General features: G+C 48.5%; 3 protein-coding genes across 5 annotated transcripts; all 3 read right to left on the bottom strand.

The window, feature by feature from the left end:
- Positions 1 to 8,170: 8,170 nt before the first annotated feature.
- Positions 8,171 to 10,068, bottom strand: Hoxd1 (homeobox D1). Its single transcript, XM_059259191.1, has 2 exons — positions 9,414 to 10,068; positions 8,171 to 9,108 (listed from the first exon to the last, which is right to left on the bottom strand). The coding sequence occupies exons 1-2, from the start codon at positions 10,066 to 10,068 to the stop codon at positions 8,774 to 8,776; spliced, it is 990 nt and encodes a 329-aa protein (XP_059115174.1). The 3' UTR covers positions 8,171 to 8,773.
- Positions 10,069 to 20,579: 10,511 nt separating this feature from the next.
- Positions 20,580 to 38,065, bottom strand: Hoxd3 (homeobox D3). Of its 3 annotated transcripts, XR_009378810.1 has the most exons (6): positions 37,150 to 38,065; positions 34,218 to 34,308; positions 29,373 to 30,000; positions 26,545 to 27,606; positions 20,898 to 21,519; positions 20,580 to 20,735 (listed from the first exon to the last, which is right to left on the bottom strand). XR_009378810.1 is itself a non-coding variant. In XM_059260727.1 (4 exons), exons 3-4 carry the CDS (start codon positions 29,911 to 29,913, stop codon positions 26,849 to 26,851), a joined length of 1,299 nt encoding a protein of 432 aa, XP_059116710.1. In that variant the 5' UTR covers positions 29,914 to 30,000; positions 34,218 to 34,308; positions 37,150 to 38,065; the 3' UTR covers positions 25,431 to 26,848. The 3 variants fall into 3 exon arrangements, 1 of the variants encoding a protein (XP_059116710.1); XR_009378811.1 differs by lacking the exons at positions 20,580 to 20,735; positions 20,898 to 21,519 and adding an exon at positions 24,487 to 25,255; XM_059260727.1 differs by lacking the exons at positions 20,580 to 20,735; positions 20,898 to 21,519 and having other exon boundaries at positions 25,431 to 27,606.
- A 4,356-nt stretch (positions 38,066 to 42,421) lies between these two features.
- On the bottom strand, positions 42,422 to 47,513 carry Hoxd4 (homeobox D4). Its single transcript, XM_059259190.1, has 2 exons — positions 45,910 to 47,513; positions 42,422 to 45,360 (listed from the first exon to the last, which is right to left on the bottom strand). The coding sequence occupies exons 1-2, from the start codon at positions 46,337 to 46,339 to the stop codon at positions 45,029 to 45,031; spliced, it is 762 nt and encodes a 253-aa protein (XP_059115173.1). The 5' UTR covers positions 46,340 to 47,513; the 3' UTR covers positions 42,422 to 45,028.
- Between the last annotated feature and the right edge of the window lie 13,435 nt (positions 47,514 to 60,948).

Below are 60,948 nucleotides of genomic sequence, written 5' to 3'. Positions count from 1 at the left end.
CTCATTTTATTTATTGACATTGAATCTATCTTAGCTACAATTTTTTTTATAAGCCTGAAGTTTCTTTTCTTAACCTGTATATTGCACATTTCACCCATCTGAAACATGGCTCAGGTTTCAAATGTAAGAGGAAGCATAGCCGCCGGGTGGTGGTGGTGGTGGTGGTGGCGGCGGCGGCGGCGGCGGCGGCGGCGGCGGCGCACGCCTTTAGTCCCAGCACTCGGGAGGCAGAGCCAGGTGGATCTCTGTGAGTTCCAGGCCAGCCTGGTCTACAGATTGAGATCCAGGACAGGCACCAAAACTACACGGAGAAACCCTGTCTTGAAATCCCCCCCAAAAAAGGAAGTGTAAACATCTGTGTATATACAAGACCATCACTCATACAATCTACTGCATGGTGACTCTATTCTGACAATTAGACCATAAGCAGTTAGAAAAAATAAAGTTTTATTTACCAAAATCAATTTACCCTATACATTTATTAGACTTCAAAGTGTCCTTTTGTATTCATCTTCATTTGTTTGTTTAATTTTAAGGTCAGACTTTAATAAACTTGTAGTAGAAATAGCTTTGTGTACAGTTAAGAAAATTCACAATCCCCTACTTCCAGAATAGATGCAAACAGAAATTTCTTCTTTCTGCATCAACAGAGTCAAGAATGTGCTGGTTGGTTGTTTCTTAACTTCAGTGTTCATAGAATATAGCAACTAAATAAAATAAGGAAGATTTTACTCTTTGGGGGATGGGGGATAAACAGGGTCTCACTGTGTAGTCCTGACTGTTCTTGAACTCCCTATATGGCCTTGATCTCATAACAATCCACCTGTCTCTGACTCCCCAGAGCTGGGATTAAAGGCCTGCACCACACAACACCACTCCTTGACTAGAACTTGTCATTCTTAAATAAAACAGCAAGGGCTGAAGGGATGGCTCAGCAGATAAGAGCACTGGCTGCTTTTCCAAAGGACCTGGGTTTGTTTCCCAGCACCCACATGGTGCACACATCCATTTATAACTCTAGTTACAGGGGCTCAAATACCCTCTTCTGGCCTCCACAAGCACTATTCATCATGTGATGCACAGGCATACATGCAGCTAAAATGCTCATATACATAAAATAATAAATTTTTAAAAATAGCCAGACGAAGTGAGACATACATTTAATCCCAGCACTTGAGAGGCAGAGGCAGGTGGATATCTGTGAGTTCAAGGCCAGCTTGGTCTACATACTGAGTTCCACGCTACAAAGTGAGACTGTGTCTGAGAGAGAGAGAGAGAGAGAGAGAGAGAGAGAGAGAGAGAGAGAGAGAGAGAGAGAATGAATCCTGTCTTCTGCAAAAAGAAGCTTCTTTAATGATGGGGGCGTTGGCAGCTACACTGTGGATATAAGGATAAGTATTTATAATACAGTTGGGAATTATACTGGCTTAGGAACATTGCAGTAATATGTTCTCCTCCAGGGTTCGTGACCTCATCAGTCACAGGTAGTTGGCTAGGCTTACAGTACTAAGCATAAATTCCCTCCTCGTCAACAGTCCTTAAGTCCAGTCAGGTGGATGCTGGTTTCCACCAAGATGTAAGTGCCACTATTATACCCTTGGGTATGTCTTACCATGCCGGCTTTACAGCCCAATAGGATTGTTGATTGCTTTCTCCCTTGGCAGCTTGCGGATCCTGTTTGCATATTATGAGAAGTAGTCCTCAGAGAAAAGGTTTCCAGGTCAGTCATAGCTTGATTCTTCTAAGTCCTGTGTTAGAAATGTGTGATATCTTCATTAATGGGGTCTTACCGTCAAGTTCTAGAAGGCAACCACGGACAATGGCAATAGCCTATATTGTCTGAGGAGTCTCTTGGATTCCCCTGACCAACAACTCAAAGGAGGTTTCCTATGCCTGGTACTGGGATTTTGTTAGATAATCTGTGGTTCTTTGGGGGATCATCATCACCCCAAATTTGATTTAAATTGTTTATGTATGTATGCACACACATATGTGTGTGTGTATTTTTGAGCAAACATAAAATAATTATTTCCCTGTGGCTTTTACAATCATTCTTAGTGTTTTTATCCCTCCTTTTTTTTTTTAACAACAAATGGAGTGCATCACAGAAATCCACAACTGATCAAACTACAAAAGTCAGCTGACTGTGAGTACCCATCCCTGACCGATACATCTACAATACAGCTCCTATACCTAAGATTCACAGAAGCAGGATAGAAAGATTCTAAGGGCCAGAGGATCAGGACTGCTACAAAAAGTCTCCTCTGTGTACAACAGAAAGTTGCACCCATGAAATATGAACAATATGGTCATCTAAACAAGACCTAGACAATGACAACAACAATTGACATCCCAACAGGGATGAGGAAATCTCAAAAGACCCCACCCCTAGATAAAGAGATGCTAAGAGATGGATCTATCTTCTCTGGGGCCAAGCACACTGATAAATTATTCAGTCCCAAGAGTTGACCCAAGAGGTCAACACTGATAATATGTACATATGAGCAACACTAAATGGACTCATCAGGTTGTATTTATATACACATATGTAAACAGATAGATAGATAGGCAGGCAGATAGGTAGGTAAGCCGGTGGGTGGGTGGATGGATAGATGGATGGATGGATGGATGGATGGATGGATGGATGGATAGATAGATAAATAGATAGATAGATAGATAGATAGATAGATAGATAGATAGATAGGCAGACAGACAGACAGATAGATGTAAGAATAATAATTAAAGAAGAAAAGGTCATAAAGTTGAGAGGGAATAGGGAAACATGGGAGGAGTTGGAGGGAAATAGTGTGTGGTAGAAATGGTGGAAATACAGTACTCATACGAGATTCTTAAAAATTAAAATAAATGTTTTTAAAAGGAAAGAATGGTAAATTTAACCCTGGAAGGGGTTCCACAATGTAGCAAAGCCAAGCAAGTAACCACCACATTCAAATTTATGACACCATGCAAATACTATGTACATGAATTCACATGCCACTATGGATGGGAGAAATCTGAAGAAATGTATGATAGAGTTAGCTTTACCGTCACCTGGGATGAGACAGTACATTAGAAAGTGTTTCATGGCCATTTGTTTTTACTTCTAGGCATCTCCTTAAATCTTGGACCCTTAAGTCAACAAGTGTTCAGCCATTACAAGTATTATCTTAGTAACTTTCATATTAACGTAATAAAGCACCCTGGGTAATGAGCTTAAAAAGAAGAAAGGTCTGCTTTGGCTCACAGTCTGGGAGATTTCAGTCCATGTCCTATGGGCCCCATTTCCTTCACCCTGCGGCAAGAAAATATGTCATCGTGGGGAGTACATGGAGCAGCAAAGTTCCTCACTTCATAGCCAAGACAGAAAAGAAGAGACGTGGGTACCGAAATCCCTTCAAGGACGTGCCCTCAGCCAAGGCCAGGGCTTCCAGTGAGTTGCCTTGGGTGAAGACTGGAGTCAAAGAAACCACCCAGGTAACAAGGCTGGGTGAGAGGGCAAAAAACCTGAGCCAGTGAAGCAGGGAAAATGGCCCAAGTCATTCTGAGGTGAAGCAGAAGGGACCTATGGTGGCGAATGGAACGGAGGAGAGATCTGATTATCCACACACCCATTCGCTTGGAGTCTCGTGCATCTTAAAGGAAGGAGAAGGATTCAAGGTTTCCACTGTTCTGAAAGTTATCAACACTGAAAGAGAAAAGTGAGGCAAGGCATTTTAGAATCTGAATACAGAGTGCTTACCTCCGTTTGAAAAATCTCTTATCAGATCCCAGGTTATCTATGCAAGAGGAAGTGGCAACTTCTGGCAGGCCTGTCACTGGTAGCTTTTTATTCATGCCAACAGTGAGAAACACTACATAGTTCATACATACATGTACATTTCTAATGTCAGATAGGTAGTTTCTTGTTTGTTTGTTTGTTTGGTTGGTTGGTTGGTTTGGTTTGGTTTTTTGAGACAGGGTTTCTCTGTGTAGCTTTTCCTGGAACTCACTCTGTAGCCCAGGCTGGCCTCGGACTCACGGAGATCCACCTGCCTCTGCCTCCCAAGTGCTGGGATTTAAGGCATGCACCACCACCACCCAGCTCAGAGAGGTTAGTTTTTAATTCCTCAGACATCAACTTAAAACCAAGCCCTTGTTGATACTAATCTACAAAACCTGGTAACATTAAGTAGTCTTTTCAGTGATAATCAACAGAATAAAGATCTGTGGAGAAATACTAAGGTCATAGGATATTTAATGATCACCCAGAGCAATCACCTTTGTTTTCTGGGAGAAGCTGAGACCAGAGAAGTTAGATTTTCTTTTAGTTATACAAACTCCAGGTCACCTCCCTTCCAGTGGTATTCCTTGGTCATTCACCTCAGCCTCAAGGGTTCCATCCATCTGGGAAGCTAACAATCAGACTCAGTTGTCTCTGTCTAGACCTTTCTCTGCTGGTTGCTGAAGCATGCAGCAGAGGACCCGCAAGCTGAAGTGGAATTCCCATTCTCGGCAGTGAGGTAGGCAGGCCAGTGGTCCAGAAGAGCACAGGGGCGAGGGATGCTTTGAGAGTGCACAGAGCACCAGTGAGCTTCTTCCTCCTTATTTGCTGTCTGATGCTCTTGAAGGAAGTGAACAATGGTTGTGCCTCCCCGAAGCCGGGAAAAGGCAACAATGGCTGTCAACGCAGGTCACAACTGGCCAATGACATAAAGCAACCAAGTCAAGGAAGAGGGCAGAGAAATGGGGTATGAACCCAACAAAACCTAAACTTTATTCATCTGGACTCTTTCTGGTCCCATGAAAGCCTTATCTTTCACTTATAAATTAATATTTGTCTTGTTAATGGGGCCCTTTCACTCTGTGTAAGTGTAGGCTGTATATACATTCTGATGACAGGATGTACTCCAGCAGTTCGGTGTCCCCTAAAAATGCCTCGAAAGTGTCGGTGGCCTGCTTCATTAGCTGTTGCAAGTCCAAATGACCACTGTCTGGCCCTCTTTTCCAAATGATATCAATAATAGTATTAGAAGCAGGAGAGATAATCTTGAAACTTCTACAAGCTAAGTGATAGATAGTCTTTTCCATATGAATATTTAGGATCACTTTCCTCTTAGTTTATTATTGAATTTAATTTAACAGTTCCTATTGAAATTATATTTCTGGGCAACAAGGATAATTTAAGAAGCAATTACAAATGAGATGTTCAATAAAGCTGTTTTGCATATTTATTGCATATCTTGGAAACAGGATAGAAGTAAAAAAAACTATGAAATCTTGACTTCTATTTAGATAGAGATTTATCATTATTTGTGAGATATGTCCACCATGGTTTTACTTTAAAACCACAAATAAAGTTTTAACAATGGGCATTTTTCTTGTTGAGAGGTCTGTGGTCAGACTAAACATCTCACAGAACCTGATTAGATCCTGAGGTTTTCAAATTCAATATTCAGCAAATATAGAGCGCTTCTTTGGCCATAAGAAATAATTAAGAACTTTGGAGCTGATGTAACTTGCCTGAGCTTGCTGCTTCTTTTTTTATAATGGCATGATAATCAGACATAACCTCCTCTGATATTGGGCCTTGTCATACATGAGTTTGAGACAGAATAAATCACACATAATTAATCTTTTGACAATCTAGGTGACATTGCTTTAGGTTTTTATATCATCAAGGCCTGCTTTTGCCAGTAGTCAAGTTAGGAAAATTTTATGTTATTAAATGCTTTCTTTTTCCCTCCCAATTATCCTGAATCCAGAAAAGTAGACACTCAGTCATTATGTGAAGACAAAGGAACATTGAATGGTTAATTATACAACAGCCAGAACTGTCCACTGTGTATTCATTCTTATAATAGATCACTGGAGGATGAATTAGCATATTTAGTTCAAAATCTTGTAAGATAGAAATGGGATTGTTTTAGTGGCTAATATTTGCATGGCTCCCTCAAACTACAAAGAGAGCTGCTGTAAAGGAACACAGGGCTCTGAGTAATGGGAAGAAGGATGTTCTGTGAGTCACATGATAAGATGGAGTTGATGATGTCTGAAACCCACTTTTTCTGTGTTCTCACAGTATCGCTGTAATCCTACAGACTATGCTTGCTTCCCTAGACATAAACTCTCTCCCCATGACCGTCTTAAAATCAAATATGCAAAAGTCATTGAGTTGTAGAATTTTCTGTAGCATTTTCCTCACTGGAAGAGATCTCCAAAGGTCACCTAGGTAGTCCCCGTCTCCAGCCAGGACTCTTCCTAATACTGAATATAGCTGTATAGTGATCTGCATTAAGAAAGCTTTTAAAGATCCCTGGGGTTGGTCAAAAAATAGCTAATATTGGCCTGATTCATAGAACAGCACTATAAGAACGTCAAAATAGCCACCTTCATCAAGGAAGACATCCATCAGGACTGTTCAGTGCTGGGACCAGCTGCACAAGGAAACACTTTACTTTCTCAGGGAATGGGTAGTAGATGAAGGAGATGCCCAAGTGTGGTGTTAGTTGTTGTTGAGGTATTTCAATGCTTGTCAAAAAGGAAACATTGTCACGTCAAAGACCACAGGAGGAAACTCACTAGAAGTGACTAAAAAGGAACAGATAAGTAGGACTTGTAATAAGTCTTTTCAAATAACTGAAGAGCTAGCTCAGAGAGGAAGCAGGTGTTTTAAAGCAAGATCTGATTAGCTTCAAGTTATGGAGGGGCAGGATGATAAAACATAAGAATAATAATGATGGACCTACTTTTAAAGTGATCTTCCCCTCCAAATCAGCTGAGATTGCTAGAGCTGGTATTATTTCAACTCCATTAAATGCCAGGTACAAAGGACAAGAATTCAAGTGTAATTTCAAATTCCTAACACAACTATCACACTGCTGTGTTTCAAGAAAAGTAATGTTCCTCTGTTGCTTAGACTTTGAAATTACTGGAGTTGGAGGGCTTATACCGAAGTCTAGAAACATCATAGGGTAAGGTTCTTGTGTGACTCGTTTGCATCTTTAAGCCTTTCTGCTGAATGATATGGAGAACCTAAAGAAATGGGGATAAAGTAAGGGAAATGTCCTAATCAGATGATTGTATGGAGTACCTGCTTGCTGTTATGCGTTTATATTGCACTTTTCTTCATAGTTATACTAACATGAGATAATGCAGGAGCCTTGTTGATTGTGGGCACCTTCAGGGGAAGGGAGGCTGAGGGAAATAAGAGTGGAGGTGTTTGGGTGTGGTTCTTAAACCCCCCTCTTGCCAGATTTTAAATTGTACCTATTCTAAGAAATTAATTTGAAAACACTCCACTGTTAAAAACAGACAAGTATGCTATGTTCTTGGCCAGGGCTTTGTCTGACTTATATAGGAAGAGGATGCTCTCACTACTAGCCTCTCCCAGCCTCCTTTGTGACCCTTGACCTTGGAGACAGGAAATAGGCAACTGAGAACTTTTTGATGAGCAGCAACTTCCCTCAGAGAACACAGAAGGATGAAGAAACCAAGTCTTCAGGACACCTTCCCTCTTCCTTTGGTGAGGATAGGAGAAAGAAGAAAAAGCAGGTCTCTGAAGCAAGCGTCCCTGGATTTTCAGCATTCCCACAGTGGGCACCTAGCCCTTGAGTTAATGTGTATGTCTCTGATAAAGCTAAGGCCAGGGAACTATTTCCTTAGGCATTTTGAGTTTAGTGGACTAGTTCTCTGCCTGGCTTGCCCAGGTAATTATGGATAATATGCTCTGTGTGTGCAACCTCTAGGAAGTGCTACTTTTAATCCCAGCACTCAGGAGGCAGAGGCAGGCAGATCTCTGAGTTCAAGGCCAGCCTGGACTACAGAATGATTTCCAGGATAGCCAGGGCTACACAGGGAAACCCTGTCTCAAAAGAAAAACAGAACAAAACAACAACAACAAAACCCCACAAAAACAAAGAAGAAGAGGATGTGGTATTACTTTTAAGTTACCAGTGTAAACGAATTCCCGTATGATAGTCAAGCTATTCCACATGGAGGCAACTAAATAAGCTTAAGGAATCAAATGAAAAGGATGTAAGAAAAGGCAAAGAATAGTAGATTCTGTAACTTTTATTGCCCCCCAAAAGGTCAAAACCTTTACATGCTATGTATGACATTCAATGTCATATATGCATTCACTGCAAGCAAATCTTTCAAAAATATACACACTGTATATATTTACATTCAAGTCTGAGTAACTGATGTCGTGGTATAATTCAGGCTCTAGTCCTTACCCACCCTGTGGATTTGTTCAGCTACTAACTAAACAGCGATTGTATCTTCACTCAGGCACACGGAGAGGTAGGAGCCACTTAACATACAAACTGGAGTGCAACGTGAAGGTCAACATTGAAGCAGCTTAGCCACAACAAGGAGACCCTAACTAGCTTTGGTTATCTCAAGAAGCTGCATATGTCTGCCCTTGAAATTAAAACTGAAATAACTTCAGAGAGGTGCTTTGCTGACCATATCAGAGGGTTGACAGAATTCAATGACTAAAAAGGCCTGCCACTCTACAACCCAGGAATTGTCCATGACTAAACACAGCAGCGCTTAGGCCGGCAGCTAGACCCGTTTCCCTGATGAGGCAGAAATAATATGCAAATGAGAGATATCAAAATAATATCTCTACACACAGCCTCTGGAACTCAGAAGCCGATTTCGACAATTCCTTTGCCAAGTAAAATCCGTACTAATTTCTGCCCACACCCAAACTGAGCTCCTAAGTCTAGACAAGGGCGGGGGCAGTCTGTGACTTCTATAGACCCACGGTCCTCAGCCTCAAGAGTGGACCTCAGGAAGGCTCTTGAGCCTGAGAAGGGCTTCCTAGGTTCTGGCCCGATTTAGTGGGATTTGTTTCTGACCGAGGAAGCTGAAGAGAGGCCACAGAGGCAGCTGTGGCCAGAAGGCCCTCTCGTTCCCTTTTCTTCTGTTTCATCCTGCGGTTCTGGAACCAGATTTTGACCTGGGTGTCATTCAGCTGCAAGCAGTTGGCTATCTCGATGCGTCGGGCCCTAGTTAGGTACTTATTGAAATGAAACTCCTTCTCCAGTTCCGTCAGTTGCTTGGTGCTGAAATTCGTGCGTATGGCACTGGAGAGGCTCGCGCCTCCGTATTCGGAGAGTTTGCCTGCAACATAAAGAGAAGGTGTCAGCGGGGCGAGGGGATGCTGAGACTATCCAGTGCAGAGTTAAGACCAAAGTCACAACGCAGCCCTCCTGAGTGATGGACACAGCTGTGCCAGACCGAGCGCTCCACCGAGGGCTCCGTCCTAATTTTCTCAAGCGCCTGGGGCATTTTCTGACCCTGGAGTCTGACCGCTTAGGGGCAGAAGCTCTATCCAGGGAATCGGCGGCTACACGCTCCGGGCTAAGCACGGAGAGAAGGCTGCTCTCCCCACCCCAGGTGCCTCCCTCCAGCGCCCACCTCCTTACTTTTCTTGGGGGCGTTCCTCTTCACTTTCATCCACTCGAAAGTGCTGAAGGCGGCCGGGAGGCCGGAGGTGGGAGAGGCGGGCTTAGGACAGGCGCCGGGGGCCGGGGACGCAGTCTGGAAGGGCCCGGGGTGGCGGTCCGCTGGCTCCTTGAGACACGCGGGGAAGGGGCCGGGCTCGCCAAAGGTAGCGAAGTCCACCTGGCCGCTGAGCAGGAAAGATCCTCCGCCGGAGAAGACCGCCGAGGTGGCATAGTGGACGTGCGCCCCGCCGTCGTCCGCCGCTCTCCCGAGCGCGCCCGGGAAATCGAACGCCGGCCCGGACCCCAAGAAGCCGTAGTCGGCGGCAGGCGCAGAGGCAGGTGCGGCGCCCCGCTCGTAGGAGCCCTCCAGGGTGCAGGGCGCGTACCGGGGCGCGGCGGGCTGTGGTCCCCGAGGCTGAGCGGGGGCGGCGGGGGGCGACGGCGCGGGCCGGGCGGCGGCCAAGGGTAAGCAGCTCACGAAGGCGCCGTCGCCGCTGCCCAGGGGGAAGGCGGGCTGCAGGGCCACGGGGCGAGCGTCGGCGCGGCAGAACTTGGGTGCGAAGCCGAGCACGTCGCCGCCTACCCCTCCGCTGCCGCCACCGGCGCACGACACGTACTCCAGGTAGGAACTCATGGCTCGCTCCCCCCCGGCCCAAACGCTGCACCCTGCAGGTCCGCGCAGCTCCGCCTTCCCGCTACCCCCGCTGCCCTCGCCGAGCCATGGCGAGGGAGCCCGAGGTAAATAGTGGCCTCATATACCGGCGGCGGCGGCCACGTGGCGCCGGCCGGCCAATCGGCGCCTTCCCCGCACTGGCCCGGTCCCGACTGGAGAGCGGTTCCTCCAAGCCTGCCCCGCTGCCAACTTAGCCGGAGCAGCCGGGGGCCTCCGCCCAGCCCGGGAGAGCGGCGCCAGCCCTGGGTGGCCTGGGAAGGGAGGGGCGAGAGGCCAGGGGACCAGCTCCCTGGACAGGTATTGCGGTAGAAAAGCAGTGGAGGGCGACTGACGCAGGTCCCTCTCAGGACCCCGGCGGGCTACTCCCCCGGACTGGCGGGGTGGGCTTGGAGGAAGCTAGTGGGAGAATTGCCTTTGCCCTGAGGGTACTCTACTCAGCCCTCCTTCTGAAAAGGTCAAGTTACTTCTGCGCCCTTTTCCTGGGTGTTTTCGGGTTTTCTTGGCTCTGGAGTCACTCCTGTCCTAAACCTAGAGCAGATGTTGGCTTTTCCCTCTTTTCTGCCTCATGGACAGCTCTTGGGACCTGGGGATGAAATCACTTTCACTAGCTTTTCTTTGCAACATCCCTCATAGCATTCCCTTCGGCATCCCTTCCAATTTGTGGCGACATGGTGAGGATGAATGTTTGTAGTGTCAGTGTTGATTTGGGCAGAAAATAAGTTTCTGTCTCTTGTGGAAAGAGCCGGATTTTCCCCCTCTGACGAGGTCATCAGAATAAAGAATCCACCCTGTGCCTGAAAGCCCCTTACGTACTGTTTGAGAGGCTGGCACACCCACCAAGGCTGCACACGCTTTCAATGAGACTCTTGGCTGGAGGGCGCAAAGGCATCCTGGGGACTGGTCAGATCTCAGAGGTTTGGACTGGCTTGTACCTTAAAGCAATTAAGCTTCTGTTCCATCAGATAAGTGCTGCGTCGTCTCTTGCGAGTGAAATCTGAGGGCTCACGATGTTAATGGGCTCACGTCTTTCCCTTGATAATATGGTTTTGTTTACTGAGTGTAGAGAGACGGGAAATAAAAGTGCAGTTGGCACAGGAAATGAAGAGTAGAGAGGTTATACACACAGGCTTCACACTGACAAAGTTTCCAACTTCCTTCAGCGTTTCTTTTCACGTTTTCCTCTTTAGGGCTGAAGGAAAATACCAAGTTAAATCAGCACAGGTTATTTACACACAGCCACAAGTAAATGAAGGTAGTTTCCTAAAAGCCAGTGTAGTGAAGGTGCTTAAGGGTCTGCTCTTAGTTCATTCAAGTGCCCTGAAAACTTGATCTACTCGAGCTTCTAAGTGAGAGTGAGTACGGCTTTAACATTGTTTTACAGATCCACTTGTCATGAAAGAGTGATTGAGCCCTTGCCTAAAATTCCACTCTTCTCGGCATCGTAGTCCCGGAAGTGAGTCCCTTCCAGGACTGTAGACTTGGAACTAAACAAAGCTACGCCCAAAGTGTATTGTGCTGGTGAGTCTGAGCCAGAGAGACTGAAGGACCTAGAGAGGAATGGAAGGGAGGGCACGTGACTGAACACAAAGCTATGTGAGTGTGGGGTTCTTGGAATTGAATGAAAAGTGGAATCCCTCTACTGAAAATAGACCTTCCATCTTGAACTATCCATTATTTGCTTTCCCTGAAGCAAATTTTTGAAGCTTTTGTCTTTGCTTGAAATAGAAAGTATACTAAAATTAAGTAGGGTACTTATTGCTATTTTTATTTTTTTAATTATTTATTTTTATTTTATGTGCGTTGGTGTTTTGTCTGCATGTGTGTCTGTGTGGGGTTGTCAGACCTCCTGGAACTGGAGTTACAGACTGTTGTGAGCAACCATGTGGGTGCTGGGAATTGAACCCGGGTCCTCTGGAAGAGCAGCCAGTGCTCTTAACTCCTGAGCCATCTCTCCAGCCCCCTGTTTTTGTTGTTGTTTTGTTTTCACGATTGTATTGAGAGTGGACGTCAGAAGTGCAGGTTGGAGTAGGGTTCAATATTTCTTCAGACTTAATTGTAGTTCCCTGGTGAACCCACACAGAGAGCCGTGGTCTGCTTCTTACTCACTCTGCTGGTACCTGAGCCCTTAGGGTGTCCTATGCTTCGGAGCTCCAAAGCTGGTTCTTTTGTTTTGGTCCTGATGAGCTGAGTACCCAGCCTAGGGCCAGACACATGCTAAGTAAGCTCTCTACCACTGAACTACATACTCAGCCCTTGAGTTAGTTTACTTAATGTTTGGTGAAAGTCAAACCTCTAGTCATTTCATGCCCAAATTTAGCAGATGTTTACCATCTGTCTTAGGTAAGAGCATTTGATTATGCCTAGGAAAAGACATTCTCAAACCAAAGGAACAAGATTCATTCTGAGTCCTAGCTCTACTTTAAGTCTACTAGATGGGTCTCTCTCTCTCTCTCTCTCTCTCTCTCTCTCTCTCTCTCTCTCTCTCTCACACACACACACACACACACACAGACACACACACACACACACACACACACACACACACACACACACGGAATCACACACTCAAACCTCACACACTGGGCAAGTGCTCTGCTGCTGTATCCCAGCTGACACTCCAGGATAATCTTACTCTGTAATTCTCTGAGGAGAGATGGGAAGATATTCCTGGGGGAAAACATGAATAAAAATAAGTAAATAGAGAATAGTTTTAGTAACTATCCAGTTTGTCTCCAATATTCACAGGATATGGGGAAGTGTCTCACTAATTTTATTAATTGTTCAAGCCATTAATCCATGAATCCTCAAGGGCCGCTTGCCCCCTGTGAGTTCTCCACGGGAGGTGACAGCAGAGGCCCTGACTGCCCTGATGAGTCTGAAGTAGGAATGCTTTGAAATAGCCTGTCTGCTTACCACAGCAGCCGTCCACATTCCCACCATCCCCCACTCCCTTCTTTCCTATTCTAATAACAACCTTCTCTTCTGAGAGCAGTGGTGGCTCCTGGTGGCCTTGTCTTCTGTGTGTTCAAGGTCGACCTTAAGAACCACCAAGGCCCTTTCTTCCATAAGCCCCACTGTGCTAACCCTGGAGATACCTGAGCACAATCGAACTCTCGGACCTGCAGCTCCAAAGCAGAGAGCCCGAGTAAAAGACAGTCAAGATGTGTTCTCTAACACCAGACTGAGAGAAAAGAGGTTAGGATACAGTTCTCTCGAGCATCCCCAGCCATCAAAGGCTGGAAGTAAGGACACAGGAAGGGGTCCTAAAGACAGGAATTTTAAACCTCTTAGCAGTCTGATAGCTAACAGGAGCCTCCCTAAGGAAACAGTTCAATACTGGGCCCTTCCCTGAGTCTTGCAGATGAGAGACTCATGGGCCAAGCCAGCTTTTGACACATGGTAGGTATTTAATAAATATCTGTTGGTCAGAAATGAAGAACAGGAACAGTGGTATGCTCTATCCTTATTTAGTACCAGCTTAAGAGGACCCTCAGATTATTGACACCCAAAACTACTTTACATTTATTGGAATCACCATAGAGGCTTGCCTAAAGGTCCAGTTTCATTGGCCCATTTCCAGATATTTTAATCCAACAAGTCTGACTCAGTAATCTTCATGTATTTGTTTGTTTGTTTTGTTATTTTCATTTTGTTTTGTTTATTTGTTTGGTTGGTTGGTTTGGTTTTTTTGAGACAAGGTTTCACTGTGTAGCCCTGGCTGTCCTGGAACTCACTCTGTAGATGAGGCTGGCCTCGAACTCACAGAGATCTGCCTGCACCTGCCTCCTGAGTACTGGGCGTAAAGACATGAGCCACCACCACTCGGCCCCAAATCTTTATTTTTTTTAACAAGCTTCTTGGGTGATCTTACAGCAGGTATCCCAAACTACACTTTGAACTTTTCTGCTTTGAAAGTTGGCTTTGTGGGAACAGAACAGGAAGGAAATGCTTCTGTAGAAGGGATAATGGACAGCGTGAAAGAGCAGTGTGACCTGGCTAGCTGACACATGAGGACACCTGAACAGTGTCTACAAGCATGTGGAGTAGCAATGTAGAGAAGTCAGTGTCAAGGTCAATGGTCTACAGCTCCAGAAAACATCTTAGAGATGTGGTCCGTTGGGGCTGGAGAGCTCAGAGGATAAGAACGAATGTTTGCTGCTTTTGTAGACCTAAGTTCAGTTCCTTTCACTCACACTGGACAGCTGACAATGACTGTAATTCCAACTCCAGAGGATCTAATAGCTTTTTCTGGCTCCCCTGGACACCCACATACATTTGTGCTTACATTTATGTGAATGTAAATATACACAGACATAAATATACGCATAATAAATAAATACAAAAATAAATAAATCTGGAAGAAGTGGTCAGTAGGAAATTGGCACATTTTAGCAGTCAGTTAGTGTTCTCTCGTGGCTGGTTATTCAGTTAGTTTGTCTAAATGGGTAGGAAGTAAAATTTGTTTCTTCCATTCCTTCGAGAAACCCAGAAGCAACATTATAAGGAAAGGAGTGAGGATGGGTTCTTAACTCTCTCTCATTTCCTTCCATCTCCCAAATTATCTGGAAGGTGCGTTTGAGCCTCAGGGATCCAGAAGGAGTGAATGTACCTTGGCCTAACTATCTCTGGCTAAAGGTTGATCATCCGCAATGTGAGATGGCAAAGCTACAAGGCACCTTAGCCATAGACTGGGTCAAACTCTTGGTTTTAGGGAGGAAGTTGCTTTACTCAGGAGCTGAAAGAGAATGCCATTTTTTGGAGCATGGATTTTCCACAGTCCATTGCCTTCCTACAGCCTGGACAAAGGAAGAACTAAGGAGCCCTTCTTTGATAATGACACCACAGCAGCCTCAGTCCTGAGCAGGCAGAACAGTGTTGAAGAGGGTGCCTTCATTTCTAAGAGAGTGTCTCTCCCTTTGAGACAAGTTTGCTAAACCAATGCACTAGACTTGTGTAGCTCCACCCTAAGTCTCCAACAAGAGTAGGCAGAGACCAACCTGGATCCCCACCCCCTCCACCACCTACAAGGGTAAAGGATTCCCAAATTTCCTGTGGAAGTTGACTCTCTTCAGGACCCTGGAAGGGCCATAAGAAATGACCCTAAGTTGATTTCATTAGATAGAGCAAGTACAAGAAGGAACAAATGTGAGATGGCCTGTCTTGGGCCTAATATTTCTATTAAAAGCTTTGTGTCTTTTCTCTATTAGTTTATAAACCCTTTGTGTGTTAACCATTTGCCATATGCTATAACTTTTCTTAGCAATAGGGTTGGGGTGTGTTTGGTAGTAGAATACTTGTGTAGCATGCATACGGCAATGAGTTTGATCCCACACTGAAAAAAAAAATTCTCAGCATGCCATTCTCTTTTTATTTGTTTGACATGTAGAAGATGGATTTTTATATTTTCAAATCTATTTCCGGTTTCTGTCTTTGGCACAGCATTTATAAAAGTCTTCTACTCTCCTCTATTGTATTCATATTTTAAATGCTATGTATGAATACACACAGGCATATACCAATTTGATACACATGTACTAATCACTTATAACTTGCTGCTTAACTTGTCTTTATGTATATAGATGTTTTGCCTGTATGTATACCTGAGTACCACATGGGTGCAGTGCCCACAAAGGCCAGATTAGGGGCATCATATCTCCTGGAGCCAGATATACAAACAGTTGTTAGCTGCTGCATGGGTGCTGGGAATCAAACCCAGGTCTTTTGGGAGAGCAGTCAGTATTTTTAAATGAGGTGCTATTTCCCAGCCCCTAATTTATTTCCTTGAGAGTTGGGATGTAGCTCAGGGGGATAGTATTTGCCTAGCCCTGGGATTCCATACCAAGTACCTCTAATAATAATGATGATAATTTGTTGCTTTATCTTTCAAATAAGTAATAAATTGACAATTGTGTGGCTCAAGATTCAAAGGAGTATGCAATGGAATCTTTCTCCTACCCTGGTCCCCAGCCATGTAGTCCCTCTTCACCTAAGCAACAAATGTTATTCATGTCATGAATATTTTTTTGAGCTACTTTGTACATGAGCAATTCATGTTTCCCCACATTTTTAGTGCAATGGTAGCATGCTGGACTGCCTCTATTGCACTGCGCTTTTCCTCTGTTGTATCTTAAGATCTTCCTGTACAAAATACACCCAACACCACTTAGCCAACTTTTCAACTTCATACTGTTCTACTGTGTACACTTCCTAAATTAATTTTACTAGTTCTGTAGCTGGAAGGTTTTTGTGTGTGTGAGTTTGTGTCCCGCCCAGTCCGCAGCCATTCAGACCCAAGTAAACATATAGAGGCTTATATTAATTAAAACTGTTCGGCCATTAGCTCAGGCTTACTATTGACTAGCTCTTACATTTAAGCCTGGCCCATTTCTGCTAATCTATATGCTGCTGTGTGGTTTTTTGTTTGTTTGTTTGTTTTATGGTTTTACCTGTGTGCCATTACATGTTGCTCCCTGGACGGCGGCCTGGCATCTCCTGACTCAGCCTTCCTCTTCCCAGAATTCTCCTCTTTTGTTGGCCCTGCCTATACTTTCTGCCTGGCTACTGGTGAATCAGCGTTTTATTAAACCAGTGTACAAGGGCATTATCCCACAACAAGCTCTGCTGATGGGTCTTTCACCTGTTTGAAACTTTTGCTAGCAATAGTGGAGAGGGTGCCTGAACTGGACATCTCCTGTAATCAGATTGGTGACTACCCTAATTGTCACCAGAGAACCTTCATCCAGTAAACTGATGGAAGCAGATGCAGGAATCCATAGCCAAGCATTGGGCCGAGCTCCTGGAGTCTTGCTAAAGAGAGGGAGGAGGGATTGTATGAGCCAGGGAGCTCAAGGTCATGATGAGGAAACCCACAAAGACAGCCAATCTGAGCTCTTGGGAGCTCACAGACTCTGGACTGACAGCTAGGGAGCCTGCATGGGACCAACCTAGGTCCTCTGCAGGTGTGACAGTTGTATAGCTTGGTCTGTTTGTGGGGCTTCTACCGATGGGATCAGGACCTGTCCCTGATACTTGAGCTGCCTTTTGGGAATCTCTTCCCCATGCTGGGTTGCCTCACCCAGCCTTGATGCAGGGGGAGGACCAACCTCAACTTGATGTGCCATGCTTTGTTGATACCCATGGGAGGCCTGCCCCTTCTGAATGGAAATGGAGGAAGAGTGGATGGGGGTGGGTAGAGGAGAGGTAGCGGGGAGGAATGAGAAGAGGAAGGAGGGGAACTGCTATCGGGGTATAAAATAAATGAAAAATTTTAATTAATAAAAAACAAACTTTTGCTAGTAAATACACATATACAAATTTTTACCCATTAAGAAATTTCTTGAAGTGGAATTACTAAGTCAAAGTATGTATGTGCTAACATCTTTAATACATTTTGCTAAATTGTTCTTTATAAAAGTGAAGCAAGGTAGAGAGGTGTGTCTATACCTGCTTGTAATCCCAGAGCTCAAGAGGAAGGAGGAATGAGTATCAAGAGTACCAGGCGGGTGGTGGTGGCGGCGATGCACACCTTTAATCCCAGCACTTGGGAGGCAGAGCCAGGAAGATCTCTGTGAGTTCGAGGCCAGCCTGGTCTACAGAGTGAGATCTGGGACAGGCACCAAAACTACACTGAGAAACCCTGTCTCGAAAAATAAAAGAAACAAACAAAAACAAGAGAGCAATCCAGAGCCTGGAGAGATGGTTCAGTGGTTAACAGTGCCTGCTCTTCCAGAGGACCTGGGTTTGATTCCCAGCACCACATGTCAGCCAACAACTGTCTGTAACTCCACTTCACAGGGATTTGACCCCTTCTTCCAAACTCCCTAGACACCAGGCAAACTGCAGGGCACATATATACATGCAGGCAAAACTATCACACACATACAATAAAGTAAATTATTTTAAAAAGAAAGAGCACAAGCAATCTGGGAAATTGAGAAAAGCCTTCAAACAAAACAAAACAACAAAAACTCACATTTCTACCAGTAACTTATCTGAGTTCCTGTTTCCTTACACCCTTACCAAATCATCGGGATATTAAAGGATTGTGGGTTTTTTTTTTCTTATTTAACAGTCTGATAAATAGAAAATTTCATCTTTTAATTACCCTTACAGCATCCCATAAAATGTCATTTTACCTTATCTGATCTATTTCACAGATGAAAACTGGTACAGAAAAGACAAGCAACTTGTAGCCACATCCTTGTAAACAGCCCAGTGCTTTTCCTATACTATGCTGTTCCTCTCAGAGGGTATGGAACTTAAGCATCCCCTGATAGACATATGATATTTAAAAAAAAAAAAAAAGCACAAAAGCTTCTTGACATCTGCTAAGAGGCCTCCTCTTTAGTGGTCTGATACCAAGACCACATTTCCATGGGAATCCTCCTGAGATCACCCATCTGGAAGCAGAGGGTTCTGATTAGCAGTCTGAGCTGACCTCACCCTAAGCATTAGCTTGGATGCAATATCTGGGAAGTGGTAGGCTCTTGTTTTTAATTTCCATGGGTCTTCTTTTTCTGTGGCCACCCAGGATCTAAGTATTGATCAACATGAGGAGGGCGGGAGTGTGTTTCCCCTAGGTTTTAGCTTTATATAGAACATTTACTTGGGCCTGGTGAAGATAACAACTCTAACACACACACACACACACACACACACACACACACACACACACACTGCTCTGATGATCAACCTATGAGGTAGATATCTTTATTAACTGTTCCGCTGATGAAAGTGAAGTTCAGAAAGATGGAGTGAATCGCTTAGGGTCTTGCAGTGTATCAGCAGCAAAGTGGAAAACACAATGTCAACTGAACTGAGTACATTCGATTCCCTCACGGTCTCTTCCTCCTCTACTCATTGTAGTTAATGGCTTGGCTCCCACTCAGGCCCTCCAAACAGAAAGTTAGGAACTAACGTCACAACTCTTCTACTCGCCCAGCTTATCACCGTGTCCTGTGCCTCTTAAATGCCTTTTCTCCTCAACCTTATTGCCACTTTCTCTAAACTTGACCTTCTCCTTTCTCCAGTGAGATACAGAATTAGCTTTCCAGCCAGATAAAGAACCCCCTTGTCCCAGCTTAAGACCTGATTCAGCAGCTACCGCTCACATGAGAGGTCCAGACTCCTCTCTGCAAACCTTGTAGAAACTCTCTTCCCAGCCATGGTGCCCTATTCCAAATCACTCCCCTTGCTCCTCCTTCCTTTTTCATTTTTTGCGAAAGTTGTTTTCTCTGCCCGGCGTGTTCTTTCTCCCTTGGCCTGAAAAACTCTTAATTCTTCAGGAACCCCAAATAGCCTGCGTAGCTGGTTTGACACTACAGCATGGTTGGTTAACGGTTCTCTTCTTGATTCCAGGAACACTGAGCAAACATGTTATAGCACTATCACGTTGTTTTTAGGACTATCTCTCTCCCTCACTAGACTGGAGGGCATAACCCGTTGGTTACCCAGCCTTGTATCCCCACAGCACAACACAGGGAACCCAGGAATTGCTCCGTGGCTGGGTGGAAGGTCAGAGGATAGGGAAACTGAAACCAAACCAGCAGGATTAGTGTTGGTATTGCTCAATGGAGTGGGGTATTAGATTGTGAGGCTTAGATGACTCACCTGCTGTCTAAAGCAAAGTGGCAGTAGGACACTTTTCCCAAAAGAAGTTCATTTCCAACCCAAAAAAAATGAGGACAAAGAAGGCTGGGGGAAGGAGGGACCATGCTGGGGCTTGGCTGAGGCCTGAGCATTACAGCCTGTCCAACTTAAGAAACATTTCAGCTGATGCCACCCAGAGAAAAGGGCACAAGGGAGACAAGGCCAGAGCTTTTAGAACTTACAGAGAGGTGTTGCCACGCCATAGGTGGTACAGGAATATTATCACCACCTGCTCCTCCCGAACCTGCCTGTTGCGAACAACTCCAAGGTTCATGACTGTCTCCAGAAACTTCCAGTCTCTCCTTTATGATATTACTAAAATGACCCCCCCCCCAAACAAGCTGAAGCAAAAATACTTAATAGTCTTGCCGCTACAGTAGGCAGGAAAGATGTCGTGGATAGTGCATATACATACTTTTATTGTAACTTTAAATGGCATTCAAGTTTACTCCAAGTTCAGCAGCAGCCTTGACCTACCTACTCTCCCACGCAAAGAGGCCTGCAGGCAGATTTGGTGTCAGCAAGAAACCTTGATCCATTGGGATTGTTCTTGCCCTGCCTTCAGAGGAGGGGTGTCCCTTTCTGGGAATAGAGGGGCCTATGTGAGTATCACTGGGGTAGGTGGAAGTGGGGGTAATGCCGGGTCACAATGGGTCAGGGGTGAGCGTGGGTGCTGGCTTGCTGCGAAGGTCCAGGTCCAAGGTCCGAGCTGGTGGCTGCAGTTAGAGCTCAGGAGCTGAGTAGTGGCCCTCCCTCCCCTCGGGTGTGGTACAGAGATGTACCCTCCCCTACCCTCCCCTCCCCTCCCCTTCCCTCCCCTCCCGCGCGTCTGGAACACCGTCCGAGCTGCTGCCGGGGCCGGAGCGGACCTTGTGTCGCATCCTCCCTTAGCGCTCACCCAGAGCACCAGTGTCTCCTCTGCTTGCGGTTTCTGGTCGGCTCCCAGCTGGCCCAGACTTGCTCTAAAGTAGGAGGAACCGCTGTCGAGCGAAAAGTGCACACCGGGTGATTGATGAACTCTTAATAGGACTAACCTTTCCCGCCCCCCACCCCAGACACACACAGAGGAACCCCACTCCCCATCCCGCCTCCAAGGCGGGCGCAAAAGACGCGGCCGCCAGCCGGTAGGGTGATTAACTCACCGTTTGTCTTTCCTGGAGAGTTCTAGGTGGATGCGGGAACACCGGCGGGGGCGGCGGCAGCCGGGTCAGCGCGCGCGTCTCAGGGCAGCGTGGACCAAGCTGGCTTTGTGCTGAGCCCCGGACCTCCCGGGCAGGCGGCAGCTATTGTTCCCGTGGGCGACCGGGACGCTGAGACTGGCAACCACACCAGCCTCCTGCTTACAGTGACCCTAGGTCCCGGGGCTGAGTCGGGGCTTCCTTTGTGTTCTCTGCCAGCCACGGGATGGCGTTGGCGCTGGCTGGTCGAAGGGATGGCAGACAGGAGAGAGGGACACTGGGACCAACTCCCTAGAGCTCTCCTCGTGTGACCCACTTTCCCGCGAGGCCCTGAGAAGAAGGTGGGGAGGGCTAGGATATTTGTAGGCCAAAGAAGTGAACAATAGAGCCATTAAAAGACCTTCCAGTCCCCTGTTTTAAAGAAAGGTCCCTGCCCACAGGCCCTCCCGGCCTGGTTTAAGCCTCTGCTTCCCCAGCCCATCAATTGTCTGTACCAAAGCTCTTCGTGAATCCTGATTCATATGGGGATCTCCTCTTCCTCTGGTCCTCTCTAATGCTAAACTGCACTTTGGTAAATAATCCAGACCTTAATTGAAAAATGAGCCAGATTAGCCAAAGGAGCCAGTCAAGGTATTCTGCCACGGGCTGTGGGTGTAGCTTAGTGGTAGGGGGCATATTTGCCATCCACCATATTTACTATCAGTTCAAGTCCCAGATTGTTTTTAAAAGTCATTATCACAAGATGTAGAATAAGAAGACACAGGCAATGGCCCCCACCCCACAGACTGGAGTGGATGGGGTGGCATGGTGGCATTCATCTCTCTCTACTACTGCAAAAGATTGGACACCCTTGTGCCTTGGGCTTTGGCCCTTGGGGGAAGTCTGCTGGGTTTGCTTCACACTGGGCCTGACCTAAAATGGATTGTCTTTGAACTTTGCAACGTGACAGGGAAGAAGTGAGACCTGAGGGAAATGTTTAAGAACCGGCTTCAGGTCGGGTTTATAAATCCATTTGACCCCAACCTTGGACCCCAAAGGTAAGAACATTTGTAGTGGAGTAGAAAACAAGGTAACAGTGAGATGTAAGTGACGGTCCCCTCCAGCTACTGCTCCCCCTCAGCACCGCTGTAAGGGCAGAGGATTCACCCACCCAGTCTTTCCCTACCCACCAGGCCTTCTGAGAGAGAAACCTAGAAGAGCTAGCCCTTCAAAGTGTGGGTTAGGAAAGGCTTGGCTGGGGACGACTCAGTCTCGGCTCCCAGAGTGTCTTGGTGCCCACAAGGTCTGTTGGCCCAGGTTCTTAATATGCCATCTGGGAAGTAGCAGTGCTCATGAGTGATGAGACCAAAGCTGGGGGGTGGGGAGAGGAGTACGGGCCTCTCCCTCTCCTGCATACTCACAAACTTCTGTTGTTATTTTCTTTAAGTTTCTGAAAGAAGGACCAAAGTTTTACCAAGAACTCCCAGATGAAGAAAACCTGTAAACTGGGATTACCCAATGGTTGACTTCAGAAGGAGGTTTCAACCAATTCTCCTGGTAAAGCCAAAACAGACCTATGGCAGTCCCTTGAATACTGAAGGTGTAAACAAACTTGTGCCTCCCCCCACCTGGAGGGGGGTGACAAATAAGTGGAGCATTTATTATTAGAAGGAAGAGTTAAGTTCTTTGTTATTCAAACAGACGCCCACTCACAGCATCCTCTTCACCCTCCCTAATGAAAATCCTCAACAGATGGAGAGCCTGGCTTTCAGGCCTGCTGGCTGAGAAGAGCATTTCACTCACGGGCCATTGGTGTGGTGCAGGGTAAGGAAGGGGAAAGGATGGCTAGCTAGTGTAGGTAATCACTATCGCTCAATACTTCTTAGAGATAGAAATTTGAAAAAAAAAATCTTGTTCAGCAAGGTTAGCAGCCTCTGGGGCCTCAGAAACCAATTCGGCTGATGTGTCTCTGATCAGGACTGGGCTTCGAGTTGCACCAAGGGGAAGCAGTAGCTAGCTCTGTGTGCTGGTCCTGGCTCCCATTTGAAAGCCTGTACAAAGAAATGGTACCAATGGATGGTCAACTTAATGATTCCATCAGAGGCAGATTTTTCTCTGTCAGGTCCCTGCATGAGGTTGTGTTCTGAAAGCCAGAAGGCAGAATGTGTACTTAACCACCCTTTCTTAGTTCCTTAGTAGAGTAGCCAGTGGCCAGGGCTGCTCTCCACGGCTTTCCCGGGGCTTCCCTTCCCCTGGCTAGCTCCACACCAGAGTGGATCCTGAGGTTTCCCAGGTTGCTAGGAAAACCTCCCTTCTTGCTCCACCCCACCTCCATTTTGCAGCGGGGCCACACATACCCTCTGCCTGATGGTCATCCTACTTTAATCCACATTGGATTGTCTGGACAGTACAACCGGAGATGCCCAAATGACTACCATCTATGAGCCAGGCTCAAGGACCTGACCTCTTTCCTTCAGATCTAAAGTTTTCAAATCTAACGGAGATCCACAATCTTCCTGACGCCCCCCCGCCCCCTCCCCCCCCACCCCAAAAAAAAGCTATGGAGAAAAAAGGTAGACCTCCCAAGACCAGCACCCTCAGGAGAGGCCCGAGTACTCTTCCCTTCTGGAATAGCCCCCTGTTGTGGCTAAGGCCTTCTCTGCAGAGGACCAGAAAAGAAGCCCCGCTGGCACAATGGACTCGTGGGCTTCGGGTAGACCTGACTGCTTCTGGGCATCCTCGACCGGGGGCAAGGGGGGGGGGGGCTGCTGCGGGGGGGGACGGTCGGTGCTCCTCCGCCCCACAGCGTGCGTAGTGGGAGAAAGACAAGCTAGGGTGGTGATTCCCTTCCTTTGTCAACTTTCGGCATCGTGTCCTGCCAGGGGCCTTGAAGCTAGAGCCGAGGCCTGAGACCCGGGCGCCATCGCTGGCCAGGCTCCCCTCCCCCACTTTCCTTTCTTTGCTTCTCGGAGACCAGGGAGGGAGGAGGCGGCAGGCGCCTCGGCGGATAGAGCTGCTATTGTGACCTTCCCAGGCTGAGCGGGAACCCAGCGGAGTGTGGACTGCCCGCGGTGGCGGGGGAGGAGGTGACTGCGTGCAAAGCTCGGTGCAGAGGGGGTGGCACCGGGAAATAAATAAAGGCTTGCAACCTCGGGCGGCTGGGCCCTTCAGAGGGCGTTCGGTTGTGTTTAGACTTGGGTGCTTCCTAACACTAATTGCAGGCTCAAGAGGAGCGGAATTTATGGCGAAGGCCAAGGCGGCTTGTTTATAATTTATGAAGTTTTAAATGGTTGTGCCGCGGGCCCAGCTCTCTCGGGCTGGCGGCCGCGTGGGAGTGCGCCCTCCCAGAACTCGCCGCCGCCGCCCCCACCCACGCTAGGAGCGAGTGTGCCCGTCACGTGATTCCCGCCAGTGGCAAGAAAGAACCAAGCGATTCTCTGATGTCTCTAGAACTTCAGGAGGTGGGAGAAGGCCGCAGATTTGGTCGAAGCGACCCCCTCCCCCTCTCTCCCAACATCCTTACTCTGCAGCAGTGCCTAGGAGGCTGCGGCTGCCTAGAGAGGGAGCCCCCAACCTGACACTTCCTTAGAGCCTATGTGTGAGAGGAAGCTGATGTCAGCCGGGCTAGACACTGTTTAAAGTCTAATCCATGAAACCCTAAGCCACAGATGACACTTGGGGTTTTGCAGACACCCGCAGACTCAGCAGATACTCCTGCGGTAACACACCGCGCTGGGAACCGCCTGGAGCCATGATGCATTATGTATTTTTATTATTATTTATGGTAGGAAGAGGAGATGAGAGAAACCGGGCTGAATCTAAACAGCTTGACAATTCATCTATTTAATATTTAGCCAGTTAAGAAAGGCGGCTGTGATTTCCTACAAGGCAGCTAGCTCTTCTTTGATTTCCTTAAGAGCTTAAAAAATAATTTCTTACAATTACAGATTCTGCCTATGAATGCAGGTTTCATAGAAAACAATGTTAAGCCTTGAGAGTGGGTAAAATATGCCTTCAATTGAAGTCATTTATTCTGTTGATACAATTCTACAACATATATACTTTAAACTTGCTCAGATAGAGTGAAATTTAGCAAAGGATATCCCCTCCCGCCCCCAGCCTAACATGCCATTTTAAAAACAGCACAAAGGAACAAGGAAACTAAATATTTTGAGCCATCATTACTGAGCGAAACACAAACACCCAAATAGAAAACGATTGTTGTTCCACCAGAAGAGAAGAAGCTATTTCCACACACAATAGGAATTCCACCTCGTGTCACCAGGCTGGTCGTGGGAGTTGCATGTTTGCCAAACCAAATAGAGGTGCGTGGGCGGCCTTTGCTGAAATACAAAATAATTGAACCTTGTCTGAAGACTTCTTTCCAAGTAACCCCTTCTGTAGAAGTGGGCGGAAGTGCCCGACCCGAGCTAGAGCCACACTAATATTTACAAAACGATTATAAATGTTGTAGACTTTTTGCCCGTTTTGCACAAAGAAACAGGAGTAAACAAGGTGTTTATACGTGTTATGTTCCGTTAATGAAACTTTTATTATTTTACATCTATGGAGAACATTTGTTTTCTTTTGAAATGAACTATTGATCATGACAAAGGAAAAAATCGTGAGTACTTCCTAGAGATAAAAGCCTGGGTGCTTGTCTCTGCGTGGTCATTTTTTTTTTTATCCGCCTGCACCTTAGCTTTTCATAGCTTAATCTTTCCTGTTTCTCTTACGCTTTTTCTTTGATTGTCAGGTTTTTTTCCCCCAAAGTTTAATTTTTATTATTTAATGCAGAAAAAAAGAGCTCTGCCTCCCCCCCTCCACGGACCGATCTTGTCTAGAAAGAGGTGTTGCTTTGGGGAAGTCTCATTGCCATCACCCCATCTAGAATATTTTGAGGTTTGCGTCCTCTGATTACTGCCACCCTATTTCAATTCCTCCACGACAATTTGTGCAATAGGTTCCGAATAAATAAAATATTTTTCAGAGGGTCCTTTTTTTTGGGGGGGGAGGGTGTCTTACAGAGGGATCAAGGCAGAGTTGTCTGCCTGCAAATGTGTGTGATTAACACAGATACACTTCCAACTGAGAAAAATTTTTTTATTCTAAATGTTTGTTCAAATAGTACCAGACAATTTGAAATCAATAAGCTGTGTCGAGTGGTGAGGGCTTCGGCTGTTGAGAAACGGCTAACGTGAGCCGTGCTATGCCACCGGGCTGCCTGACTCTACCCATGAAGGACCATTTATGATCTCAATCCTTTACATCAACTACAAACACCAGCCACGGTTACAACTGTTCAAAACTACTCTCTCAACTAGTTCAGACCAAGGGGACTAAAGAGGTGAAATGTGGCCCCCAAGGCCTGGGAGCGCGTACCTAGGCCCGTCTGGAGAATTCTACAAATATACACATAAATACATTAAGACGAGGATAAATAATCAGGGAAACGAAATTACTCGCTTCAAATAATAAATACAGATTGTTTAGTCCAATGCAATCTTTACAGGAGGAGAAGGAGCATATAAATTAAGGTCTCTGAAACTAAGCTAGACGGAGGGGCCAGGCCCGGGATTCTCCAGGCTCTAGTCCCTCTTCAGGACACGCCACGGGTGGGTCTCGGACTTACCTTAGGGACACCATTACCAGATTAGAGTCCCTCGGTCCGCAGTATATGGCACTGTCAGGTTTACAGGGGAGGATCCTTGCGGCTGATTTATGGCGAGTCACCCAAAGGAGGACGCGCCTGGAGGGGAGGCCCAGTCGTATCAGCCTCGGCCGCTGGAAGCCCGAGACTCACGAGGCAGCGGCCAGACCAGATCGGGGAGGGGGGGGGGGTCCCCCGAGCTGCCCCTCGGGCCCCGCCCCGCCACCACCCCTGCCACCAAAACCAGAGAGGTAATTGCGCCGAGCTACCAGGCCGGCGGCAACCGCTACAGATGTGTCAGTTTGGGGGCCTCGGGCAGGCGTCCCTGAGACGAGTGGTGAGCCGAGAGATCTGTGTAGGTGGGGTGAGGGTCACACGGTCCGTGGTGGTGGTTGCCAGGGATTTGCGCGGCGCAGCTGTAGTCCACGCTGGCCGAAGACGGGTGTGAGAGGTGGCCCAGATTGAAGACCGGCCCGGATGCGGGCGCCATGGAGTCGACGAAGTTGCCACCCACGTACACGGGGCTGCCCTGCAGGTTGGCGCTGGCGAAGCCGCCGCCGTTGCTCGCCATCGGGTGGGGCTCGAACTCGGGAGCCGCGTAGCGCTTCTGCTGCGGCAGGCAGCTGCTGAGCGGCGCCGTGTAGGCGGCCAGGCCGTACATGTTGGGCTGCGATTTGGCGAAAGCGGGTGGCGAGGGTGCGTCGTAGGCGAGGCCGGGCACCGGCGGCAGCTGGCCGGAGTAGGCCACGTGGCCCGCCGCTCCTCCAAGAGGTGGGCTGCGCTCTGGGGACTGGCCGGCCGGTGAATGCAGGATGCCCTTGGCCTTCTGGTCCTTCTTGTACTTCATGCGCCGGTTCTGGAACCAGATCTTGATCTGGCGCTCGGTGAGGTTCAGCAGGTTGGCCATCTCCACGCGGCGCGGCCGGCACAGGTAGCGGTTGAAGTGGAACTCCTTCTCCAGCTCCACCAGCTGAGCACTCGTGTACGCCGTGCGCACCCGCTTGGATGCTGGGCCCGGGGGGCTCTTGTCCTCGCAGTTCTCTCCTGGGCAGGGAGGGAGACAGAGAGGGTGCTGAGCGACGGGGTAAGAAACCTCAGAATGGAGAGGAGGGCTTTCCTGCCTCCATCTGCCTCCCCTGCTCTCACCTCCAAGCCCGCTCAGAGTCGGGTAGAGGATTTTGAGAGGCCCCAGTCTGAGGAAGCGCTCACTCTACACACCCCTAGGCCTACCTGTCAGTTGCACCTGTAACTCCTGCCTTCTTTCCTCTCCACCCTAGCCCATCACCTCATCTCAACCCACAGGCTATGAAGGACTTTACTGGGAAGCTAAGAGCAGCTCATGGAGACTCTACTCCCCATCCAAAAAGCTAGACTTCTTTGAACACCCCTCTCTCTCAACCTCTGCTGCTGGGGTGAGGGGGGGGTGCTGGGGGGGCGGTGTCAGAGGCAGCTCCAGCCTGCCTCGTTTGTTTCCAAGTCAAACACTCCAAAGAGCAAAGAAATGGGTAGGGGTCTTGGCACCTCACTCCAGACAGGTGCACCCAAAGGCAGGGAGGTGGTAACACCCCCCCCCCCAAGATACTGCCCTGGAGTTTTAGGGGATCCCAAGGCCAGGCTGAAAGCATGTTGCCTATGGCAGTGCTGGGAGCAGCAGCCCCAGCACTGGCTTCACCTCTGCTGCCACCCCTCAGCTGCCTGTCCACTCCTTCACTGGGAAGACAAATGGATTTCTCCTGGGAGGGAGGGCCTGTGTCTGAGCTAAGGAGGGAGGGGCAGAGGAAGGAGCTTTCTGGCAGGAAGACACTTTCCCCCTAGGAGCCACAGCCCAGGGAGCATCAGGCAGAGCAGAGGAGACCTGATAACAAATCATATCCCAGACTTCAGACTAGCCCTGGACCTGCAAAATAAACACCATCAAGAACACAAAGCCAGAAATTTTCAAGAAGCATCGGTCTGAGCAGAGAGGAGAAGGCATCAGTCCTTAGAATGGACCAAGAGATGTCCATTCCTCAGCTCTAGAGTCTCCCTTGCCAGAGTGTGAAAGGGACAGCTGCTCTTGTTCCAAATTATTCTCTCCCCCTGGAACATGCTCTTCCCTGTTACAGGTTCACTGGAGTGGGCTGAGCTTCACGGTTATGCCTGAAGTCATACCCCTTAGATCCAAGTCCACCACTCTGCAGTTCTGTGGATCTGGGAAAAATAAGGGTGTTAGCACATACCTATTTTAAAAGAGTTCTTTGGAAAATTAAATAAAATAAATGGATAATGTTTATAACTTTTTTGGCCATGGTTCTTTTCCTTCTGTTTTGGGTATTGTTTGTCTTGACTTGGTTTTCTGTTTTGAGACAAGATCTCTTTAATGGTGTCCAGGAACTCACTATGCTTCCCAAGCTCTCCTTGCACTCGAGATACTCCTGCCTCAGCCTCAAGTGGTGGAATTATGGGTGTACAGAACCACACCCTGCCTGCCTTCACATTGGAAGGGCTGGTGGGTAGAAGAGGAAGCTGAGCTATGACCCATGCCTGGGAAGGCAGATAATATGTCAGCCTAAGAACTTTCTATTAATAAGCATGAGACAGTCCACCGCGGCACCAGCAATGAAATCATGCCCTGTCTCTGCAAGAGTATGTATCCAATCAGAGTCACTAGAAAGGACAGACGTTTCTATACAAGTGGGAGTTTGGATATATTGTTGCTGAGGTTGCTCTTACAGCCCCCCCCCCAGTCTCTTGGCTCCCAGGTAATTGGTCCTTGGGGCCAGTCTGAAGGGATGTGGGTCCAGGGATGACCTGCCCAGAGAGCTAGCTACCTGAAGTGGTACAGCTGTTCTTCTGCTTTGAATTCTGCCGGGATTCTTTCATCCAGGGGAAGATCTGCTTGCTGATGGTGGCTGAAGAGCTGGAAGCGTTAGGCCCCCCCTTGGTCTTCTTGGCAGGTCCTCCACCTCCAGGATTGGTGGGCGAGGATGGGGGCAAGGTGGGTGGTGGAGGAGGGGGTTGTGGTGGCTGCTGCTCTGAGTTCAGACCTGGAGGTTGGTTGCCACCACCTCCACCCTGGCTGTTCCCAGTGCCAGGTCGCATGCAGCTACCATTGAGTTCGGCTCCTTTATGGACCGGGGCTCTGAGAGGTGCTGAGCTCTGGATGGAGCAGGCAGAACCTGGGTAGTCACTGTCCAGGGAGTTGGCAGCCGCAGGGGGTGGGTAAGGCTGGTGAGGAGTGCTGTAGCCATAAGCGTCGGTGGCTTTGCTGTAACCATAGCCTCCAAAGAGCCCTGGGTTCTCATAGTACGCAGCCTTCTGCATGGTGCACTCAGGAAGCTCCAGGGCCTGCTGACCCCGCTCAAATAACATTGACTACCACCGTCTCCTTCACCACCGAGGCCAGGGGCTGCTGAATCTCCTCGAGGGAGCTGGGCCAGCTCCCCAGCTCCAGGTGACCTGCCAAGAGAAAAAGGGAGAGATCCTAGAGGGACTGTCACTGGCAAGACCAATCAACATAGAAGGACCAGAGGAAGCTCTCAGCTTCCCACTCGTTTCAGAGTGGAAGGATGGGCAAGGTCCTGGCCTGGGGGCTTTATGAAGCTCAGTTCATTGGAACTCTTGGAAAAGTTGGAGTATTTCTTCTAAATGCAAGAAGAGATCTTTCCTCCTGAGTTCAACTTTAGCCTCATTCCTTCCACCCCAAGAGCTTCTTGGAGAACTGCCTTTCTCCAGGATTGTCAATACAGCTTTTGAGCCTGCATGGGAAAACACTTATGACTGGCTGATTCTCCCCCTAAACTATGAACTCCTTAGAGGAAGGGATTGTGTTTTCTTCATCAACATATCACTGGCATTCAGTGCGATGCCCTGCATGTAAAAGTGCAATAAATGGATATTGAATAGATGGATGAATGAGTGGATGAACAGGTCACAACCAGTCTTTGGGTGATCCTGGGGTTTGGTTTTGCTTGGTGATAGAGATCAACCCCAGGGCTTTGTACAGGCTATGTGAGGACTCTTACCCCTCCAAACCCTAATCTCAGTGTTTGGATGGACAAAAGAAAAGCTCTGTTACACACCAAGAGCTTCCCTCTAAAAGTATCTTTCCCACCTAGTTTCAGAATCATATCATCATTTTTGAAGACCCAGACAGCCCACTTTGATGACAGGGTGAGGATCCACACAGTTAGTTTTGTGGGTCAGCACTATGAAATCCACAGTGTGGAAAACTAGCAAGGAAAAAAACAAAAGGGAGACTTAAAGACTCCCAGACTTACTTTGAAGCTAAGAAAGTTTCTTTCATCTACATTTTCCCACACCCCTTACTTTATCTTTCACCTACTTTTAGAAGGGTGTCCCTGAAAATGGGTGAGCGGATTTAGACCTTGAAATGAATATAGTGTGAGTGGAATGGTGAATGGTCTTATAACTTTATCATTTTCCTTTGGATCTTTACATAAATAGATATTATTATTGACCTCTGCTCAGGACCTTCCATTCTGCCCCACCTCCTACCCAACCTACAACCAATGAGACAAGTTCTCATGACATGATGAATGGACCCAGAATTAGAAGGATTGGGGGGGGTAAGAAAAATTCTTCCCCTTTTGTGTTCCCTGACTCTTCATGGGGGGGTGCTCTTCCCACCCCTTCTGAAAGGCTCTTGAGGAGTTAAAGTATAACTAATATCATTCAATCACTTTTGTCTGTTTGATAAAGGAAACTCACAGGTCAGCTCTCTGGCCTTAGTTCTTGAGCTCATCTTTCAGGCAAAGTTTCTTTCCAAAAATTCCCCCTGGCTTCCACCATCACGAGAGACCACATCATGCAACTTATGGCCAATCAGATTTAAACACAGGAACCGAAACACTTCTGCATTAATTTCCCCCTGTATTTTCACCAGAAAGCCCAACCAATTAAGAAAACTCCCCGAATTAGCCTTTGCTTGGTAGTATGGTTGCTCATTTTGTTTTAGAATACAAGTGAATATGCCATTTATCTTGATGAGAGATGGGTCTTTCTCAATGGGCTGCAGTAATACTGAAATGTTTTGTTGTGGGCATTGTCTCTACTAGTACCCACAAATGCGTGCAGTTGAGATATCCACCTAACAAAGCTAGACTAATTCTTTTGATTAGTTTTCAATACCAATCTCTGATTACTAAAATTACCAAATAGCAAGTGGACATTACATCCTGATTCTGTGACTTATTAGTTATATATGTTTGCCCCAGGCCAAAGGACCTGCCACAAGGGCTTGACTAAATTTTGGGGCTTTTCAAGGATGCTGCTCGATTCTGGATGTCTAAATGGCTGCATCAAGCTTCTGAGACCACCAGAATTTGCTACTGCTTCATCATCCCATTAACCACTGTGGAAGCAAAACATCCCCCTTCAGCCTCCATGTTGACCCAGTTTGTCTTGGGAGGCGGACCAGTCACATCAAAATACCTTCTTAAGGAACTAAGCAAGCCTATGGGACAGATGGTGGTACACATTATGTTTACTCCTGTGGCATGTTCCTAGAAAAATCTCTACACAAAGACCTCAAAGATACAGCTAGTCCTCCCAACCAGAGTCATCTCTTGCCCGTTTACATTGTCTTAAAGAATTTCCAGGCCCACTCTGTGGTCTAACATCCATTTCTTTACAAGCAAAGGTAGTAATTAGGTGCTGTTCTCTTTGGGGAGAAAAAAAAAAACTTTGCAGCACCCACCATACAGAGCCCTAAAGAAGCCCCACTTCCAAAGCTCAACCTGAAAATACTGTTACAAAACTGATTTAAAAAAAAAAAAGTTTATTTCTTTCCAGAAATCACTACTCCTTGTGAACTCTGCTTGAACCTAAAAAACGGGACTGGGTCATAAATCATTTGGACAATGGTCAACTGTTCAGTGGCTCATCTTTTCGATCACCCCCCCCCTTTAAGGCTTTCTTTTCTCATCCTTCGATACCTTTGCTCAAATGAGCACCAAGATCCAAATGCCTTTGGGGGGGGGGGGAGGCACAGATTTGGGGGAGGGGCAGTTGAGCAGGACTTCTTATTTTGGAGTAGTCCACAGTTTTCCTCTCCTCTTCCTAACCCCTCCCCCTCTTCCTCTTCTTCTCTCTCCATCCACCCCCACCCTCACCCCAGCCAGAGGAAAGGCACATTGTAGCCACCCCATTCCTCTGGAGCACCCCTGCTCCCCTTAGCAAAGGGTGGCCTAACTGGACTGGCTAGTCCTTTTCCAGAGTCCCTGGAAGTTACCCAACTCAGCTTGGAGGCCTAACCACAAGCTCAGAAGACAAGGCCAAATGGTTTCCAGCCCGAAGGAAGGCTAGGCACCCTCTCAGAGTTAGCATCGCTCGCTCGCTCGCTCGCTGGCTCTCCAGCCGTGCTGGCCCGCCAAGCCGGCCTAGCCTCGGAAGCAACGGAGCCCTGATACTTGCTCACTGCACTTAATTCTGCCCAGATCAATACCTAATATGATACCGAATAAATAAAAGGCGCTCACAGCGGCCAGGGGACAGGGTTATTAAGCAGCTGGAGCTCTCACGGTGCATATCAATGCACCTGTCATTGTGGTTTGTAACAAAATTTATGACTGCGACCACGGCAGCAGTAAACGCTTCAGTAAGGAATGAAAAGAAAAACACTTCCCAAGGCCCGGCACTTTTCAGAAGTGGAAAGCAGGCTCCGCGTAGGAGGCAGAGCAGCAAAAGAATCCCCTACTCCGCACTTTTCCCGTCCACACACCCTGCGTGCGAGCTGCCGGATTATATAAAGTGGCCGGCGCCGGCCTGGGCCAGCAGCTGTGCTGGGCAGCCCGAGTTGGAAAGAGGATCGCAAGCCCGGCCGGCCGAGGACCGCAGACCTGCTGCCCGCCTGGCCTCAGACGCGGGGAGGCTCGATGGACGCGCAGAGACCTGCTAGGCGTTTGCTCGCCCGCCACGGCCGCGGGAAGGCCCAGGGAGAGGGACGCTTGGGCTGGGAGGGAGGCACCGGGCTGTGCCTAGCGCGGCCGTGTAAATAACGGACCTCCGCCGTCAGTCGGTGCCAGTTGAGAGAAAAGTGGGAGGTTGATGGAGCGCTGCTTGTGTCGGCTTCTCTTAAAATTCTCACAGGCTTAAGTTAATCCAACCTCCACTCCTTCCTTTGCCTAAGCCGGGTCTTCAAATAAACCACGGGTCTCGCCCTGGAGGCCACGACTCTTACTGGGCATTCTTGTTAATTCAGTGGGACCTAGCGATGATACTCCTTTCCCCGATGGCTTTGCAACTTCAGGTTTGGAGAATCACTCCTCAGCGCGTTTGCTGGGAAGAGAATTGACTATTTGCCTACCTTCTCCCGGACCTCTCTGCCTGAGCCTCTTCTGCCCTTTGGGAAGCCCAGGACGCCCGTTTTAAATCACTCCTGTTTAGCCCGGATAACTCAGTACTGTAACATACCCTGCATTTAAGACAGCGGACGCACTCTATTAAAGCGCCATAAATTTGAAGGCCGATGATCGGGTCTCATGTAACAGGCGGCAGCTCACACTGAGGTGATCCACTTCAAAGCCGCCCTTTGTTTTATGTCTTGACGTATGAATCCTGGGGTGGCTACTTGGAGTTGGAGGGGTGGGGTGGGGGGGACATGGAAATGTAGTGGAAATTATTTATTTATTTAAATCACACACCCCCCCACTCACCACAATTTTGTATGTGTTTATTTCCTTGAATTTTGTTTCTAACTCTTTTTGTAGGCTCTTCAGTTTTCTTTGATACTCTGTGGAAGCAGATCTGGAACAAAATGGAAAACACAGTAGCAGCCGGTTCTGTCTTGCGAACACACCAGGAGGGCCTTTAGCCCTTTTAAGGGTGTCGTAATCAATGTGACTATTGTATGTGGTGCCTGCAGCCATTCTAGACGCTTTGGCCCCAGCAGAATGAAGACTCAGTTGGCTCCGGGGGAGCTAGAGGGCAAAATCCTTGGCTGGATGGGGGAGGGGAGAGAACCTGTTCGTGAGGGAAGGACCCGGGGGTGAGCCGAGTGGGTCAGCCCGCGCAGAGAAAGCCGTGAATGAAGGTGGGAGGAAGGTTACAGGTTAGAAGAGCAGGAAAGGAGGGTAGATACTTAGGTGCCCCTGGGTGGATGCTACTGGAGCTGCCCCCAAAGGGCCCGAGTGAACCCGGAGCTAGACGCTAGCTGGGTTGCACATTGTATCTCTGGCTCAGCTAGCTTTTCCTGAGTGTATTAGAAAATACCCAACCCATTCTGGGCCTGGGTTGCTCAATTCTGGATCGAGGCTAGGCTATAAACCGCCTAAGAAACCAACAGCCCTCCCTACCTCCACCTCAAAACTAAGACCAAGCCGCTCAGCACTGCGGCTGCTCAGCAGGCGCTGGCCCCTGGTCAGGTGAAGGGAGAGAGACGCAGTCTGTCTCTTGATCTGCCCTGTGCAATTTGTCGACTCAGTAGTTTGCAAACACTAAACTGCGCCCGGGAAAACCCCACACAAAGCGTTCAGGGCGCTTCTAAAGACTAGAGAGCGCAGCCATAAGCCTTTGAAGTGACCTTTGGCTCACGCTGCAATAACTCACCCCTTAATGAACACCCAACGGAAGCGCCTCAGAGAGATCCCAGCCCGGTAGGACTTCTAACTTTGCGTCCTGGCTTCAGCTTCCCAGACGACCTGGGTCCAAGGGGGCACGTCATTGGCCTGCTCACTACACCCCAACCCTCTTGGCTGGGCCCCCAAGAGTGGCGCAGTAGAGATGCACGCGTTATCAGGATGCTCAAACCCGTGGCTGAAGACCTCAAACCACTTTATATTATACAATCGCGTGGGCAGACATCAACCTGCGCCGCTTGATTATCTTATTTATTTTTGAAAGGGGCTTCTTTAGAAGTAGGATCTTTCCCTGAGAAGAAGAGTCTCCCACTCTCAACGCATCTAGTTAAATTGTGTTTTCCAGGCGCTGAGGAACCGGGTAAGTTCGTGCCTGGGCTTTCTAGGGTGAGTGGTGCGCTCTGAGCTCTGGGCACAGTGGGCTTGGGAAGTAGAAAGGGAAACCGATTCCAAGTTGGTTAGTTGGGTCACAATCAAAACACGCTTTCCTCCAGAACTTTCTCTGCGTTCCTTCCCCTCCACACCTTCAAGCTATGCAGCACTGGCCTATTTTCTGTCTTTTGGGTGCCGCAAATCGTGATCTGAACCCGGCTGGCTCCATCCTCTCTGAGTTCTACTACTCCTTTCCCAGCCAGAAACTTCAGAAGCGGAAGGGTCCTGCCCGCTAGCTGACGGGGAAGAGCTGGCTCCAGACAACCCGACCCCCATACCCCACCCACCAGCAGCATCCAGGGAAAACTCTTCAGGATGGGGCCAGAGTGGAGCCTTGGTGGGGATTATTGAAAATTTCGGGGAAGTTATAAGTGAGTGCTCCATGGGGCCAAATGAAATGCTGCTCGCAGTAATTGGATTCAGCTGACTAAGCTGGCAGGCTCGCAGCTCCAAGGCAGTGAGCAAAGAAAAATGTCCACCGACTTCAAATTTTGATTTGAAGGAGCCCAGTGCAGTTGATTGACAAAACAACTTTTTCTGCTCCCTTTGATGGCAAAGACCTTGGAACTCAGTCTTTCACCCACTGGGGCCTGTCCCAACTTAAATTTCGGGAGCATACCTCGATTTGGGGTTCCTTCCCTGTGGTAGTCCAGTGTGATCTGGCCCACTCCCGCTCATGAAGCCACTCACCCTTGCCTTGGTTGGGGGTAAAGACCTGGGATTGTTTGTCCTCTACACTTCTAGCCTGAAGCCACTAGGAACAAATCAACAAAAGGATATGTGGAATGCAGAAACCAATATGGTTTAGCTTTCACCACTTAGGGTTAGTTGGGCAGAAGGACCCAGAAACACTAAAACGTGTTCTTCATCATTGTAACAGTCAAAGCCCAGGCTGATGAGAGACTGAAGAAGCCTCTCAAACTCTTCAGGGTACTTTGGGGGGTCTTTTTAATCTGGGGGACGTTTTAACTCCTATGGGGGGAAAAACAGGAAGCCAACAGCAAGAGGTAAAGGCTCAGTGTGTGGAGGTGGCCACCAAACAATGCAGGGAGCTGGCTGGCCACACAGTTTATTTTAAATACGTATAAATCAACCCGCCTGCACCCCGGCCCAGCAGCCCAAGACACGGAATTAATATGATGTTCCATCTTACTTTGGCAGTGACAGTGTAAAAAAAAAAAAAAAAGTTTCTTTTTATTCATTCCATTTTCAGCCCATTCTCATAACTACACATTTACCCTCAAAATACCAACTCTAGCCCCTAGTCCGCTCAACAAACCCACTCCTTAAACTGCTACACCCCCTCCCCAATGCTGCCGGCCACCCTCCAAGCCTGGTAAGGTGGTGTCCTCTTAACCTTTTGGTAGGCGGGGAATGTCCCCATAAAAGCGCACCTCGTTACGATTAATCACCGTCCTCCGATGTATATGCAGAAGTGCGTCTAGGGCTGCGGGCTGCCTCACCAATTGGCAATAATCAAGATCACAGATTACACAAAATAAATCATATTTAGTATCCCGCTCAGGGCGGCAAGCAGCCCTGTGCCCAAAGATTTCCATTTTGTCATGCAATTGCTTACCTGGATCCCAATTTATCATAAACCTGGTGTCCTCGGTCTCAGAGTGGGCGCCAGTGGGGGGCAGAGCTAGTCTTCCCCCTTTGTCTGCAGACAACAGTGTCCCAACCCTGGTCTTGCGCGCTTGCAGACTCGGCCATATACCCGAGCACACGGAATTCCCGGTAGAACGGAACCAGGCTGAGGTTCAACTACCAATAAACGCTGGAGGAACGAGTTTGTAGTCCCCAAGCTGGCTTCGCCTGCGCTGCTCGCTGGTCGGTCCACCCGCCCGCCGGTCCGCTCCCAGGCCCAGAGCGGCGGCCACTGGCTCCCCCACCCACTCCTGGGTTCCTGCCCAGCCCTCCCAGGCCCCCCAGAGCTCTGGGTTTGTTTTGCTTTCGGAACGTGGTCCTTTCTGAATTTGGAGAGAGCCCCGGAAACCCCCTCATAGTCGGGAAATACAGACGCTGCCTTCAAATGCGAGCATATTTGTTCACGTGACCCCGAGGGAAGATTGTACTGATTGAGGCTGAAACTTTCACGCCATCCAGCCCAAGAGCGCAGCCAGGCCTGGGGGCTGGGAGGAGGGGCGCAGGAAAAGCTTGGGACCCAGGCGCCATCCCCGGAGCAGGACACTGGTGGGTGAGAGAAGGAAAGCCTCCATCCCCGCAGCTTGGGATCAGCGCAGCCACAGCCTGCCCGAATGCAGCAGGATGAGGACTTGAGAATCTCTCTGGGCAAAGACCTCTGACCCTGGCCCGGCCTTCTGCCAGACCTACCAGTGGATTGGACGTTTTGGGGGTTCCCTCTTAAAAGCCTTTGTGGAAAGGGCTACGAAAACAGAAGTCTGGGGCTTCCCTAGCTCCCGACGGCGTCCTGGGCTCCCTATCTGCATGCACCTAGACAAACTGCCCAGGCTGATGCCTGACTTTCCCCATTCCCCGCCAGGCACTTAAGTTGTATGGCAGGACCCGTTCCTGCCTTAAGGTGGGACCCGCTGGCTCTCAACTCTGTCTGGCCTGTCACCCTGTCACTCCTTGGGGGCGCTGGCAGGCAAGCTGCCACTTCTGAACCAGAAAAAAAAAAAAAAAAAAAATCGCCTAGCAGCAGGGCAGGCCCCGGCATGACCTCCTTTCTTGGCGCCCTGAACACTCCACTCAAGTCTTTCGGGGCCTGGAGCAACCTAGGCGAGGAATCCTTGCCCACCTTGACCTGTGTGATTTCCAGGTCGGCTTAGAGCCTACGGGATCCCGCAGGCCCAGCAACAGCCATGCCGCAGCTTCCCGCTTCCTGCAGTAACTCCGAGAGGGCGAGGGGGCCTACTGAATCGGGCTTACCTGGGGATAAGGAGATTTCTACTTTAGAATTACTGTATCAGAACACGATGTCACCACTCTGGAAGTGGCTAGATGAGATTCGCTGTAGATGTTCTGCGTGTGGGAAGAAGAGTTAAGCGAATCTCGGCCAAGGCTCTCTCCTGGGTTGTAGCAAGCTCATCCTAGAACCCCATACCTGGGAAATTCTGTATTTGGCTTTCTCGGTTTCTTAGCGGCTTTGCCGTGGAGCTGATGTCCCGCCACGACTTGTATGGCCTCTTAACAAAGTGTCCCAAAGCTATAAATGAGCACTGGGGAAAAATAAAAGGTTCTGAAACCTCAATCTAGAGGACCCGGCAGGTCCCAAAGAAAGGGTCACTGGATCCTTCTCCCAAACTTAACAGGGAGTCCCTCCTTTTGTTCACCTGTCCTGGCCTGGGCTCAGGCCCACTTGGGGTGCCTGTCGCAGTGGACCTTAGACTGCCCCCACTCCACCCCCATTCTGAGGACCCCGCCCCCAAACCTCCAGCCAGGGACTGAGCCCGCTGCAAGTGTTAATCCCCAGCCAAAGAGGGGGGCTGCTTTGCGGGAATTTGTCTCCAGGAAAGGATCTAAGCCTTCTTCAATCGGAGCATATGTTCATAGAGCAATAAACCGGAAAGATTTACAGTCCTCGCCCGGCCCCCAACAGCCTCACACCCTTTCAGGAATTACTTACGATGATTTATCACACCAACCCGGGCAATTGTCACACTGATAAAATAGCCCGGGCCTGTGCCCGCCAAGCCGGGCCTTGGGAGGCTGTTGGCGGCCTGGCCTCTAGTGAGGCTGGGGAGCCTTTTTGTGGGTTTCTTTCTGAGCCTACAAGGGGATGTCTGAGTGGATTGAAGCGGGTGGGGTGAGAGGGGAGACGATTCTCATTGAGAAAAATGCAAGCAGAGAAAGCACCCGGAATCTGCGTGCAGGAGTCACTTGCTAAGCACATAAACATTTATCATCTTTGAATAATTGAATTAATGTGTTATTGTTTGAATGTATAATTCATAGCGGGGGAAACTTTGTTGCTGTCCTGACGGAGAAATATACACAAAAAAAAAAAATTAAAAAACAAAACAAAACATACACACAACCCTAAACAACCCTCACACACAGCCTGCCCTCTGAAATTCTCCTCAAAGTCAATGGAGGCGCAGATGTTGAGGGGGGTGCACGAAGGGACTGTCCACTGAGACACCCGGGTCAAAGCTTGCAGCTAAGAGAAAAGAACGTTTGCTGCCAGCCCCCAACCCCAGGGACCGAAGCACAGCCGCGTTTAGGGTGTCAGATCTTGGAGTGAGGGTGAAAGAGGCTGAAACTGGAGCAAGAGACACTGTCGCTTTTGCGGCTCACCGCAGCCTCCCCTCTCTCGAAAGCTTCCCCTTGCCTTGGTTGCTCCGATTTGGGAGGTGGAGGGCTTCTTTTCCTTTTGTTAGATATTCCAAAAAGAAAAAAAATTACAAATACAAAGCTAAAGAAGAAGCAAGGAGACTGCTCGCTGGAGCGACGAGCGGCTGAGCTTGGGGTGGGGAAGGCGGAGAGCGAGAGAAGTAGCTTGGAATCATTATCTGTTGGTTAAAATCTGCCTGGGGTAAAATTTCAACTCGATTTTATAGCCTTCTATTATGACGCAAAGAAAAATTTACGAGCCTCGCTTGAAAAGAGGGCCAGGGCCTTTTCTCGCTGGTTTAAGAATAGGCGGCAGATGCGGTGACAGCGACCATTGTTCCCGGTAGACACAGGCGACCGGGCAACCTCGGCCCGCGTGCGCCAGGAGTGTCCCCAGCCCGGCGGGATTTTTTTTTTTTTTTTTTTTTAAACTCCTGTTGTCTGGGGAGCAGGCTGCACGCACCCCCTCACCCCTCGCACACCCTCGCATCCTCATCCACACCCGCCCTCTCTCTCTCCCTCTCTCTCTCTCTCTCTCTCTCTCTCTCTCTCTCTCTCTCTCTCACACACACACACACACACACACACACACACACACTCGGTCGCCCGTAGTAATTTTTCATAAGTGCAAAGCTTCGCTGAACCAAAGGTCACCATCCAGGCCACTAACAACTTCTGGCCGGCTCGCGGTTCTAAACCAGAGAAGCAAAGGCAACTATTTGTCAGCAGCTCTGACAGCTAAGTTCATTAAGGATTGAAATCTGATGAAATAAAAGTCGCCCAAATATTTACCTGCGGGCCGCGCTCGGCGCCCGCCGCGGGGCCGGGTCTGCGGGGCGCGGGGGACCCCCCTCGGCGGGCCGTGTTCTCGGGATCCCTGCACTTTCCAAGTCGGAGAGAGCCCTTTGCGTGGCAGATTAATGACGACTCCGTGTTTCTTAAGGGACGTGCTGAATTAATTATTTCGCCAATCACGTGGTCGCGACTTGTAGAAATCTATTCTTATCATCTTCCTCGCACTTTGAAAATTCTCCGGGTTATGAGCGGCCCTCCCCCGGCTGCCGCCGAGCCCCGGCCGCCCAGCCCGGCGTGGGGGGCAGGGAGGGCTCCCCAACATGGCGCCGTCTGCCGAGGGTCCGATTTACTGTACTGTACTCAGCGGGCTCAGCTATGGACTCGCTTCCTCCTCATCCCTGCCGGTGATTCAATACACACAGCGGTATTGATGTATTGGTGGGCACAGGAGGAGCCATTAACCAGAAGACGGGCAGAGGACAATCATAAAATGTGTCTGAATATTTAAACTTCTGTCTGCGCACTTATAAATACACATGTCCACGCGTCTGGGGCGAGCCCTTCCATATATTAAGGACATATGTCCTATTTTATGCATTCTACTCATTTCCTGTCTCCAGCAAGACACCCCCCTATCTATTTTGGAACTCCTGTCTTGGACCCCTCTTCAAAGCTGAGCCCAAGATGTGGGAAAGCCCTCGTGATAAAAATAGTGCATGGTACGTTTTATAGTAGAGAGTGTTTATTGTTGTCTGAGGGGCAAGAGGGATGCAGAGCAGGAGGGGCAGTGTTGGTAACCCCAGAGGGGTTCAGCAGGCCAAGGAAAGTAGGAGTCCAAGAGGGGATGCCAGCCAGGTCAGGTCAGAGCAACCACCACCAGCCAGCCTCAGTTGGGCCTCTGGAAAGTGGGAAGGTTTCTCCCAAATCAGGAAGGCTTCCTCTGAAGGGGGTCTAAGGACTGGCTAGGACAGAAAGCCAGTTTGGAGCTCTCTACTAACTCAAGCCTTTGCTTCTCTTTCAACAAATAACGCCCTCCACCCTGCAGCCTGGGTCTGGCATCAGGCTTTCCAATGCTCACAAAGTATAGTAGCCAAACTGGGAGTGGAAGGGAAGCTTAGAACTGCTAGACCTTGAGTGGCTTAACTTTCACACCAAAGGCACCAAATAACTTGGTGTCAATTTCATTGCAGAAAACAATAAGATAAATCGTTTATAGTGAACGTTGGCTTTTTAGAAAACGAAGAGTCTCTATCAAGGCACCAAACAGGAGGGAGATTTTACTACACCTTTTATTATTTCAAATATAGATCAATGAATTACATCAAAACTACAGGCAACAATTAATATAAATAATACTTTAATCAGTGGCAGTAAAACACGGTCAGTTCTATTTGTAAAAAGCATCTTTGTGAGCAGACTTCAAGGGGCTGACTGACAACGTCATCTCACAACAAAAGGCTGCAGTGGACAAAGTGAGGTGGGAACCAGAGGCACGCTGTCCTCAGCAAACATTCCACCCCTCAGCCCCAGTCACGACCCCGACACAGGTTTTAAAACACCCAAACAAACACTTCTGGCTCATATTTGGGGGGAACAAACTGGAAATAAATAACAGCAAATGGGGCCAGAGTCTTTCCACATCTTGCTTTCTCTAGAGTACCTTCCCACATGGAGACTCCTTCCCTTCCCTTCCCTTCCCTAGGTGACTAGGGTGGGGGTGGGGGCTACCCCTTTCCTGGTCCACTCTTTTGGGTCCGAAAGGGACCTTAGGACTGTCAACGGTTCTCTAGGCCCTGCAAAACGCCATTAGCATTTCAAAAGACAATCCCTCCCAGCTGAAGGGAAGAACTGAGACTTAAAAACAAAGAAGTTGTTTCTCGAATTAAGTTACTTTCCAAAGTAGTGGGGCTACGTTTGAGAAGGAGCTGGGGTTTTCTTCTGGAAAGCATGGTCTTGGCTTTCCTTTGGGGCAGGAGGAAGGGGGGGCAGTATTTGGTCTGAAGCTGGATGAGTACCCAGAACTTCTGAGGAGAGGGGAAAATCGACATAATAATCTCCATAGTAAGTATATCGTTGAATACTGTGAAAATATATACTCCCCCACCCCAAGGATGTGATTCAATATATGCTTAGATTTGGCTTTTAGGAAAGAATCTTAGCAACTTTCCAACTGGCCCAGGGATAGCGGCTCTTTTCAAATGCAATATCCAAAGACTGTCTCCATGTTAGAGGGAGGGGGGGAAAAAGAAGAGAAGGGTAGTTACAGTCCAAAAGGTTAAGGGTTTAGAGGTCAGTCCTCCCGGCTGAAATACAGCTAATCGAACAGAAAATTTGCCCTCTGGATGAACCTGATTCTGTAATTTAGCCGAACTTCAGTAAAATACCTTTTCAGCTTCTCGACGTGAGGGCGTCAGAAAAAAGACGTCTTGACTATGTATGAACTCTGTGCTTTTTGTCATGGAAACAATGATGTAAATAATGCAGGAATATCCATCTTTAATATCCCGACGTGGTGATATTCAAGTACTGCCATGTGCAAGTCTGAGAACCAGGCTCACCCCAAGGAGGAACAAAGAGCCTTCCCCAGGGTCTAATACAAAAGACCAAGGCTTGGAAGATGCTTCAGAGAAGCAGGATTTCAGTTTAGGGACTCCAGTTGAATGAATCCTTGCCCTCAGTTCTCAGGAGACACAGAACCAAAGGCTAGGCCTTTCCCTCCTCCACTTAAGTCTATTTTAAAAGTAATCACTGAAACCTTCTAAAGTGTTCTGAAATACTGAAAAAAGTAACAGCATTATTGATTTTATGGTTAAAATTTAAGTTTACCTCTCCCTCATTTCTTACTGGGGGGGGGAATTACTGCAATCAGGGGGTTCAAGCTTTCAAAGGCTTGTTTCAGTTGAGTGTCTAAACTCTTATCTACCTTTTACTCTTCTCTTCCTGATCCTTAAGGGTTAGCATTTTAAGAAAAAAGAGATTTGAACTCTTCCCAGACATGGAATAAGAATGAATAAAGAACTAAACCATTTTTCCTGTTGTTTGAGATTGTTTCAAAGTCACTGTCTTCAAGGTAAAGAAGTAGGCCTGAAAACTTCGGGACTTTTATCATTTCTGCTTCTAATTGATGTCTTGAGAAACACTTCAGGAAAAAAAAAAAACTTCAAGGGAAATCTCTTTAAGATAAACTTTTGTGGACTTCCAGGGTCTATTAGTTTCTTTAAAAAATAAGGCTTCCTTACCTACCCACTTTCTCTCTGCTGCCCAGCACCACCCCGGAATAGGCCATACATTGAGTCCTATATAATCCTGCTATGTGGGAGTACTTGGAGCATTTGGAATCCAGTTGGAATAGAAAATTCAGACATTATCTGATGACCCAGGGCATATAGGTTTTGTTTTCTTTCCCCAGAGGAAAATATTGAACCATTTGTTTCTTTTTTCCCCTTCTCTTTCTTTCAACCACCCGGAACTGCTTGTAAACACAGGGCTGAGGCAAAGCACATGTGGAAACATATTTTCAAAACGCAGTTCTCCTGGATCCTTGGCTTCCCTCTGGAAGAGTTAAGGGCCTCCTACACATATTTCCAGGGTGGGTGGGAGGGAGGGAGGAGCTCAAAATCCGGAATAGGGCCAGAAGTGAGTCCACAGATTTCTAACTCAGTCCCCTGAAGCTCAGTCGCTTTCACTAGCCTAAGGTTTTTTGGCACACAGGTGTCAGGTATTTTCTGGAGTCCATTCCCCCCAAACAAATAAATATTTAAGCAAATATAATCAAAACATAAAGTAACCCGTTTCCACTTCCTCCTTGGATTTATTTCTTTGGGCATGGGCCACTGGGAGCAAAACATTTCTTATTATCACAGCAGAAATTCTATAGATACCTCAGAAAGTTCTGAGATTCTCGCTCAGCTCTCCTGCTGTGAAAGCACCAAACACTGGGTGCTGGCCTTCTGCCTCAACTCCCCCCACAGTTACTAAACCACACAGCTCCCTGGAGGGGTGGTGTGGAGGAGAATGTCCAGGTTCACACTGGGATAAAGCCTCCAACCTTCATTTGCAAATTCAAAATCCAACAGCAGAGATTTCATGAGTTTAATGACTCGCCAAGGTTTTATGTTCTCAGTAGCTCCTGCCATATGATAATATACTTAAAGAAGCCCGCCCACCCTCCCACCCCATCCCTTTAGGGAGGGGGCTGCCCTCGGGCAGGATGGTAACCTAGTCCGAGGGCAGGGTAGCCTGTATGTCCCAGGTCCACCCCCACAGTACCTTAGAGCCCAGCGAGGTGACAGCAGGCCCCTCCTGCACCCGCAGCTTCGCCTCAACTTGGAGTGCAGGGAGGGATGGGCCCAGGGTCCCCACTTCTATAAGGTCGTCAGGTCCGTGTGGTTGTCCTTGGCCATGGGCTGCAAATGCTGGCCGGGGGCAGCTGAAGAGGAGCAGGAAGATGAGGAAGAAGAAGAAGACCTGCCCTTGGTGTTGGGCAGTTTGTGGTCTTTTTTCCACTTCATCCTCCGGTTCTGGAACCAGATCTTGATCTGGCGCTCAGACAGACACAGGGTGTGAGCGATTTCAATCCGACGGCGTCTGGTCAGATACCTGTTAAAATGAAATTCCTTTTCCAGTTCTAGGACTTGCTGTCTGGTGTAGGCCGTCCGGGAACGCTTGGGCTCCCCGCCGGTGTAGTTGGGGTTCACTAAGAGACAAAACAGACAGGAATGCCAGGTCAGAGCCCGGCCACTGGTTAGGCCCCTGGCTTGCCTCTGCCCTCACTTCCTGGCGCGTCCCGCAGCCCTCGGCCCTCCCTGTGCTCCAGGCTTGCCTGCTTCCTCCCTCCCGCCCTCTCCCTAAGAACACACTCACGCCCACCCAACCTCTTCCACGCACCCACTCCCCAGGCTCACAGATCCTCAAAGGTGCTCCCTTCTCCCCGGCCCACCGAGAGCTCAGGATCTCCAACATTTTGGGAATGCCCGTCTCTCTGCTCTGCGTTCCCTCTGCTGTGGAAATGGAGTCCTCCCCCACCCCACCCCCATCCCCACCCCCTTTTGCGCCCACAGCCAAGCAGCCAGCCACATGGTCCCGGCCTGCTCCCTCAGCTATAAAAATTTATGGAGAGAGTAATTGCGGCGCCCAAGGAAGCTTCACAAGCCCCCACCCACTCGCACCCCCTCCGGGGGGCCCAGGCCAAAAGATGGGAGTAGGGGTGGGGGAGGGCTGAAAGGTCGCTGCACCCGCTCCTTACCCGAATTCACATGCACCTTCTTCATCCAGGGGTAGACCACAGCGGGCTGCTTAAGTGCTGTCCCGGGGGGTGGCTGCTTGGGGCCAGTGGGCTGGCTGCAGGCCCGGGCGCCAGGCAGGGGCGCAGGCGGGGGCGCTGGGCACGGCTCTCCCGGGGCACCGTAGTGACTTCCTGGGCCGCCTGGCTCCTGTCCGTGACCCCGCGCGGCCGGCAGCGCTGAGCCAGGCCCCGGGCCGCCGCCTCCGAAGGGTTGCTCACCGAAGTCGGGCCGTGGGTAGAGCCCCGAGGGCTGGAAGTCGGCGCCCTGTGCGCCGCTGCCGTAGTAGTCGGCTCCCTGCTCGCCTAGGTAGCCACCCTGCAAATATTCCTCGCACGGAGGAAACTTGGGGTCCACGTACTTAGAGTTCACCATATACGAACTCATGGCCATTAATTTCAGAAGGTAGAAAATACTAATTTTTCTCGTGTTGTCTTTTTTTCTCCTTCCATTGGGCCCTCCTACTTGCTGTCAACTGAATAAAGTTGGGCGGCCATGTGACCAGGCCAGCCAATAGGAAGGGAGCGAGTTTATCACCGGGTTTGTGAGCATCTCATAATTTTCACAAATTTAACTAAATAACATACGTGTAATCAAGTGACTTGCCATGCCACATCTGAGAGTCCCTGACAGATGTTAATAGAGTTCCAATTCTATCCCCAGCACCCCTCTCCTCAGGAGGTAATCTCAGCTTTTGTCTTCCACTGACTTTGCTAACCTCCCATGCCCTCCTCACTACCACCGCCTGAGGCAGCCCCCAAAGTGGGCACAGTTCAAGGAAGAGTGAATTCTCCTATTGGGGTGCAAAATAAGGAAGAATGAGTGTGGGCAATGTGGCCTCTGAATTGGGTAGAGAGTGTTCCAGGCAGGCAGCCTGCCCGGCCAGCTGGCGGGAGTCCTGGACTCTGACATACAAAGACCTGTCGTGGCTTTGTCTTCATCAGGGTCACCCAAAAGTTACCAGAATCTGGCGGACCAGAATTGAGTTAGGCAATGAGTAACCACTATGGTTTTTCTGCCAATGTCCAGGTTGGGGTGTTTCTGGTTGATGTTGAGTCTTGCTGATAGAGCAGGAGGCCCTCGCTGTCCTTGGTCTAGCAGCTGTGGATTGGGTCAGGTTGGGATGGTGGTGGAGGGACCTTAACCTTGCCTAAATGTACCCCAAAAGTCTCCAATGGCCTTCTTTCCAGATTGTCTTCTTCCCACACAAGGGTTTTAAAACCAGGTGAGCCCTATTTGGGTACCTTTGTATCTCATGCTCCTGAAGGGGGGAGCTGCTGCTGCTGCTGGGGCTTCCTGGCCTTTCCCCTCACTCCCCAGTGCCCTAAAACCTGGCCTTACGCTCAGACAACCGCTTAATCACCTTCTGGAACCTCTATTGATAAAGGTGGGGGTTTCTCCAGGAAAAGGCTGCACGATGTCACCAGGCAAAGTCCATCATCCTGGAGTCCAAGGTAATGAAAAAGAAAGAGGTGGCTGGCCGGCTTGGCTGCCCCTACTCTCCATGTCTTAGTCTCTGGCCATGTCGGAGACATATGAAGTTTTTGCATCGACCATATATTCCCCTAGAATCGAATCTGTGACTATGTGGGTACCACACAAATTCGGTTCTACAGGGTATATATAGACAACGTTACAACCTCGGGTCCTACCCAGAGCAGACACTCAGGCGGTTGCTAGCCCAGATCTCTTCAGCTCAGCCACCAAGAACTCCCCAAGCCCGGCTTTCAGAGGCAGCTCAGGTAGGCTCGGTGACCATTTGCAGCAATGAGTGCCCTTATTCTCTTGCCAGGATCAGAGCTACGGAGCAGCTGAGCAACCAGGACCTTCTTCTTAAAAAAGAAAAGAAAAGAACGGGGGGAATTTTTTTCACCCCAGAGATGGCGGCTTTATGGCCCCCTTTCACAATCCAAATCTCCCGCCCCCTTATCAAGTGGTATTTCCCAAAAAGAAGCAAAGGTCCTCAGCGGCAGGGAGTTTTGAAAAAGGCAAAAGGGGATATTCTTCACCAATTCCTGGACCAGGTTAGTGGCCACAGCTAGTCCTCCCAAAATTCCAGCCTTTACCTTCCTGGGCCCTCAGCTCCACTGGACTTTCGGATCCCACTGCTGCTGCCGCCGCGGCTGCTGCTGCTGCTGCTGCAGACCCCGAGGCAGGCGCTGTTTGCGGCCAACGAGCCGCCCTGGGCTGAGACCGTCGCGCTAATGGTGAAGGGCAGGGCGAGGGGTCATTCGAAATCATTTACAAACATATCACAAAGTTTCATTATTTTTGCTTTGCCGACAGCAGCACAGAAGAGTACAAAAGTTCACGAATTTCGCCGCCCCAGCGCCTCCGCTGTCCTGGGCTTGCCCCTCAATTCAGGGCATCCAAGAGCCCAGATGCACTCTGGGGCTGGGCTGATTTCAGGGGCAGAGGCATACCCTGGCCTGAGCCGAGTTTTCGGATGCCTGACAACAGGCTGAAGATGTCCACATTTCTAAGTATTGTTTTGATTCTTCCCCTATAATTCAAAAATCGCTCTCAAGCTTCACACCTTAGTTTGATGGGGTGGGGGCAGGGAGACTCCCCTCACCCAAAATGGCAAAATTGGGTGCTCACTCTTACTCTGCACTTTGCTACTCCTCCCCACTTTTCATGTGCACTGTTTTGACTATTTTGAAGGGATTTCCAGGGCGCCAATTCTAAAAAGGGTTAGAATCTGTTTAAAGACTCCCCCCAGTTTCCGCTAAGGCCAAGCCCTTTCACCTATAGCTTTCCTGGGGACACTGGGCCTACCTAGGCTTTATCCAGACAAATTGGGGAAGTCTGATGGGTTGAGTGGGGACCAAGATGAGTATACACATTTTCATATTTGTTAGACATCGTGACCTGCATTTCACCTTATTGCTCGACTTGTTCAGACAGGTCAAAGCCAACAAGTTATTGATGAACAAAAGCGTTAAATATTCACCTCCCGTTCAACTGCCCATACAAACGCTTTTGATCTCTGCCGCTTTTTGTGCTGTGTGCAGCTTCAAGGCGCCAGATTCGGGGTTGCAAGCAAGCGGCCTCGGGAGAGATAAGCACCCACAGCCAAGGGTGTCAGGGACCGGGTAGAGTGGGGAGGGTGAGCAGAGGAAGTCTGGAGATTCCAGATTTTTATCATGGAGCCTAGAGTCAGGTTCACTTTGTGCAGGCCTGGTTCATAGAGGAGACTACAAGCTGGGGGATCTCAGCCTCACCAGGGGCCCAGCAAAGAAATCTGGCCCTGAGCCCAGTCTCAGCTTCTCTGACCCTGAAGGGAAGACATCTCAGAGGAGAGGAAGGATGCCTGGTCCCTGTGGCCCTTGCAAACCCACTCTTCCATTAAAATTAAACCACTTGGGGTTTGCAGTGAGTGAAAAGCCCCTGCTGTTTCCTTGACTCTCCTCTATTACCACCATCCTAATGAGAAGGTCCTCCTGAAGGTCCTCCTGAAGGTGTCACGAGCATTCTCAGATCCAAACTTCAGAGCCAAAGGTCTGGAGTCCCTGGCCCCGACCCCACCCAATTCCACTGAGCTCTGGAGCAGAGATCCTTCAACTGCAGCTAAGGAGGCACAGAGGTGAAAGACAAAAGCAAGCACGCATCTTGTTCAGCTGCTACCCCAAACCTAGAACTCACGCCGGTGGAGCTGGTTCCAGGAAAGAGACAGGAATGTCCATGTAAGCTCAGAACGCACAGCCCTTCCTGGAAGAAGGCCAATTCAACATACCCAAGGCCGTCAAGGGTTACATGTTTGCTTCTGTTTACAACAAATCAATTTTTGAAATTAAAACGCATATATATATATATATATATATATATATATATATATATATATATAGAGAGAGAGAGAGAGAGAGAGAGAGAGAGAGAGAGAGAGAGGAAGGGAGGGAGGGGAAAGCTGAGTTAGATTGGGCAGGCTTAATTTAGGACTGTAGAAGGGGACCCCTGAGCTCGCTGAACTTCGTTGAGAGGGTGGACTGCTAATTAGCTGCAAGTCTGCTGCACCTGTGAGCCTGCGAAGCCTAGGGAAGGCCTGGAAGGTCCAGGGAGGTCTGGGAAGACCAGGATGAGCCCCCGCGGTGCTTTTACTTGGGCAGGTGACTGTGAACTAGGCCCCAGAAATGCTTCCTAAAGGCTCAACCTGGATCCCCACCCCACCCCCCACCCCCGCAGTGAGCTTTCTGGGCCATTCTGGCCTGGGGAGGCATCGCAACTACGCCACCCTCCTATCCCCGCTGGCTCGGACCTTCGACCAGGACCACCGTCTCCCTCAGCACTGCCCTTCGTTACTGGGAAAAAAAAAAACAAAAAACCGAGAAGGTACTCACAGTGGCTCTTCCTGGTTCCCCCTTGTGCTCCGGAACCTGTTGCAATGAAAACAGGGTCACTCAAATTCCACAGGATAATAAAGCAGAAATAAATGACATGCAGAAAAACGATGAGGCCCAGGATTCTAATACCTAGAACTCCTTGCTTTGGGTGACCGCCTTCGGGAACTGCTCAAAGTTCTCAGCGGACAGCATCCTCAAAGGCAGAGCCTGGGAATAGAAGAGTTCGTCCTGGTGACCTCCCCCACTTCAGGCACCCTTGGGCAAAACCCTACTGTTTCTGTGGTCTGACTCAGACTGCCCGAGGCAGGGTTTCCCCAGTGGGGAAATGGGAAGTCGGAGAAAATGGGCCTTTGTGCCTCTCCTTCTGCTGCAGGCGGGTGGTGCAGGTCCACTCGTGAGGCTGCAGATATTCTGGCGGTCCAGACCCCAATTCCCCGTCTGCTCCCTCTCGGAGCAGTTCGGTTCCCCTTTCCCAGTTTCAGGTTGCTTTCAAATTCCTCAGTCCCAAACAGTAACCCCCATCCTAGCCACCAAACCTGCCTTCTCATCAAAGAAGGAGCAGGCGTGTCTGGGACATGCTTTTCCATGTCTCCAGTTCAAATCAGTCATCTCCTTCCAAGGGGAAATGAGGATCCAAAGGGTAACTAGAAAGGAAAATCGGTATGGTTAAAAGTAACCGATCTAGACCTTAAAGGAAGGGTCTAGACTGTGATCTAATTCTATGGGTTTGACACTAATTTTCTAACTTTGCTGCAGGAAGACCTACAAACTGTTCATACACAGCAGTGGTCCGCCCAGACGTTGATGTCCACCTTCCAGTTTTCAGTCCTCTAGGAACAGCAAGCAATCCGCTCTGAGATATCTCAGAGCACACTTATCCCCTCTCCCTCCCCACCCCTGACTACGGTTGTTTTGTTCTACTTTTGGAACAGTTGCTCCACGACATTGAGGAGAGTGTATGTCCTGCTTTGGGGTAGAAACCCTCAATTTCTAACTTCCCAAGTACACAAAGGAGGCGGGGTGGGGGTGGGGGAAGAATCCAAGATCCAAATTCTATTTATTAACTTAGGTTTAAGCTAAAATTAGAAAGAACTTCGATAGACTTTCCTCAGGCAGAGAAGGCCAAGCTCAGAAACCAACCTCCCCCCACCAGAGTTATTGTGGAAAAAGTACTAAGTGACTTACTGTTTTTCTTTTCTATTGGTAGGGTGGCTGAGAGTAGAGCTGTCTCCTTCTGAGCCTGGGCGCTGGCTGGAGCCTCTCACTTTCCTATCGCTGCTCCAGGAACGGAGCATCTGCACTTGTATGCTCTTAACCTAATTTATGGTGGGAATTATATTTTGGCTTGTCAACTCTCAAGCCATAAAACAAAGTTTATTGGAATCACGTGCTTGTAAATAGCCACTCAGGTCCCTTCTCTGCAGAACCATAAATAACCTCTGGCTTTAAACTTTTATTCACTAAATAAAGGTTCCCTGCAACTGTTCCCTTGGATTTAAATAGTTCCAAATATCCAGAATGCAAGAGAGGTCATAGTGATATCAATACCCCAGGCTTTTCAACTTGCATCTTTTCAGAGAAGGCTGTTTAAATTGGGGGATAGTGCTATTTGGAAAAGGCTGGTTGGTGGGCATGTCTTATGAGTCTTTGGCTGCATTCGCTGTGAGTACCATGAACTCCTTTATTTCCATCATTTTCTAGCACTAGATGTGGTAAATAGCAAAGCCAGAGGCTACTCCTTACTTGCTTATCACCAAAGTTGGAAATTATTTGAGATTTTGCTCAAGTTTCAATAGAGAAAGAGTGGCTAGGGAGAGGCTGGGTGGCCTTGGGGGTGGAGGGGCAGCTGGGATTAACACTTAGTTTCCTCTGAATTGTTGTGGATGGAGCTGGGTGAAAGTGGGAAGGAGCCACATGCCTAGAGGTTTTTATAATTTGCTTAGATCTGAAAGAGAAGCCTTTGCAAGTGACCAAACTGCTTAAAACAGCAAGACTTGGGGTTTGGCGAAGTGAGAAAGTGGAGAATAGCCCCCATCGGACTCTGGCAAGTTAGGCTCTAAAGAAGGTTATAAAACAATAAAACAGCCCTGGTGTGAAGGGCCAGGGTGTGAGGAAGCACAGGAGGCTCTTAAAACAGCTGAGCCCAGGAAGTCAGACGTGCACAATCCCACCGTGTGCCCAAATCACTCAGTGCAGAGCTCAAGGGTCCCTGAAGGCCCACATCTGAGTGGGCTCTTGAGTAGCTCCTCCCCACTGCTGGCTGCCCCCATCACAGGGAGAGAATGAGGAAGAAAGAAATGTAAGACTATCTCTGTCTATCCTACTCAGCAATCCAGGAAAAGGGCTGGGCATGCCTCAGGAGAATGTGGCCATCTCTGCTCATGGGAGACAGGAGAGACAGAAGTGGGAAGTGGGGGAAATTTCCCCCGGCTCCCAGGAAGAGGCACACACAAGATGAGAACTGGGCCCTAGCACCCTTCGGTGGTGGCCCTCCAGAGGTGCCACAAACCATGTGAAAATGTGATATTTTTCTGCTCTGATAAAATAATGGATTGCTGCATAGATTTGTAGAGCACACACACACACACACACACACACACACACACACACACACGTATGATTTATAAATCAAATGGAATTACAACAGTTCCTATCAGAAATTCCCACAGCCCAGAGAAGAGATTCTTTGTATGAAGATCTCTTTGCATGCTAATTTCCAGCCATTATATGTGCATTTCCAAACCTGCTTCCTGATTTGCCTCTCATTAGCCAGAAAACAGGAGGTTGTTAATTCAGACACCAGGACATTCATTTCTTCTTCTTCTTTTTAAAAGTCCATCAGCTATGTGAGGAGACTTTTGTGTTTTGATTGTTTGTTTATTTTGTCTTTTTTTTTTTTTACAACTTGTGGCATATTCTTACAGTAATGGGTAGAGATAACCCTTCGAAAACTGGGTTTTGGTAGCACCAGGCGAGCAGCTTTGAAATGAACCCTTGTTAATCACCTAGAAGAGATAATTAACATCGGGGCAGGCGAGGAAAGCTTTAATTTTTAGGTTAAAATTAATTAAAGGGTAGATGACTTTCCGGGTCATTGTGTTGTAAGGAGGTGAGATGGGGTGAAAAAAGGTCTTGAGAAACGGTGTGTGGACCCACAGGGCCTGGTATCCAGTGGGGGATCAGTAGAGACTTTTTTTTTTTTTTTTGATGAAAGATGATGAAAGATGGTGACTGAGATGTGCTTGTAAACATCACTGTAGGTTACACATGAAGACACAGCCTCCCTCTGGGTATTTAAGAGAGTCACAGGAAATGGAAGGGAGGAAGAAATACATTGAGACAGACATCTTTGTTTTCTGATCCGAGAGCTTACAGGCAAAATGATTAAGGAGCCAGTGTGGGTCTTGCTCCACTCACCCTTTGTTATTCCACCCCCCTCCAGTGTCCTAGGATTTGTCAATGAAAGAGAGAGTGGGCATCAATGGGGAAAGCAGATCCTGTGTATCAACCAGCCTGTTTCAGGTTCCTTTGGGCTTCTCCACCCCACCCCCTGTAATTGAAGTCCCTAGCAGGAAAGTGCCCAAACTCTGAGCCCCAGCCAACACCCTGTCCCCCAAGGACTTTCAATGTTGGTAGTAGTGATAATCAAACAGGAAGTGGGCAGAGAGGGTGACCCTCCTTTAAAATCTGTAAGGAAGCCAGGCAGTGGTTGGTGGCATATGCCTTTAATCCCAGCACTTGGGAAGCAGAGTCAGGCAGATCTCCAAGTTTGAGGCTAGCCTGGTCTACAAAGTGAGTTCTGGGACAGCCAGGACTACACAGAGAAGCCCTGCCTTGGAAAACAAACAAACAAATCTGAAACTCTAAGAAATTAGTTTCCCGGTAAACTAGCATCCTGGGTATTGCCTTTTCTCAGAGCCAATTCTGAGAATTTCTGCCTGGTGGGCTTCTATGATAAAGGGTCCCCTGTAAGATTTCTCCAACCCAGATGTCAGAGCTGCTCCCAGGAAGGTGAGAGGGAAGAGGTTCCAGAAGACAGCATCAGGTATCTCAAGTATAATGCAGGTCAACTTCAGCACACTCTGAAGGAAACTCTGCTGAGTTTTCTCCTAGGAGGCCTCTTGCCTAGAGAAGATGTTGAACTCTCAAGTTAAATGTTTGCACAAGCAGGGACAGATGAGGGGAGGATTTGGGTGAATTCCCTGACCAAAGACACGTGGTACATGGAGTCTGCCCAGGCTTTGTGCTTACAGACAGAGGCTAGGGTTAGAGCCAGAGAAGAACCGAACTGGGACTCCTAAGCAAGTGAGAAATGTGAGTCTGTCCTCCTGGCTGCTGAAGTCTCTCTCTTTCACAATGGAGCTACTTAGCTAGTTTAAGTAAGGAAGAGACAATCCCCAAGGAAAAGGCCCTCAGTAGGAGGTAAGAAACTCTCATTCTAGAAAAGAGCCTGGGGGCAGGATGTCTGACTTGGGGTCAGAGGCTAGAAAAGGCACTAGGGGTTCCAAGGAGGGCATTTAAGTGCTAGAGAGAACTAGCTCAATGGCATGGGAATCGGGCGGTTGGTAGTGTTGCTCCCTTAGGCTATGGACAAAACTTTACAGGGGACACCTGGAGGCAGAAGAAACTCTGTGTGTTTTCAGAGATAATCTAACTCAGATTCCGGTGGAGTCAGGAGAAGTGACTTAAAAAAAAGTGGCGGAAAAAAATCTGTGGGCAAGAGTCATGGAAGCCGGAGCCAGAAAGGTGGGAACCTGGTCTCAGGGAGTGTGCGCATATGTGTGGGTTAGAACCTGAAGTGGTGTTTATGGAATTCTTTCTAAAAGAGAAGGATTTCAGCCAGGCACATTGGCACACACCTATAATCGATCCTAGCATTTGGGAGGCTGAGGCAGGATGACTGAGGGTCTGTGACAAGTTTGAGCTTCCTAACAGGATCCTGTCTCCAAAACTTTTGTTTGTTTGTTTCAAAGAAATGGAAAGGTCTTTGAAAACTGGAAGGGTAAGTCCTTCCTAAAACACACCTTGTCCTTCCTCTGTCCCAAGCTGGATCAGGTTTAGCCATATCCCTAATGGCTAAGTCATAGGGTGCAGGTAGAGTAAGCCAGGGAGATGGGCCTGGCTTTTTGCTTTCCTACTCCATCTCGTTCATGTTCAAGGAGACAAGGATGCCCCGGAGTGTAGAAGAGTGACTATCTGGGTAGGTATGATTGACAGGAGGGAGGGTGATGCTGGAAGGGGCTGAGGGAGGTGACAGTGAGCTCAGGAGAGACTGCAAGCCCCCTTGAGCAGTTCAAAATGCGCCTGTGGGAGTGTGAGGCCACCTACCAAGGACCAAGAGCCCTTTCCTCCTGGGTGGAACCCTGATGTGTGTTGGTTCTAGACATTGAGACCTGAGAGGTCATTCCTGATGAGATCTGCCCAAGATTTCTTTTATTTTATTGTTTTGTTGAGATAGGGACTTGTTAAGTAGTCTAGGCTGGGTTTGAACTCCCTATGAAACAGAAGCAGGCCTCAAACTCAAATGTTGATCCTTCTGCCTCAGTTTCCTTCATCCTGGAACTATGGGCATGCACCATCACATCCAGTTCAGGTCTCTTTTGTTCTCCCTAGAATTCAAGGCTTTAGTGAGTAAACCAGATTGTCTCTTTTGGCTGTAAAAGCCAAGGTCTTACTTATGAGAAAGTAGGGCCAATAATTGTAAGGATTAAGTGTTAGCTTTTTTATGTGCTAAAGCACCATTTTAAGTACGCGGCTAATAAGTATAGTCAATGTAGCTAGCATTGTGCTCAGTGCAATACTAACATGAAAGTGAAAATCAAGACAGGTGTGGCAGGCTCGTGCCTGTAATCATGGCACCCAGGAGACTGGAGCAGGAGGATTGCCCTAAGTCCAAGGCCAGTCTGGTAACAAAATGAGATCCTGTCTTTAAAAAAGTAAAATTCGCATGTGAGCCCTTGATGGTACTCTTGTTATTCCTACTCTCACAGGAAGAGACAGGCTCAGAGGGTTTGTCCTGCTTGCCTAAAGTCACCAGCAAGTACATGGTAGAGGAACCCACCTCAGCCTGAGCTTCACTAAGAACCTGATCTCTTTGAGGCTCCCCACGTCCAAAGTGAGGAACGCACAGACCCTGTCACTTCACCCATGATATGGGAGAGATTACTCACCAATCGTGTAGTAACTTAAAAACAAACCAAAACTGACCCTCCTGATTGTAGCTCAAGAGGCTCTGGGCATGTGCAGTGTAGACAGAGAAGGAACTCGGCACCAGGAGAACAAAGAGCTACGCAACACAGACCCTTGACCCATGGCTCTCAAACCTAAGTGCACAGCCTCCTCATTGCCGTGGGGAGAATGTTTTCAGGGTGCCCAGACACCCCATCTTGACATTGGAATTCAGTGTGTATGGGGTGGGACCTAGACATTTCATTTATGCAGACCTTTGGGTGCAGGCCTTTGCTGAGAAACATTGCCCTGAAGTAGTGAAGAGGGGAATATTTCCGGGACATTGTAGGACACTGTAGGGGACAACAGAGGATCAGTGAGCCAGGGTGAGTGGAAGTTGGTGTCACCCTTGAAGCAGGACCAGCCAGCAAAGCACACAGCAGGCCTGCAGTGAGCACAGTGGTGGTGGCATGGTGTTGAGGACAGTCGTCCTGCACATCTGCCTGATCTGAGGACAATAGCCCTACACATCTGCCTGATTTGAGGACAGTTCTCCTGCACATCTGCCTGAGTCTCAAGCTGTGGAGTGCATCTTGGGATTTCCCCAGGCTTTCAGAGAGTCAGAAAGGTGTCACAGGGCCGAGGCCCTGTTCTAGATAAGCAGAGGGAGGTCAGTTGCCTTGCTAAAGACAAGCATGGTTCCATCCATGCTTGCTTTCCCATGCTGCCCATTCTGGGTACCAGAATTTGGGGCACAGCGAAAGACAGGAACTGAGGCTATGTAGGGGACGAGGCGTCTCACTGGGATCCTGTGGTTAAGGAACAGCTTGCCCTACCGTAAGATCCTAGTTGCCTGCTCCTAGAGAACCGCAAATCACGCCCTCTCTGGGTAGGCGAAGGAAATAATGTGGCCTTTCACCCCAGAATCAGTCTTCAGGCTCCGAGAAGCTCAGAGCTGTCTTTGCTGCGGGCAGCGGGAGGATAAGTGACCACCCCACTCTTGTCGTGTGCTATGCACGTTGTGCGAGCTGAAGTGGAGGGCGGGGTAGAGGAAGGGGTGGCTCTTGTGCCCTCCCCTCCCCCTCCCGCCCAGGGCATCTGCGGCATCCGCGAAGCCAGCGAGACGCTTGTCCTACAGCGCCTCCTCCTGGACAAAGCTCCAGACAGCCAAACAGGGACACCACCAGCCCTGAAAACCTTAGGCTAGGCACTTCCTTTCTGGGGCTGAGGTCTCTGGGCATCAGAAGCTGGTCCTGCTACGTCCACTGGAGAGGCAGAAAGGAGTCCAGGAGTCCTTGAGGCTACTTCTCACCGCCCCACCCCCAGAGACAACAAGCTTGTGACCCAGAAGCGTGACAAGAGAAAAATCCCTCCAGTTTGTCCATTTATTTATTTACTTATTTATTTACTTGATTGCTCTTTGCTGAGCCTGAGCCTTAGGACGTGCTATGCTGGCCTAACAAGATCCAGGAATAGCTGGCCTGAAGTTCGGCAGTTTGAACAGACTCCAGAAGGAAGGCCTTTTCCCAGGGCACGCAGCACCAGCCTGAAAAATCTTTGTATTTCCCGAGGGTCGTGAGTGTGTGTGTGTGTGTGTGTGTGTGTGTGTACCTGGAAAAAATTCTACTTACTGCTAGCTCGTATTTACACCGTTTTTAACGCACAGACAAATTGGGTGGGGTGGTAAGTCTAGATCGAAAGTAATTGTAGTCATGGGTAAAGTTAGTTGCTATCTTTAGATAAAAGGCTGGAAGAAAAGATGAGCAGCAAATCCAGGGGGAAGGTAATAGATCTGGCTATCCCTTCCTCTCGCCCCCTCCCCCATCTGAGCAGGGCTGGTTCCATCTCTGGGCTGGGCTATTTCACTGCACATGCGCTGGGCGCTGGGCGTGCGCAGCCCCGCACTGCGGAGGCTCTGAGCTTGCCCGCCTCAAGCACAGTACCCTGGGCTGCACCGCACACTCCAGCGCCTGTCTGCAGAGGCACGTGGAAATCCTATCACAAAAGAGACAGGAAATGCAGTTTCCTTTCTCAGGAAAATCTGAATTAACGCCTCAACTAATCTTTCTCGTTTGCTGGTCCAGTTCCGTCAAATTAACAAAATCTCCATGTTGTTCACGGACACTCTGAGCATTATCTTTTGGATCGGAATTTTCACATCTGGAGCACAGCTTCCCCTGAGTGGTCTATTAATGGGGGTGGAGTCACCCCACCTTGCATTTAGAAAGCATAATTTCTCCTTTAGTTTTGCAAAAACCGTCAAGTCTAGGGGATACTTTCTTTTGAAACAATGGTAGTATCTATTTTCATCATTTCCGAAAAAGTGCACCTAAATTGGATTTAAATCGGAATTCCGAGTTCTTGGTTGCCTCTCCACAGCTTCCTGTGCCCCCGCATACCCTTACTGGCCGCCGCCGCACTGCGACAAGGCCGTAAATACCTCTAACAGCTGCCTGCCAGCCCAGGGTGAAATACTGTCTTTGTTCGGATTTCCCCTGCCTCTCAAGCTCAGAGAACAGAATTCTGGCAAAATATACGTATTTGTAGAAAGATATGACAGGAAAACCACGCTTGGTTTTTAGTCCTTGCTCTTGGCTACATTTGTAATAGCCAGCGTCGCTCTTTTTTTCTGGTTCTCCCAGAGACTGACTCTCAGCTCATGGCCACCACAGACGACACCAAGGCCAGGACATTGGCTCCCAAGTCTATAAATAGAGGTTTGGACCCAGGACCCAGGACTCTGGGAATTGTGCCCACAAACCTCTGAGCTTTTAGGCTCCGAACATTTAAAAAAATTTTCTTTTCCTTTCCATTTTCTTTCTTTTTTTATTTTTATTTTATTTATTTATTTTTGTTGTTGTTAGGTTCACAGAAACAATGGAGGCAGTTATGGCGGTACGAACCTCTTATGCTTTCCTTGTAGAGAAAATGTGTGACTTGCCAAATATTTTTTCCCAAGATGCAACCAACCGCTTCTTTCCAATAAGCTTTTAATGCTACAACAAGGCTTGCCTCAGTCCTCCATATCTGCACATGGCATCGCCTCCCTCTGTGAAATCAGAACCATCTTAGTCCCTGTAGGAGGCTGGGCCACCAAACCCAGGAAAAAGCAGCTGAAACCCCAAACCTACAACGTGGCCACCAGAGCGTCCAGTCCACCCCCAGCATCACCCAGTCTCAGAACATCAAGTCCACCCTCAGCCCCACCCAGCTGCAATCGACCTTACCAGGCCTATGCACCCAGCCAAGGAGCTTGCTTTTCAAAAGGGAATGCTTCTTCTGTCTATCAGAGAATCGTCTCGGTGTCATCATCGTGTGATGGGAAACCGCTTACAAGATACAGACACTCGAAATAAAAAAAAAAAAAAAATCCCTCTCCAGAGTGTAGACACTCAGGGTTACCGACCGAGGACAATTCTGCAGACATCAACTAGCCCTCCATTTTGAAATGAGAGTGATTTCTCCCTTAATCATTAAAAAACACTTTCCTGTAAATATATGATCTATTGTTCACAAATACTTTACAGCCAACACTGTTAAGCTGGAGTATTTGGGCAAACAATAAGGATTTATCAGTAGGCACTTGGGGGACTGTAGCCCACCACCATGTGCAGTCTTATGCGCAATGCGGCAGATTGCCTGAGGTTTCAATGCTTCCCTATGTGTTTATGAAGGAATCGGAAATAGAAGTTGCAAAATGCATCATCAAACACCATCCAAAATGGTTGGGGGAAAACAACATTATGTTCTGCAAAGGTTTTCTTTCTTTCTTTTTTTTTTTCCCTGTGTGTTTTGGTTCAGTAGTTTCAAAGTAGGAAAATGTTGCTGTGTGGCATTTATTGGTAAGTGAAAAATTACCATAATGCATTTAGAAAGAAAAAAAAAAACCCTGCTCTTTTACCACTCTGACAAATGAGAAACACACGCGATGTTTGAACTTAGAAATGCCTCGCATTTCTCAAATATCTATTGGGTTTATCCTAAAACCTGCACCAGATTTTCTGATCTTACATCCTAAAACAAACATCCATTTTGTGACACAAAATAGTCCAAATTCACCTCATACATTATTGGATGTAGAAGGAACCTAGCTTGAGTTATTACCAGTTTTCCCCTAAGAATTAGAGAAACATTTTAATATAACTAAAACGTCATTTCATACACAAGGCCCAATAAACTATAAACCCTAAAAATTGGCCTCACTCACGAAACACATCCCGAGTACACAGAATCTACCCCACCCCCACCCATGCCCCAACCCTCGAAAAACACCTGTTAACCTAACATAGCTCTGACCACCGTCAAACCACAGAAGCACGGTATTCTGTACCATAGGAAACCTTTATTGACTCCCACCCCCAGCCAAACTGAGGTGTCCAGAAGCCATCTGCACACTCTTCTTCCCAGGGCGGATTCGGGGGTGGGGTGGGGGACCGGATCTGAGGGTTCCCAAGCCAGGGGATCTCTGGGGGAGGGGGGAAACGAAGGAGTCCC

The sequence above is a fragment of the Peromyscus eremicus genome, chromosome 4 (assembly GCF_949786415.1).
Source record: "Peromyscus eremicus chromosome 4, PerEre_H2_v1, whole genome shotgun sequence".
NCBI classification, from domain to species: Eukaryota; Metazoa; Chordata; class Mammalia; order Rodentia; family Cricetidae; genus Peromyscus; species Peromyscus eremicus.
Note: the sequence above shows the minus strand (reverse complement) of the source record. Positions and strands in the feature narration are given on the sequence as shown.

What these genes read in the sequence shown, in the direction of transcription:
- Hoxd1 (XM_059259191.1), bottom strand. Translation starts at nt 10,068, where the DNA reads ATGAGTTCCTACCTGGAGTACGTGTCGTGCGCCGGTGGCGGCAGCGGA. An exon ending in GAGGAACGCCCCCAAGAAAA is followed by an intron (nt 9,109 to 9,413) that starts GTAAGGAGGTGG and finishes TTTATGTTGCAG; the next exon opens with GCAAACTCTCCGAATACGGA.
- Hoxd3 (XM_059260727.1), bottom strand. Translation starts at nt 29,913, where the DNA reads ATGTTATTTGAGCGGGGTCAGCAGGCCCTGGAGCTTCCTGAGTGCACC. An exon ending in GAACAGCTGTACCACTTCAG is followed by an intron (nt 27,607 to 29,372) that starts GTAGCTAGCTCT and finishes CTCCCTGCCCAG; the next exon opens with GAGAGAACTGCGAGGACAAG.
- Hoxd4 (XM_059259190.1), bottom strand. Translation starts at nt 46,339, where the DNA reads ATGGCCATGAGTTCGTATATGGTGAACTCTAAGTACGTGGACCCCAAG. An exon ending in GAAGGTGCATGTGAATTCGG is followed by an intron (nt 45,361 to 45,909) that starts GTAAGGAGCGGG and finishes TTTGTCTCTTAG; the next exon opens with TGAACCCCAACTACACCGGC.